At 43.3% G+C, this 60,948-nt stretch overlaps 2 protein-coding genes across 4 annotated transcripts in view; both read left to right on the forward strand.

The window, feature by feature from the left end:
• The window catches only part of LOC116518552 (mannose-binding protein-like), a 7,080-nt gene extending 5,116 nt beyond the window's left edge, over positions 1-1,964 (forward strand). Inside the window, exons 5-6 of the mRNA XM_032232042.1 lie at positions 336-337; positions 1,259-1,964. Coding sequence (XP_032087933.1) covers positions 336-337; positions 1,259-1,632 — 376 coding nt within the window. The 3' untranslated portion in view covers positions 1,633-1,964. The remainder of the gene's footprint in view (positions 1-335; positions 338-1,258) is intronic.
• Positions 1,965-18,676: 16,712 nt separating this feature from the next.
• Positions 18,677-60,610, forward strand: NFKB2 (nuclear factor kappa B subunit 2). 3 transcript variants are annotated; one of them, XM_032231906.1, is made up of 23 exons: positions 18,677-18,779; positions 19,895-19,964; positions 22,443-22,521; positions 23,186-23,226; positions 24,284-24,382; positions 28,259-28,410; positions 29,471-29,577; positions 33,086-33,247; positions 34,337-34,441; positions 36,688-36,773; positions 40,845-40,983; positions 41,076-41,195; positions 45,687-45,872; positions 47,621-47,762; positions 48,984-49,098; positions 50,696-50,903; positions 52,272-52,441; positions 54,941-55,043; positions 57,468-57,700; positions 58,392-58,470; positions 59,337-59,509; positions 60,229-60,340; positions 60,421-60,610. In XM_032231906.1, exons 2-23 carry the CDS (start codon positions 19,941-19,943, stop codon positions 60,555-60,557), a joined length of 2,772 nt encoding a protein of 923 aa, XP_032087797.1. In that variant the 5' UTR covers positions 18,677-18,779; positions 19,895-19,940; the 3' UTR covers positions 60,558-60,610. The 3 variants fall into 3 exon arrangements, with proteins under 3 accessions (XP_032087797.1, XP_032087800.1, XP_032087798.1); XM_032231909.1 differs by having other exon boundaries at positions 33,089-33,247; XM_032231907.1 differs by having other exon boundaries at positions 18,681-18,775.
• Positions 60,611-60,948: the final 338 nt, after the last annotated feature.

Genomic DNA, 60,948 nt, shown 5'->3' on the forward strand with positions numbered 1-60,948 from the left:
ACTGCTAGGTTGGCAGAAACTGGACAATAACGGGAGCTCCATTATGTGGCGCTAGGGATTTGAACTTCCAAAATGCTGACCTTTGATTGACAAGTTCAGTGTCTTAGCCACTGAGCCACTGCATCTCTATTTTTTATTAGCTGATCTCAAAAGAAACCCAACCTAAAACAAGAAAAGATGCCGTCCATTCTTTTTAACATCTATTAGATATTGATCTTGACCATTTTTTTCAAGCCACGTAGATATTTTCCCCTCTGCTCACCCCCTTGCTTCTGAATTTCCAAAAACTCCTTGAAGAGTGTTCAAGAGATTTAAATCGGTTGCACGTAAATAAGAAGTCTGCAGGGAATATAATCAATGGACAAAGCGCTTTGCAGAATACACATATACACATGCAATTCCCAGAGAGGAAAAATAAATCAAAATAACAACGTCTCTATAAGGAAGGCAGAAAAGCTACAAGGATTAAGAACAGTCTAGGGGATATCTATCCACAGCTAAGCCCTAATGATTTCTGGACAAAACTCAGCTTTGCATTGGGCTAAATCAAGTTACTGGATTGGAAACGGTGAGCTGATGGCCCTGATTAGTCCTTGCAGGGAGTATAGGCTTCGCCAGGGAATAAACCACAGTGAAGAAGACAGTGATAAACCTAGCTAATTGGTGGACCTGGTTAGTCCTTGTATGGAGAGTAGGTTTCACTGGGGAATAAACCACAATGAAGAAGGCAGTGGCAAACCTAGTTAACTGGTGGACCTGGTTAGTCCTTGTATGGAGAATAGGCTTTGCCAGGGAAAAAAACCTGTTCTAACCTAGGCTTTTACAGCACAAAGCGAGTCCTTGTCCCAATAAACCCCTTTTATTTAATTGCTCTCCAGCAAAATCTTTCCTCTCCCATAGTCTTTCAAGATAGTTCACAATTACCAACCTTTTTCAGGCTTGGAGAGTGACCAGGCCGATATCTTTCAGATGCCACAGTAGTTGGCAAGAATGCAGGAATGAACTAATTGTCTCCTGCAAACTCCATTCCCCTTTCACTCCTCTTTTATTCCCTGTGGGAGGGGCCATTCACCTGTGGCCTTAACTCCCAGGCTTCGCTGGGGAACAAAGCATAGTGAAGTGGCCACAACAAATCATTTTGATACGGTTGCCAGCTAAATCCCTAAGCTAAGCTGGAAGGAGATCTGTCAATGTGCACCTTCAACGTTTGCCTTGAGTGATGTTTATTCGTTTTCACGGGTGATTTATTTCTGCCTAGTCTTCTCAATGCAGGGGGTGACCACCATCGGAGGGAAAACCTTCGTTTCAACTGGTCAGAGTGACAATTTTGCAAATGGGAAAGCTCTCTGCAGCAACACCGGTGGTGCCCTGGCGGCTGCCAGGAACGTGGCTGAGAACACGGCCTTGGCGGCAATGGCCAAGAGGAACGGCAAGCACATATACCTGGGTATAAGTGACATCCAGACAGAAGGCAAGTTTGTGTATTTGAATGGACAGGCAGTGGGGTACACCAAATGGAAACGTACGGAGCCTAACAACTTGAACGAGGAAGACTGTGTGATACTCCTTCCAGACACCCAATGGAATGACATCAGCTGTGACCACCAAACACTCATCGTTTGTGAGCTTTGATCTATCTAGAACGTTGCAGTTTGTATTCCCAGGGGCGTCCATGGAAGAAGAAAACTCAAGTGATGTCATGACATCATCATACCATCATTGGTGCTCTTAATGCCATAATCACACCCTGACACCTCTTTGACAGCTTTGTGGCTTGCTAGCGATGCCTGTCCATATTCTAGGACAGGACAAAATAATTGCGTAAGTGTGTTGATTTTGCTTTCCAGGCTGGAAATGTCATTGTGCTAGGGGAAAAAAAAGATACAATAGAGCTACTGTCTCTATTTTTCTCCACGCATGTTTTGTCTCGCAGTATTTTATTATTGTGGTTACTGTATTTTTCGGACTATAAGATGCATCAGAGTATAAGATGCACCATGATTTTGAAGAGGCAAATTGTTTAAAAAAGCTTTTGCACTCTGGAGGCCTCCCAAACTCTATGCACACCTCATTTTTTGTGAAAACAAGGTATGCAGAGAATTTGAGAGGCCTGCAAAGTGCTCCTGGGGGCTGCAGGGGAAAAAAACAACCATAAAGTGGCCCGTTTTCATGAAAACAGGCCCATTTTTTTTTGCAAAAAAAGGGGGGGCATGCAAAGGCTTTGGGAGGCTTGTAGAGTGCCCATTTTTTGCTCATTTTTGCCCTCACCAGCCCCCAAGAGGACTTTGCAGGCCTCCCAAACCCTCTGCATGTCCGTTTTTGTGAAAGGGCCATATTTCGGGAGGCCAAAAATGTTGTATTCACTGTATAAGACGCACCCAGATTTTCACCTCCTTTTTTTGGGCCGATTGACAGAGAATGGAAGCAGTTAGCTTCCTCCCATAATTGGGGCATACCAGGGGTTGTGACTTTATATATACATATACATATACATATACATATACATATACATATACATATACATATACATATACATAATACACATATATATATATAAAATTAGATTTTTACAACCCCTGGTAAGCCCCAATTATGGGAGGAAGCTAACTGCTTCCATCATCTGTCAATCGGCTCGTCACAAGAGTCCATCACGACAGAAACCCAATGTTTTTTACTGTTGCCTTTGTTATATTTGTGGTTTTTATATATACATACATACATACATACATACATACATACATACATACATACATATATATATATATATTCATTCCAAGTTTCTGAACTCTTAGGAAAAGCTGTTGAGCAGGACAGTAGAAAGAGCAAATTGTGGAATCGGTAGTCCTCTCCTTCAATCGGAAGATCAGCTGGTAACATCTCAGTTGTTCTGTTCAGATCAATCTTTGAAAAGGCCTCCAACATTCTGAGAAACAGGACATAGAATAATGGAATTGGAAGGGACCTCAGAGGTTTTCTAGTCCAGCCTTCCCCGACCTTTCTGGGTTGGCTGCCCAGTGCATGGAGGGGGAAGAGGTGATGGTTTGGTGTGAGGAACAGTATGTGCGTGCAGGCACACAGCTTCATTTGTGTGAGTGGTGTGTACGCCCACCCACTGTGAGCATGAGTGGGGCTGCAAGTGCCAGTGGGCACTGCTCGAGGCTCGATTGTGAATAGGCAATCCTCCAGTGATGGAGCACCCACAACATCTGGAGGCAACTTCTGTTCCACTGGTTAATTTTCCTCACTGTTAAGAAGTTTCTCCTTAATTCCAGGTTGCTTCTCTCCGTGGTTAGTTTCCATCCACTGTTTCTACCTCGTAGATCTAGTCATATCATTCCCGTGTATTAATAATTTACAGGGGAGAAAGACTTGTTCTTCTCAAAACATTTAAGAGGACTAGACATCTTTCTCTTTCAGAAAACTAAAGCTCCAGTTACTGTACAGGAATTTTTGACCTGGATAGGACTCCTACTCTGGTAGCAATAGGAATAGCCCTTATATACCACTTCACAGTGCTTTCACAGCCCTCTCTAAGCGGTTACAGAGTCAGCCTCTTGCCCCCAACAATCTGGGTCCTCATTTATTCCCTCGGAAGGATGAAAGGCTGAGTCAATAGCAATAGTACTTAAGACTTATATACCGCTTCACAGCCCTCTCTAAGCGGTTTACAGAGTCAGCCTTTTGCCTCCAACAATCTGGGTCCTCATTTTACCCACCTCGGAAGGATGGAAGGCTGAGTCAACCTTGAGCCTGGTGAGAATCGAACTGCCAAACTGCAGCTAGCAGTCAGCTGAAGTAGCCTGCAGTGCTGCACTCTAACCACTGTGCCACCTCGGCTCTTATAGACTAATAACCAGAAACCCGATGAAAGCGTTTCCTTTGCAAGCAAAGAATGCTTCTGCACCAGTAGTGTTCCATAGCTTATACAACATTCAGATTCACCCATCCTACTCATTCACACAAACACAAACACCCAGACAAAGACACACAAAAAAACTTTTCTGATCTTCCACAGGCTGCCAAGACCAGTAAAATATTCAGACAGTAGGACTGCCTTGTTTTAAGGAAGGGTTTGGCTCCCCCTTTGCGGTCACCTTCAGAATTACACCTTTACTTCTCTCTACATTGTGTGAAAGGACTCCCCTATATGAGATCTGCTAAGCCAGGGGTCCCCAACTTGTTGCTGAAACAGCAAATACTGTTTCAGTTTCCAAACAGCCCTCATTAGCTGACCCAGTTGCCAGTCATAAACTTTCTTATGCTGACAATGTGACATCAAGACCTTTCAGCTCCTAGTGACCACTGAGATAGATTTTTTCCATGATATTCTATCCTTAACTTATTTTTTCAGGTCTCCCAACCATGTTCTCATTGCCAGTAAAACTGAGATATGCTCCAGTGGAACAGTCAATCCACGTATACTTATGATTCATGGATGGTTAGGATACTAACTACATACTAAGTGGAAGGCAGAATGTATAACACCAATTGTTAGACACCTTATTTGTTTCTGACCAGGAGGCCATTCTTTTCCTCCTACAAGAATAATGGATGGAAACTGACCAAGGAGAAATTCAACCTAGAAATAAGGAGGAACTTTCTGTCAGTGAGAGCAATCAATCCATGGAACAGAAGTTGCCCTCGGAAGTTGTGGGAGCTTCATCACTGGAGGCTTTCAAGAAGAGATTTGACTGCCATCTGTCAGAAATGGTGTAAGGTCTCCTGCTTGGGTGGGGGTTGGACTAGATGACCTACAAGATCCCTCCCAACTCTCTTAATCGGTTAAGATCAATCTCAGATGTTTCCAAAAAAGTTGTCAAATTTCTAACAGCTATTGCTCACTGCAGTTGCCTGGGGCCTCCTTCGTGCTACTAATTGTTTTTAGGCTGTGCAATGTTGTTGCTGTACTTTGAATGTGATATACGGTTGTGTTGCTATGTTTTCAAAAGTTGGTTAATAATAATGATAGTAATAAAGCATCTATGTGTTCTACATCTACATAGCATTTATCTTTCAACCACTTCCATATGAACAAAGCTTGGTGTTATAGATCTTTCCAAGTTTACAAGTTTACAATGTCCTTACTGCCAATGACTACTTCAGCTTCAACCGCAAAAATACATGAGCTCACAATAGATACAAACTCAAGGTAAATCGCTCCAAACTCAATGGCAGAAAATACGACTTCAGCAACAGAGTGGTCAATACCTGGAATGCTCTACCTGACTCTGTGGTTTCTTCCCCAAACCCCCAAAACTTCAACCTTAGACTGTCTACTGTTGACCTCACCCCATTCCTAAGAGGTCTGTAAGGGGCATGCAAAAACGCACCAGCATGCCTACTGTCCCTGTCCTACTCTCCCCAATTATTCATATCCTTTTCATGTATTCATAATCATGTTTATACTTATATCTGTTATCTAATACATGCTTGACAAAATAAATAAAATTAAAATTAAAAAAAGTTAAAAATGCAACAAACCAGATCAAGCTTCCTTATGCCGTCCTTGTTCCAATATCTCAGGACTGCCACGAAGAAGGAATCAAGCTCTTCTCCAAAGCACCTGAGGGCAGGACAAGAAGCAATGGGTGGAAACTAATCAAGGAGAGAAGCAACTTAGAACTAAGGAGGAATTTCCTGACAATTAGAACAATTAATCAGTGGAACAACTTGCCTCCAGAAGTTGTGAATGCCCCAACACTGGAAGTCTTTAAGAAGAGGTTGGATAGCCATTTGTCTGTAGTGGTGTAGGGTTTCCTGCCTAAGCAGGGGGTTGGACTAGAAGACCTCCAAGGTCCCTTCAAACTTTTTCACTCTATTCTGCTCTACTCTACTCTACTCAACCCAGAGTCTATTCTATTCTATTCTATTCTATTCAACCCAGAATCTATCCTATGTATCCAATCCGGTTTTATTCAACCCAAAATCTATTCTATTCTATTCTATTCAACCCAGAATCTATCCTATCTATCCTACCCTACCCTACCCTACCCTATCCTGTTCTATTAACCCAGAATCTATTCTATTCTATTCTATTGTACCCAGAATCTATTCTATTCTACTCAACCCAGAATCTAATCTATTCTATTCTATACTATTCTATTCTATTCAACCTAGAATCTAATCCATTCCATTCTATTCTACCCAGAATCTATTCTATTCTATTCAACCCAGAATCTATTCTATTCTATTCTATTCTATTCTATTTAAAGGAGAGAATAGCACACCTTGGTCAGACAAGACCATGTCGAGGCCATTGGAGCTTTGCGACTTGTGCTACTGCAGACTTCTAACAACTTACAGCCACACATGGTGGTGTTGACAGTTGTTAGGGGACTGCATAAAAGGTTTTTGGATTGTCAACAGGTTGTTCCTTTCACTAAGTGCCAACACAACACTGGGAGGGAACAAGAGCCAGCACCTGATTAACTTCACAATGTGTTATTTTTCAGCCACAGCTATCTGCGTGACTCAGATGTGTACCGAACACTTCCCAGCCTGACCAAACAGATCCTTTAAAAAAATGTCTTAAATAACACCAATTATTTGGAGATGCTTTTTTTTCTCAGCCGTTAAACTTTATGGAGTGTCTCTGCTCACCATTTAATTTTGCATTAATTATACATTAGCTATCTTTGCGCCAATTGAAGCTTCGGCATATGGTGCTAATGGGGTTTTTATCGGTGTTCCGATTAGCCAATTTGCACAAAGAAGAGGGGCTTTTTTTTGTTGGTCTGTTGTTATTGTTGTTTTTGAATGCTACAAACGACTTCATTGGTTGTTTTGAATAAGGAAGAGTCCGTGCATTATGCAGGCTTGAAGAAGTGGCCACGCGGAAACAATTCAGAGGAGCGCTTGATGGCAGCAGAGAGTTCATTTTGGATAACTCTGGGTTCCCATCTAACCCTTAGCCAGAGTTCTGCAATCCAGATATGATTCTCCTCTTTATGCAAATATAGATGTTCCAAATATTGGAATACATACAATACTCCAAATGAACTAGACATCCATTCTGCAGGAATGGTATGAATTCTCCTACCTTAGGCAGAGGTTTGAAATAGAAGACCTCCGAGGCAAGAGTGAAATTTAGCAGGTTCTGAAATTTTAAGTAGTTCGGAGAACCATGCAAATACCACTTTTAGCTGGCCCCAGGAGTGGGGAGGGAATGGGGATTTTGCAATATCCTTCCACTGCCATGGCCACCAAGCCACGCCCACAGAACCGGTAGTAAAAAAAACCCTGAATTTCACCACTGCTCCAAGGTCTCTTCCAGCCCTGTTATTCTGTGATTCTATAAATGCAACTTTCTTAGATATTTAACTATAATACAGAATAACTGAGTTGGAAGGGACCTTGGAAGTCTTCTAGTCCAATCCCTTACTCAAGTAGGAGACCCTATACCAGTGATAGCGAATTTTTTTCTTACGGCGTGCCAAATTGTGCTCACGTGTGCCCACTCTATCTTTCCACCCACCTGCACACACACACACCGGACATGCACACGTGACCCCTCCCCAGGCTCTGGAGTGTTTCCTGAAGCCTAGAGAGGGCAAAAACGGCCTCCCCCAGGCCCCGGAAGCCCTCAGGAAGCCGGAAATGGATCATTTCTGAACATCTGGTTGGCCCATTGGGACCGTTTTTCACCCTTCCCAGGCTTCAGAAAAGCCTCCGGAGGCTGGGAAGGGTGAAAAACAGCCCCAACAGCAAGTTAGGAAACAATCAGTTTCCGGCTTCTGCAGGGCTTCCGGGGGCCTAGGGGAGGCCGTTTTCGCCTTCCCCAGCTTTTGGAGACTTTCCTGAAGCCTGGGAAAGGCAAAAACAGCCTCCCCTGGCCCTCCAGAAGGGCGAAAAATCAGAGCTGAAAAATCAGAGCTGCCACCAAATATGGCTCCGCGTGCCACCTGTGCCATGCATGCCATAAGGTTTGCCATTACGGCCCTATACTATTTCAAACAAATGGTTGTCTATTTAAGACAAGAGAAAGAAAGAGGGAGGGAGGGAAGGAAGGAAGGAAGGAAGGGAAAGTGAGAGATATGGATGGATGGGTGGATGGATGGATGGATGGATGGATGGATGGATGGATGGATGGAAAAAGGTGAGGAAGGAAGGACGACAATCTAGACACAACTTCAGAGGATGCTTTGAAACAGCACAGCAATCCAGGGCTGGAAGGGACCTCGAAGGTCATCTAGTCCAACCCCCTGTTCCAGCAGGAGACCTTATATCATCTTGGTTAATTTTTTGTCAGCATCACTTCATTCAGTAATCAGGAAAGAAAACCACTGGACTCCATTTGAATTGAAATCAAGTGTACTTTTACTAATTATAAATGAACAGTTGCAAAGCTAAGCTGAGTCTGGTTAATTAGGCGCGAAAGCTAATAATATAATGTATAATTCATTCCTCTCCCCTTGGCATCCCTGTGCACAGTCCAATCATATTGCCCCCCAAATGTCAGGTGTGAGATAACTTTGAAAGGCATCACCAGGATGGAATGCTGGACTATTGGCCTTGGCAGGAAACACCCCTCCTCCATATGCGCAGTAAGGTGGTCAGACCAGCGTCTAGAAACTTCCTCCAGCACATCAATGATTTCCCTCCCAAATACCATGCTCCCGCTCCCCGTTTCAATGGCAGCCGAAGCAGCAGCAAAGCAGAGGCTGACAGGTGCCTCTAACACAGAGGAGAAATTCCCAGAAATGGGAAGGAGTTTACTAGGCAAGTCTGCCTTGCAGAAGAAGGCAGAGATAGTCCTCGACTTACAACAACAATTAAGCCCAAAGTTTTGGTTGCTAAGCAAGAGCATTGTTAAAGTGAGTTTCGACGCATCTTACTCAATCCATCCTCCAACAGTGGATGTCAATCACTGTGGGCCACATTGAGAACTTGAGAGCAAAGGCCTGCCGGATTACCAGTGACTGACACACAAGTAATGGAAGGGTAAAGATACCCCTTGGCTTATTGTATGTCCACCATTCAGCCTCGAATCTTCGTTGCAAAGTGAGATGTTGCAAAGTGAGATGTTGCAAAGTGAGACCATTGCTGCAATGGTTATTAAATGTGAAAAACAGTCATGTCCCTTTTTTCAGTGCCGTTGTAACTTGAATGGTCGCTAAGTCAGTCACACAGTCACTAAGTGAATCTGGCTTCCCGGAATCTCCATTGCAAAGCAAGATAGCTGTTCAGTGAGCTTTCACCCACTTTACAACCTGTCTTGCCACCATTGTTAAGTGAGTAGTTGCAGCTTTTAAGTAAGACACATGGTCGTTAAGTGAATCTGGCTTCCAAATTCCCCATGGACCTCTCTAGTCAAGTTGCAAAAGGGGATCACATGACTCTGGAACCGTCATAAGTAAGAGTCAGTTGCCAAGCACCCAAATTTGGATCACCTGACCATGGGGATGCTGCAATGGTCATTAAGTGTGAAAAACAGTCCCTTTTTCCAGTGCCACTGTAACTTGAACGGTAGCGGCTAACTGTCCCAAGCGGCAAAAAGCCCAGGACTAACCATGCTTTGGCGAATGGGCTGTGCCAAAGCCTGTGGGACGGAGGGGATGTGATCCATTGTCCAGGATGAATGGGTGGGGGCGGGGCGTGTCAGCTGAGGAGAAAAGCCAGAGATGAATCGCTGGCGGAGAAAGAGGCGTGGCCAAGGATAGGAGCCGAAAAGTCCCATTCCGCCGAAACTGAGTATAAGATGCACCTTTTTCCCTCAAAAAAGAGGCTGAAAATCTGGGTGTGTCTTACACACTGAATACAGCATTTTTTGCCTCCGGAAACCCCACCCCTTCACCAAAATGGCCGTGCCGAGCCTTTAGGAGCTTCCAAAGTGCTCCTGGGGGCTGGAGAGGGCAGAAATGAACAAATAACAGGCTGGTTTTTGCTCAATTTTGCCCCCCCCCCACACAAGCCTCCAGAAGCACTCTATAAGCCCCCTAAAGGCTATGCATGACCTCTTTTTTTTTTTTTTTACAAAAAACATGCCAATTTTCGTGAAAAACGGGGCATTTTTGCTCATTTGGGGGGAAGCCCAGGAGCACTCTACAAGCCTCCTAAAGGCTATTCATGCCCTTTTTTTTGGCCAAATATTGGGCTGTTTTGGGGAGGTCTGCAGAGTGCAAAAACTTTTTTTAAAAAAATGCCTCTTCAAAATCTTGGTGTGCCTTATACTCCGATGCGTCTTATACTCTGAAAAATACGGTATATACTTTCTATAAGCTACCTTCAACAATTTACTAATAAACCATTCCTGCTTTCTACTTCTCTTTCTCTTTTCTTCCTTAAAATAATTTCTTCTTAGTCTATAAATTTATCTGTATAGAAAATCGCATTTCAGATTTCCCAAAAATTGTATGCTTTGTCACATATTTTGGTTTACAAAGGCTCAGTACTCAAAATATGTCCTTTGCTGCCACCTAATGGACTCAATAATTCTTGCTGAGAGTCCCAGAACTGCATGTTGTGTGTGTGTGTATGTTGTTTCTGTTCATCAATAAACACAATCTTTCTTTCCAATCAGCCTCCATTGTATTCCCGGCTTGGAACCAGACCTGATTTTTTTCTTCCAACAACTATAGGTAAAGCTAAAGGTTCCCCTCGCACATATGTGCCAGTCGTTCCCGACTCTAGGGGGCAGTGCTCATCTCCGTTTCAAAGCCAAAGAGCCAGTGCTGTCCGAAGACGTCTCTGTGGTCATGTGGCCGGCATGACTAGATGCCAAAGGCGCATGGAACACTGTTCTCTTCCCACCAAAGGTGGTTCCTATTTGCATTTTTTCTACTTGAATTTTTTTACATGCTTTCGAACTGCTAGGTTGGCAGAACTTAGACAAATAACGGGAGCTCACTCCATTATGCGGCGCTAGGGACTCGAACCAGCAAACTGTTTACCTTTCTAATCGAGAAGCTCAGAGTCTTAGTCACTGAGCCACCTACCAACAACTATAAACAATAAAAAAATAAATAAGACTGTTTGAATCAAACGTGTTTTTTTGTCAACTAGATTGTTTCCACCCAAAGAAATATTTCTCAGTCCTATGGCGCAAACAACAAACATTATAACTGAACCCACCTAAGTCCAAAAAGTAAAGATAAAAGTTTTCCCTGCCAAGTCTGTTGGAAAAAAATATCCATCTGGTTCATTTTCAAGTGGGGAGAAAGATACTGGAAACATGGAGGCTGTTTGGAAAGAGGGTTTATTGATGGACAGGACCACATGGTTTGAAGTCCTGGGCAGATGACCACATGGAGTGGAGAGTGAGGGTTATTTATATCCTCTCTTGGGCTTTGAACTTGAGCTTCCTGTTCCTGTGCAAGAATATGTATTCTATTGGCTGCTGTCAGATTCCCATGGGGCTATGTAGAGGTCATAGCTGAAGTTGTCTGAGATAAGTTTGGTTGAACCTTGCTGGGTGATGCAATATCCTTAGGAAATTTTGAAATGCAGTGGGCCCTGCTGCTAGATGGGTAGAGGGCTAATCCTATTATGTCCTAAGGGGTCATGTCTTAATCCCATCACCCTGTAGCTGGAGGTCTTTTGTCTTGTAGGTAGGCTGGCCCAGCCTTTCTTAATCTGCACCAAAATATCTGCTGGAGGCAGGGAGCTGGGTTTCTGTTTCCTTTAAGATTTTCATTTCTCTTTTAGGAAAAATATTTTATCCTGCCTTTTTAATATTTCCTAAAACATTTCATTCTTCTAGGAGGGGTGGGTGCTGCTAACTTTCTACAAGTCTAACTGTAGGGGGCAGTGCTCATCTCCATTTCTTCACCTCGGCAGCAATGTCTGAAGACACCTCTGTTGTCATGTAGCCATCATGGCTCCAAGCCGAGCCACACAGAACACTGTTACCTTCCCACCGAAGTGGTACCTATTTATCAATTACATTTGCATGCTTTCAAACTGCTAAGTGGGCAGGAGCTGGGACAAGTAATAGGCATCCACCCCATTGTGCGGCTCATGGGTCTCAAACCTAGGCTGCCAGCCAGTGATGGGTTCCGGCTTCTTTTACTGCCGGTTTGCTCAGGGATGCGCTTTGTATGCATGCACACTTGATGTGCACTATGCACACATGCACAGTAGTGAAAAAATTACTTCTGCGCATGCGCAGAAACAAAAACAAGATTGGGGTGCCTATGGTGTCACTGAAAGAACTGGTTCAGCGTTACGTTTAGGGTTAGGGTTAGCGTTAGGGTTAGCGTTAGGTTTAGGGTTGGGGTTAGGTTTAGGTTTACAGCGTGCTTCTGTCGCTGCGCTGTTGTCGCCGCTTTTGTCGGTCACCCTTTTGTCGGTGAACCAGCCAAGTTACTATGGTTCAGCTGAACCGGTCCGAACCGGTAGCAACCCACCTCTGTTGTCACCTTTCCAGCTGCCTTTAACTGCTGAGTGATTGCACCCCTCTTTCTTATGTCAAATCTTTAAACAATTAACACAATAAATCCCCACTTAATGCACTTCTGGCTGGAAGTTTTATGTTCCCAACTCAGTCAAACTGATGAAAGTTTATCTCACAACGGCATCAGTTCTTCTGCTTTTGGTTCTTGATTTTCTTCTATTTTCCTCTTGTTCCTCAATCAAAATTTTTGTCAATCCAGGATGGGAAAGTTGGTGTTGGATATTAATGAAAAGGGCATTGCAGGGTTCCTTGCCTCTTCTTGCCACATTTTCTGAGCTTAGCTCCTGGATGAAATGCCTAAGTTTTAAAAAAGGGAAGCATCGGATCTTGAAAGATGTCATCTGGCCACTACCTGAGGGAGGGCCTTCTCTGTGGCAGCTCCGGCCCTTTGGAACAAGCTCCCCGCTGAGATTTGGACCCTCACCTCTCTCCAGACCTTCTGAAAAGCCGTTAAAACCTGGCTGTGTCGGCAGGCCTGGGGTTGATGAGTTCCCTTCCCCTCTCGAATCGTGTGGCTGTTGGTTGTTTTACATGCCCTGTATTTTTTGTTGTAGTTTTTGTGTTTCCCTTCCCCTCCTTGGGTTTGTGCGCCGCCCTGAGTCCCGCTGGGAATAGGGCGGCATATAAATAAAATGAACCTCGAACCTCGAAAGGAAGTGGATTTTCTGCTTCTCCAAGTGTGGGAGAACAGGAATATGTGAATCAGGGGTGAAAGCCACTCTATCTTTGCTACTGGTTCAGTAGCATAATGAGCTTGCCTGTGGGCTAATATTTTGATTTACAAAGGCTTAGTACTCAAAATATGTCCTTTGGCGCCACCTAGTGGACTCAGTAATTCTTGCAGAGAGTCCCAGAACTGCACTCTGTGTGTGTGTGTGTGTGTGTGTGTGTGTGTGTGTGTGTGTGTGTGTGTGTTGGTTCTGCTTCATCAGTAAACCCAACAAGACAGACACAGACTTCAAGAAAATAATCAGACCTGTAGAAAAACAATTACTACAAACCTGCCTTCCTTTGAGGTGCTGTATACTGCACAGGTCAAAAAGAGGGCTGTGAAAATATCTACAGACCCCTCACATCCTGGACATAAATTGTTTCAACTCCTATCGTCAAAACGATGCTATAGAGCACTGCACACCAAGACAACTAGAAACAAGAACAGGTTTTTCCGGAACGCCATCACTCTGCTGAACACCATTGTCACACTATTCACTAAGGCTGCATTACTATTACTACTGGTCTGCAATGTGCTCTACATGGGGCTGCCCTTGAAGAGCATCCGGCGACTGCAGCTAGTCCAGAATGCAGCCGCGCGAGTGATTGTGGGCACACCACGGTTCGCCCACATAACACCGATCCTCCGTGAGCTGCGCTGGCTACCTGTGGATCTCCGGGTGCACTTCAAGGTCCTACTTACCACTCATAAAGTGCTCCATGGTAGTGGATCTGGCTATTTGAGAGACCGCCTTCTGCCGATTACCTCCCTCCGTCCCATCAGATCGCATAGAGTAGGCCTCCTCCGAATTCCATCCGCCAGTCAGTGCCGACTGGCGACTACGCGAAGGAGAGCCTTCTCCGTTGCAGCTCCGACACTATGGAACAATCTCCCCGTGGAGATCCGCACCCTCACCACCGTCCAGGCCTTCCGCACAGCCCTCAAGATCTGGCTATCCCGTCAGGCCTGGGGATAAGATTTTACTCTCGCCCCTCCCAAATGTTGAATGAATGTTGTGTTTTTACTGCTAATTATTTGTTACTCACAGTTTCTTTTGTGTTTTGTCCTGCACTCCCCTCCCCTATTATTGTAAGCCGCCCTGAGTCCCCTCAGGGAAAAGGGCGGCCTATAAATGTTTAATAAAACTAAAAAAAAAAAACTAAAAACTGGTCTTTTCATTGTTCCCATCACCCATCTCCTCCCACTTATGACTGTAGGACTGTAACTTTGTTGTTTGTATCATTACAATTTATATTGATATTGTTTCTTGATTGGTTATTTGTACCCTATGATTATCATTAAATGTTGCACCTTATGACTCTTGACTAATGTATCTTGTCTTTTTATGTATACTGGGAGCATCTGTACCAAAGACAAATTCCTTGTGTGTCCAATCACACTTGGCCAATAAAGAATTCTATTCTATTCTATTCTATTCTATTCCTTTCTTGTTCTACTCTATTCTATTCTGTTTTATTCTATTCTTTTCCTTTCTTAGTCTATTCTATTCTTTCCTTGTTCTAGTCCTCTCTTGTTCTATTCTATTCTATTCTGTTTTATTCTATTCTTTTCCTTTCTTTTTCAAAAGGGGGAAAAATAGGTTTGAATCCCAAGTGTTTTATGTCAACTAGATTGTTTCCACCCTAAGAAATATTTCTCAGTTCCATATGGCAAACAACAAATACTATAACACAGTTTTTTTTTCCAAATTGAGATTATTCTTTATTTCAGGTGTCAGTGATCATTGTTTACTGTGTTTCCCCGAAAATACAACATGTCCTGAAATTAAAGCCTTGCCACATTTTTCAGATGGGCAAAAATATAGCCCCCCAAAAAAAGATAAGCCTCCTGGACAACCCCCCCCCCTCCAGTCAGGCAGAGCACTGGTCACTGATCTACCGGTATCCCGAAGGTGCCAAGCCGTGGGAACCTGGGGGGAAGGCAAAGGTGATCGCGTTGCTTGGCGCCTTCGGGATACCGCTAGGTTGGTGAGTGGCTCTGTGCCCAACTGAAGAGGGGGGTTGCCGGGTGGCTGCTCTCTTGCGAGCGGGCTCCCAAAGAGCCGGGCACAGCCTCATGGCCGAATGGCTGTGTTGCATTGTGTAGCAGCGCAATACAGCAGCCATGAAGCGACCATGCTCACGAGCAGCCACCCGGCAAACCCCCTTTGCAGCCGGGCACAGCGCCATTCACTGACCTAGGGATATCGCCAAGCTGTGCGAGTGCCTCTTCGCCGCTACCCGGCTCCCTCGGCTTGGCGCCTTCGAAATGCCAGTGAATGGTGTTATGCACAGCTGGAGAGGGGTTTGCCGGGTGGCTGCTCGTGAGCGTGGTTGCTTCATGGCTACTGTATTGCACTGCTGCGACAGCGCAACACAGCCATTCGCCCATGAGGCTGTGCCTGGCTCTTTGGGAGCCCATTCGGAAGAGAGCAACCGCCTGGCAACCCCAAAACAATAAACCCTCCCCTCATAATAAGGCCCAAGCCATATTTTGTGGGTAAAAAGAAAATAAGACCCTGTCTTATTTTCAGGGAAACATGGCATTAGTTCTTAATCCTTGCACATCACCCAGAGTCAATACTGTGAGATAAGGTAAAGGTTCCCCTCACACATATGTGCTAGTCATTCCCAACTCTAGGGGTGGGCGCTGCTCATCTCCGTTTCAAAGGCGAAGAGTCAGTGCTGTCCAAAGACGTCTCCATTGTCATATGGCAGGCATGGCTAAATGCTGAAGGTACATGGAACGCTGTTACTTCCCATCAAAGTGGTCCCTATTTTTCTACTTGCCTTTTTACATGCTTTTGAACTGCTAGATTGGCAGAAGCTCGGACAGATCACATGCTTCAAGATGTTGGGTGAAGAAGAGAAAAAGAGACTGAGATGTTGAAAGTCCCTGGTTTTATGCCCTCTCTGGCCTTTGATCTTGATCTTGTATTCTTTGGTTGTCAGACTCCCATAGGGCCCTGCAGGAACAGCCCTGTAGGCTGTGCTTTGAGTCCAAGTTTGGTTGCCTTGCTGGCTGATGTACTTTTTCTAGGTGCCTTGTGTTGAGTTTCTGTGGAAGGCTAATCCAACCTTCGCTATGTAGATTAGCTCAGGCTTTAACGGGTCATTGACAAAGGTGGCGGGGGGGTGGGCTATTAAGTCTGTTTCCTGCCTAAAAACATGTCTCTCCATTTCTTATCCAGGGAAATATAATATTCTGCCTTTTCAATATTTCCCAGGATATTTCATTTTTCTAGGAGAGGGGTGGTTTTAACTTCTTACAGTATGCTGGCTTGACAGCCACGGAGAGAAAGACATTACAGAGGGTGGTGAGCACAGCGCAAAACATTGTGGGCTATCCCCTGATACCACTAGATGACATCACTAGGGCTCGCTGCTTTAGGAGAGTGAGGAAAATCCTCAGGGATGACTCACACCCTGGTAGTCCTTCTTTATTCTCCTACCATCTGCAAGGAGATATAGAAACAGAGGCAGCCACACAAACAGGCTAAAGAACAGTTTTTATCCGTGGGCTGTCAGACTCCTTGAATGAAAAATAACTCTACAACAACATAGATAGATTTGCTAGACCAATTCTCGAATACAGCTCGTCTGCCTGGAATCCACACTGTATATCAGACATTAACATGATTGAGCGGATCCAGAGGTATTTCACAAGAAGAGTCCTCCCCTCTGCTTGCAAATAGAATCCTTATACTACCAAGTCTCGAAACGTTGGCCTTAGACAACCTAAAACTACACCGCCTTCAGTCTGACCTAAGGGTAGTACACAAAATTATCTGCTACAATGTCCTACCTGTCAATGACTACTTCAGCTTCAACCGCAACAATACACGAACACACAATAGATATAAACTGAAGGTAAATCGCTTTTAACTTGATTGCAGAAAATACGACTTCAGCAACAGAGTATTCAACGCCTGGAATGCTACAGCCTCTAACCCCCCACAGCTTCAACCTCAAACTGTCTACTGTTGACCTCACCCCATTCCTTTCTTTTAAAAAAAATAATTTTTATTATGCATATTTCAATTTTTAACCCCACCATTCCACTTTTAACAGTGTGTCAGAATCAGTATCATTCATATTTACACCATGGCTACTTCAACTTTCTTTATACATCACTCTATATTCTGTATCCTTATTCGTATAGGTACATTAACAAATCAATAGTTACAAATATATACAATATCTTTCCCTTTGAATCTACTTTTCTAGTAATCTTTATAAATGACCTCACCCCATTCCTAAGAGGTCAGTAGGGGCATGCATAAGCGCACCAGGTGCCTAATGTCCCTGTCCTACTCTCCCCATTGATCTCTCCCCATTTCCTGTGTTCTTATTCATGTTTATTCCTGTTATCTTGTACTGAGTGACAAACTAACTAACTAAATACATAAATAACTAAACAACTAAATAACTAAATAAATAACTCAATAAATAGCTAAATAACTAACTAAATAACTAGATAAACAAAGAAACAACTAAATAAATAAATAAATAAATAAATAAATTGAAAACTCAATAAATAGCTAAATAACTAAATAAATAACTCAATAACTCAATAACTCAATAAATAGCTAAATAACTAGATAACTACATAACTAGATAACTAGATAAACAAAGAAACAACTAAATAAATAAATAAATAAATAAATTGAAAACTCAATAAATAGCTAAATAACTAAATAAATAACTCAATAACTCAATAACTCAATAAATAGCTAAATAACTAGATAACTACATAACTAGATAACTAGATAAACAAAGAAACAACTAAATAAATAAATAACAAAATAAATAAATAACTCAATAACTCAATAAATAGCTAAATAACTAGATAACTAAATAACTAGATAAGCAAATCAATCAATCAATCAATCAATAACCATAATAAATAATAAATAAATAACTCAATAATAAATAGCTAAATAACTAGCTAAATAACTAAATAACTCAATAATAAATAGCTAAATAACTAGCTAAATAACTAAATAACTAAATAATAACTAGCTAAATAACTAAATAAATAACTCAATAACTCAATAAATAGCTAAATAACTAGATAACTAAATAACTAGATAACTAGATAAGCAAATAAATAAATAAATAAATAACCATAATAAATAACTCAATAAATCAATCAATAATAAATAGCTAAATAACTAGCTAAATAAATAAATAACTCAATAATAAATAACTAAATAACTAGCTAAAAAATAAATAAATAACTCAATAATAACTAGCTAAATAACTAGATAACTAGATAAACAAATAAACAAATACTACCACTGACTTGCGGGGCCGGCGACCTGCAGTAAGTTCACATGGTGCAGTAGGAGTGGGAGTTTGTTAGTAGGATTCCCTGGGCGGGGGGGGGGGGTTGTCTTTCACTGTGAGTTGTATTGTGTTGGGGGGGGGGAGCTGCACGAGAAGGAAGCTCAGCCAATCTCATTGCACGCATAGTTGTACTCTGACAACCGAAGGTTTGGAATTGACCCAAAGAGGCTCCTCGCCCACCCCTCTTCCTTACCGGAGTCCGGCCCTCCGAGAAATCAGCTGACGGCGGGTAAGCCCCTACGGAACGGACGGGCGGAGCTTGGCCAGGCGGGGAAGTTTGGCCTCCAAAAAGGAGATGGCCGAGCGGTTTGGCAGGAGTAAATGGTGGGTGAGTGAGCGAATCGCCAGCAGCGGCTGGAGCTTCATTCTAACCCTGACTTTTCAGGAGGGGTGGCTCCTTAAGGGTTGCTCCAAAGATACTATGCCCTGGGAGGGCTTCCATTTCCCCCTGGGAGAAGCGGGTCTCCTCCTCCTCTTTCTCCTCCTCCTCCTCCTTGCCCTCTCTTCTACTTCGCGAACGGTGCTTAAACCCAGCGCGTGCGGATCTGGTACCAGTCACAATGCCAGCATGGCAGGGCACGGGGCATTTCTCTCATCCACCACCCAGCCACCCAAGGCCAGGATCATGGGGAGTGGGGGCCAATTGGGAACCCCCAATTGCTGGAGACCTGAGCCTCCCCTCTCCTGGGAAGAGCCTGGGGGTGCTTTCCCCACCTCTCCTCCTAAAACAGCGCCCCTTGGCCCCCCACCCCTCCATGATCCTGGCGTTGGGTGATCCAGGATCATGGAGGGGTGGGGGGCAAAAGCTGACCCCCAATTGCTGGAAACCCTGAGCCCCCCTTTCCTCTTGGAGATTGGGTCCAGCAATTGGGGTCTCCAATCCCCCCCAATGATCCTGGCGTTGGGTGGTTGGGGAGTAAAATGCCCCGCGTCCTGCCAAGGGGCGCTGGGAACGGGGCATTTCTCTTCCCAAACACCCAGTCACCCAACGCCAGGGTCATGGAAGGCTGGGGGGCAACTGGGGACCCTCAATTGCTGGAGACCCTGAGTCCCCCCCCTCTTCTTCTGGGAAAAGCTTAGAGGTGCTTTCCCCACTCCTTCCCCCTAAAACAGCGCCCCTTGGCAGCGCTTTTTCCTTGCCCGCCCCGCAGAAGACGCGAAGGCTGGGTTTGGAAGGCGGAAGAAAGTGCGCTGCGGCCGCCCAGAAGCCGCGAGAGCCTGCCTTCTTTTCTTCCTTTCGTTCTTGCTTTCCGTCCCTCCCTCTCGGGCTCCGCTGGGTTTTTAGGGACTTTCCAGCCGTACTTGCGTTGCCCGCCCAGTTTCCCCCTTTGGCCTTCTTTTGGCGGCGGCAAAAGCAGCAGCAGAACTGAAAGAGTCCTTGGGTCCCCCCCGCCTCACCCCCCAATTTGTAAATCCCTCCGTCTCTTCTCTTTCCTTCCGCAGAGCCGGATTGCCAACTCTGTGGATTATCGGCTGGAGTAGATCCTCCATGGATGGGGAAGGCTATCCCGCGGTGAGTCTTCCGTTACTTTTGGAAAGTTTACCCCCTCCGTCTCCTTCCTTTCCTCCTCCGGGTTCACTTTGGAAGTGGGATCTGGGTGAAAAATGGGCCCTCCTTTGCCTTGGAGTACTCTAGTCCCAAATTTCAATGATCAATTTTGGATAATGGGCTTTGGAAAGCTTCAAATGAAAAAAATAAACCCCAATGTTGTCTTTCTCTGCTTTTGTTGGGCCAAGACAAGCAAAGGTGTGTTACACAACAGCCCTTCCAGAGCAAAGTGCTAGCTGAGTAGGGGGTGACACACACACACAGAGACACAGAGAGAGGGGGGGGGATAGCTGGGATTTGTGTTCTCCATGGTACAACTGTCTATGAATATATACACGTGGTTTATTTTATATGTTGAGGAAGGTGAGGCTTACTCAAGGTAGTAAGGTAAGGCGTGCACACACATACATACACACACACACACACAAACACACACACAAACACACACATGAATAGCTGGGATTTGTGTTCTCTGTAGTACAACTGTCTATGAATACATACACAGTTGGTTTTATATGTGAAGTATAAGGTGAGGCTTAAGCAATAATGGGGCAAATGCTTGTTTTTCTTTTCTCCAACCAGGGCTGTCTTAATGCATGGGCATGATGGGCACCCCCACGAAATAGGGGCCCCATACTAATCTGTGTATGTTAACCCTTTCAATGCACCTTGTGTCATATAAATACAGCAACATCTTTATTACATTTTACAGCCATTTTTTTAATTAATACGAACATGCATTAATAGAAATTAACACTGATAACATTGACAAATATGTGCTTAATTTCATTGACTGTTTACATTGTTGTTCCTGTGTGTAGTTGTCGTAGGGGCCCCAGTACACTGCTTTGCCTGCGGCCCATAATGCTCTTAAGACGGCCAACATTTTAGAGAGATCATTCTCATATTTGCCTTCTTCCAGATGAAAAGTAGGCCCTAAGAAATTCATCTAACATTCTTAGTTTAGGTATATTTATTGTTTTGGGGGGTTGCCTGATTTTAAAGGGTATATAGGTGGTGCTTACATATTACAGTGCGAGCTGCACTGGCTACCGATCGGTCTCCGGATACGCTTCAAAGTGCTAGTCGTAACTTATAAAGCCCTTCATGGTATTGGACCTGGGTACTTGAGAGACCGCCTGCTGCCAATTACCTCCCATAGACCCGTTAGATCGCACAGGGTCGGCCTCCTCCGGGTTCCATCTACCAGCCAATGCCATCTGGCTACCACCCGGGGGAGGGCCTTCTCTGTAGCAGCTCCGGCCCTTTGGAATGAACTCCCCGTGGAGATTCGGACCCTCACCCCTCTCCAGGCCTTCCGGAAAGCTGTCAAAATCTGGCTGTGCTGGCAGGCCTGGGGTTCCCCTCCCCTCTCGACTTGAATGGCTGTATGACTCTTGTGTATTTTAATTACGTGTATTGTGTTTGTATCCCCTTTTCCCCTTTTGAGTTGTTCGCCGCCCTGAGTCCCTCCCGGAGAAGGGCGGCATACAAATAAACTAAATCTTAATCTTAATCTCATATTTAAAGTGCATCTAATTATGTGAATTGTAGTCTTCACCAGTGCAGAGGGTTGGATGGGAGCATTCTTTGCTGTCAAGTGCTTAGGAGACCTTGCCTTAGATCAGTGATGGCGAACCTTCTTGGCACCGAGTGCCCAAACCAGAATGTGCGTGCGTGCATGCGCATGTGTGCACACCGGAAACCATGCATGCCTGTTTTGGGGGCTGTTTTTGGCCTGAAAAATAGCCCAGAAAATGATTTGTTTTGGGGCATTTTTGGCCCCTTTTCAGGTCATTTTGGGGCTGTTTTTCTGACCATTTCCAGGCCATCTTTGGCCAGAAAACAGCCCGAAAAATGCTTGAAAACAGCCCAAAAATGGACCAAAAATGCCCCCAAAACAGGCCGGTTTTGGGACATTTCTTTTTAACAGAACTTTTTTATTTTTCTTTAAAAAAAACACAAATATGTCATCATTTGTCAATCATTAAGACATTGAAGTACAATTTTTTTTTTGATGTGTGTACAGTTTTGGGACATTTCTTGAGCCATTTTCGGGCTGTTTCCCGGGTATTTTTGGCCTGAAAACAGCCCGAAAAACAGCCCCAAAAGACTAAAAACACTCCAAAAACAGGCCGGTTTGGGGACATTTCTTCAGCCGGTTTCAGGCCAGTTTCCAGCTCTCCTGTGCCCACAAAAACCAGCTGGCGACGGTGTGCGTGCCCACAGGGAGGACTCTGCGTGCCACCTCTGGCACACGTGCTATAGGTTCGCCATTACGGCCTTAGATGGTTCTTGTTCCCAATGTTTTCATTTCACTGTCGTTAGCAGTAGAGACTTAATGTAGGTGTCATTCCTGCTGAGTGTCTACCTTGTTTAGAATCTTTATGGCGCTGTGTCCATAATGCTTTCGATCTTTTCTTGATCCTTGTTTGTATGCAGTGCTTAGATGGGATAGACTATGATGATTTTCAGTTCGGTGCTCATTTGGTCGAGCAGAAAGAGCTGTTCATGGAGACAGGTAAGGAACCTTTTGGTATGAGATATGTCCCATGGGATGTGGAGCTATCGATAACTGAGGGAAGGGGTTCCACCACAAATCCGCGAAGCCCTTCTGCGCGGAGACATAAGCGCGAAGACTAATTCGCGCCGTTCTAAGCGCTAAGGAAAAACGCGACCCTACCGCGATGACATAATCGCAGAGGGCAAATTCGCGCATTCCCAAGCACTCAGTACCCTAACCCTAAACCTAACCCTAACGCTAAACCTAACCCTAACCCTAACGCTAAACCTAACCCTAAACCTAACCCTAACCCTAACGCTAAACCTAACCCTAAAACAAACCCTAAAACAAACCCTAAAACAAACCCCTAAACCTAATCCTAACACTTAGCTTAATTGAAGTCGGCTTTCTGCCGCGGCACCGTTTTAAAGCGCCCTTCTGTTGCCGCGCTGTTGTCGCGGTGGTGATGACGCACGGTGATGACGTCACTGCTTTAGTGCCGCGATTTTATCACCGCGATTTTGACCAGCGCAGTTTTGTCGTGCCACAGAGGGAAGGATCTAAGTTTTTGTTGCCATCTGTTTTGTTAATACTGTTCTTCTTAAATTGTATGACATGAGTTTATAAGTGTATTGAACCTTGGGACACACTGAATATCTTCTTGTTTGTTTGTTTGTTTTAGTTGAAGGCCCATTTGTCACTATAATTGAACAGCCAAAACAGGTAAGGATTTTCTAAGGATGCTGGATTTCTCCCAACTATATAAATAGAAGGGAATATATGTAGTTCAGGGTTGAATTATGGGTTCGCAGCGTTGAGTTTATTTATTTGCAGATGTTTCATTTCCACACTAGGTAGAACAGGGATGGTGAACCTTTTTCTTATGGTGTGCCAAAATTGTCCATGCTCACACTATCACGCGTGCCCACACCAATTCAATCCCACCCATCCCCACGTATGCGCACATGACCTCTCCCCAGGCTCCAGAGGCTTTCCTGAAGCCTGGGGAGGCTGAAAACGGAAGGCCAAATATCAGCTGGTCAGCATGCGCATGCGCCCCAGAGCTGACTGCGGGTGTGCCAGCAAATATGGCTCCGCGTGCCACCTGTGACACTTGTTCCATAGGTTCGCCGTCACAGAGTTAGAAATAGCCATAGACTTATATACCGCTTCAAAGTGCTTTTACAGCCCTCTCTAAGCGGTTTACAGAGTCAGCGTGTTGCCCCCAACAATCTGGATTTTTTTACCCACCTCGGAAGGGTGGAAGGCTGAGTCAACCTTGCGCCGGTGAGATTTGAACTGCTACACTGCAGTTAGCAGGCAGCTGAAATAGCCTGCAATGCCGCACTCTTAACCACTGCGCCACCTTGGCACTTCAGTGTAGTTTTGTAATGCCTGTGAACAATCAAGCTCAGAGAGCATTAAGGAATACATCATTCCAGGTTTTTTTGTCTTTTAATGACCCCCGTAATCCCTTACATCATGGTGGAGTCGAGGAAACTGAACGGAGCTGAGTATTTACTGGCCAGATGCCCTTCCCCTTGCCAATACAGAGTTTGCAGCAGATAATCACTCATTGTGCACAGAGAGAGAAATATCTGCTGCTACCTAGGGTTGAACTAACAGCCTCCCGATACTGAGGCAAGAGCTCCACCTCTAAGCCACTGAACCACTCACTCCGTCATTCCCCATCTATATCCTATTATAAGCAAACTTTTTCCCTAGCAGTTTGGGTTTTTTTCTGATGGAATGACTTTGCTTGAATTTCCATTTTTGGCAGCGAGGTTTCCGCTTCCGTTATGGCTGTGAAGGGCCCTCGCATGGTGGACTACCTGGAGCATCTAGTGAGAAAGGGCACAAGACTTATCCCACTGTCAAGGTGAGTATCACATTCGTTTATTTATCAAGTTTTATGAAGAAATGTTTTTTTTAAGAGTCATCTACATTGCCTTTTCTGTCTTTAGTAAAAGTTAAATAGCTTTTTTTTAGTAGATTTATTGTTCGTACATATTTTGTTTGGACTTTCTGATTAATTAAGATACAGTACAGAATAGTGGTGGGTACCTACCAGTTTGGACCAGTTCAGCTGAACCGGTAGTGGTTTGGCAGCATGGGTCGATGGAACCGGCAGCGACCCAGGCCTGCCACGCCCCTGAACTGGTTCTCCGGGAGGCACTGTAGGTGGCGCCATCTTGTTTTTTTGCTTCTGCGCATGCGCAGAGCCATTTCCAGCAAGTAGTGACTGCCAGAACCCACTCCCGGTACAGAAGATCAATAAAGTAATTATTTTTGATACACTTTTCAATACTTTTAAGTTTTTATCACATTATGCCTGGTTGTTAGAGATAACTGACTGAAGTAAAAGCATCTATTTTTACAGTGTTAGTCTTGGGCCTTAAATCTACCACTCACGGTAACAGACTTTTGATTTCAGAGCAACTGAACATTTGTTCTGTAGGAATAGAAAATTTTGATTTGGCTAAATTCTGCACTAGACTGGCCTTATAACCATGGACAGAGAGCACCCAGGAATAAAAAGGAAGAGCACGTTGTGAAATCGTGGTTATTGTGGTATATTTTACCCTTCCTTATGGAAGGCAGGGACATGGTGGCTCAGGGGCTAAGACGCTGGCCTTGTCGATCAGAAAGATTGGCAGTTCGACGGTTCGAATCCTTAGTGCCAAGTAATGGGAGTGAGCTCCCGTTACTTGTTCCAGCTTCTTCCAACCTAGCAGTTCAAAAGCATATAAAAATGCAAGTAGAAAAACAGGGACCACCTTTGGTGGGAAGGTAACAGCGTTCTGTGTGCCTTCGGTGTTTAGTCATGCCGGCCACATGACCATGAGGAAGTCTTTGGACAGCGCTGGCTCACTTTGAAACAGAGATGATCACTGCCTTCTAGAGTTGGGAACGACTAGCAGATATGTGCGAGGAGAACCTTTACCTTTATGGATGGCTTTTAGGAATTCTTTTGGAACCTGTATCTTGCATTCAGAATTCTAAATGAATCTTAAAATGTTGAGTTAATTAATCTTGGACCTTTTGGTATAGGATCTAAATAACAAAAATAAAAATAATTTTTAAAATCAAATTACAATCAATTTTTTAAAACATGTATTCCAATTTGTGGGGTTTGTTTCAAGAAAATTCCTCAAAAGTAGCTGGATGGAGTGTAACAAGAATTGTGTATAAAAGAAGCTTAAATATTCTGGCTAAAATATAAAAACATAATCCTAGATTAAATTAAAATCAAGAAAATGTATTAAACCAAAATGCAAACGTATGGAATTAACCAGACTGAAAAGACCATCTGCTTCTAACCATAAGTACTGTGTTTTTGGAGTATAAGATGCACACCCCTCCCAAAAAAGAGGGTGAAAATGTGGGTGCGTCTTATACACTGAATGTAGACCCACCCACTGGTCCTAGCTCTTTGGCCTCTGCCTCCCAGCAATTTACCTCTTTGCACCAAATGGGCTTGTGAACAAACCTATAGCAATCCCTACAGCCTGTAACAGCTGATGATCTGGAGAAATTGAAAGTGAAACTTGCTCTTTGCTCCAGGAATCAAATTGCTGGGAGGCAGATTTTTTTCTCTTGTTTTCCTCCCCAAAATGTAGGTGCATCGGGTCTTATACTCCGAAAAATATAATAATTTTATTTTGATGTAATGTGAGCAGATCAGCAAGCCAGATTAACTAAGATATTTATTACACCTAAAGAATTTATCCATAAAAATTGCTGTTCAAACTAGCCTTGGGTATTTTGAGGCAAGCTAAATCAGAATTTGGAAATTGGTTTGTTTCGCTGTAGTATTTTTACCTTACTTCTTTCGTAAAGGTGAGTATGCTGAGTATGAGTGCTGCTTGTCCATAACATGAACTGCCCAGAGTTACTGCGGTAGTTATTTAATAAATAAGACAAATAAATAGAAATAATAAATGTTTTGGTTTACTAAACTAAGATTCATCTCTGTCTGCTGTACGCAAATAATGATCAATGGTGTGATATGGTCTGAATTGATGTTAGTGGCTATTGATATAAGCAATGTTCCAAAACTGACTTTTGTTACTAACCATTTAAAGCCTATTGTAGTCTATCTATGTCAGGGGTGTCAAACTCGATTTCATTGAGGGCTGCATCAGGATTGTATTTGACCTCAGAGGACTGGGAGGGAGGGGAGCATGGGACGTGATGTGGCTAGAGGTGTGGCCATGGTAGGTATGACACAGAACTTGAGTGGGCAGCACCTGTGGTGCTAAGGCAGGACTTCCCTAAGTCCCTCCCTCACTCATTATAATCTCCTTCCTTCCTTCCTTCGCTTCCCTTCCCTTTCCTTCCTTTCCTTCTTTTTCCTTCTTTCATTCATTCTCTTCGTTCTAAATTCTTCTTCCTTCCCCTCTTGCCTTACTTTTCGTCCCTTGCTGTTTCCTTCTTTTTGTCTTTCCTCTTTCCCTTTCTCCTTTCCTGTCCCTTCTTGCATGCTCAAATGCAAAAGAGGAAACATTTCTCCTTTGGTTTCGTTTTTAGTTTGTTTTGATAGCCCTCTGCCAGCGAAAACAGAGCGGGGGGGCTGTGCTCCCCCCCTCCCCAAGCTCCATTTTTACTAGCGGAGGAACCGCGGACCGGTCCTTTGCTGTTTCCAGGCCTGTCCCACAGGCTGGATCTAAGCACCCAGTGGGCTGGATCCCGTCTCCAGGCCTTGAGTTTGACACCCCATCTATGTTAATGAAACTTGATAGGTTTGTCTCATGAGCATCAATCAACTCAGTATAACTACACATGGCAATATTTCTTTTTAAAGTTCCATGTACGTTTGAAAGATGTTTTCATAGAAAGATTGGGGGGGGGGGGTGTTTCCAGAGGTTCTTTTTATTTTTTAATATAACTTTATACATATTATAGAAACAAAGTGTTGACTGGATCTTCCCTTTTACATCCTCTCTTTTACATAATCCATTTTACATCACAGCTTAGTTTTCACTTTCAGCCAAATTATTTTCCATTTCTTTTTTATATTCATTTTTTCTTAATACGTCAACAATATCTTCAGCTGCCCCTTCAAAAATTGCATCAAGTTATCATTTCATATTTCTCTATTGGTCTATTTTACTGTGAACAATATATATCTTCTAGTAATGTTTTGACATAAAGAGCATTTCTTTCAATTTTTTCTACAATTAACAATATACTATACATTCTTTATTTCTTAATTAGTTGCATAACAATACCATTCATACTACTCAGGGTGAAATTCAGCAGGTTCTGACAGGTTCTGGAGAACCGGTAGCAGAAATTTTGAGTAGTTCAGAGAACTGGCAAATACCACCTCCGACTGGCCCCAGAGTGAGGAAGGAATGGAGATTTTGCAGTATCCTTCCCCTGGAGTGGGGTGGGAATGGATATTTGTATCCTTCCTCTGGAGTGGGGTAGCAATGGAGATTTTGCAATATCCTTCGCCCAGGAGTGAGGTGGGAATGGAGATTTTGCAGTATCCTTCCCTTGCCACGCCCACCAAGCCACACCAGGCCACCAAGCCATGCCCACAGAACCGGTAGTAAAAAAAAATGCATTTCACCACTGATATTACTATTCCTTTTAACCTACTAATACTACTCTTTTCCCCCTTCTTCTTCTTTTATCCATTTTCTCTTGGGCTCTCAAGAATTACACTTTTGATCATTTTTCTTCTGAATAGAAAGATGGTTTCTATGGAAGGACTTCCTTGATGTCATTTTGTATCATTTTATTTCAGATCTCTAATTATACTGGACTGGCTAGGATAGAGGTGGACTTGGTGACGCATACAGATCCTCCACAAGTGCATGCTCATAGCCTTGTGGGAAAACAGTGTAATGAAGCCGGCAACTGCATTATGATGGTGGGCCCAAAGGACATGACTGCCCAGTATGTATGACTTACTGATCAAGGAATGATGGTGGGGTTCAAAAGGCAAGATCTATTTCACGATAGCATTTCCCCCCGCCCCCCCATGTGTTAGATTGGGTGGGTTGCAGTATCTTATTTAATGAAAGTGGCAGCCAAGGAAAATTCAGCACAAATATATACCCGATGTTTCGCTCCAAAAGACGCACCTAGGTTTAGAGTGTCAGGGTTCCAATGGAAACCCTAATTAATCCATGAGCCTTTAGCCAAGTTTCAAAGGAAATCCAGTGATTTAACAGGAGCAATATGTCAGTAGTTCCTGAGTGGAGTTAGCTCTGCCCCACGTGATTTACGGCCCAACCATGACCCTGTTTTCCCCCTCCTCCCAGGGGTGTCATAAATCACATTCTCCGTTTCTGCGGGCTGTAGATACCCCGCCTCTCCAGCTGGCTCTGGTAACCAGGGATACAATCTGGAGAAAGGTGTGCATGGAATGTGCTTCTGGTCATGGCAGTTCCCCCCTCCTCCCTGTGGCAACTTGAGAGCAGGCTAGGAGTGCTTTGCGAGTTGACATAGAGGAGGAAAACAAGGGCGGGGAAGGTGGGGGAATCATGTAGAGCCTGAAAGGACCACAGATAGATGTCCTCTCATGTGCCGGCTCTGCCTATTGACTCCTGCACTGCGGAGAAGGGACAGGCTATGACAAAGACAGAAGAGGCAGGGTTCAGCACTATAAAAGGACCCCGCGGCCCGGTCTGTGATGCAATATTCGCTCCATAAGATGCACAGACATTTCCACCCCCTTAAATGTGGTATCACCTGCATGGGTTTTAAAAAGATGGGCATGGAGCATTGGGCTTTACTCCCCCCTCCCCCCATTGGTTCTTTTTGGTTGCTGCTATATGATGTACATATTTCCATCAGTAATGATAGAAAAAAATGCTACATTTTAAATGGTGATTTGCCTTCTTGTTTTTAACATGCCCATCTCAGTACCGATGTCTAGAATTTGAGCAGATTTGCTGCCCACGTAGACATTGTGATTGTCACTGCAAATAGTGGATAATTTGTCTTTTATCAGATTTAATAACCTAGGTGTGCTCCATGTGACTAAGAAAAACATGATGGAGGTCATCAGAGACAAACTTCAGACGCAGAAGATGCGAAACCGAATACAGCCTCTAACAGGTAACTTTGAAACAGAAAATAAAAGCTTGGGGAAGATGGATTCTAGATATGATCACAGTCTTCTTTCTCTTCATAGCTTAGATAGAATCGATTATTGTATTGTAGGCAATAATGGTTAAACTGAGACGATGCATTTATTTATTTTTCACTTGTTAGCAGTCCTCTGTTGGATCTTGCATAGAGTAAGGACGTTGATCAAAACATTTTTCCTGTCAGGTATTCTACACAGGTTTGTTTCCCCCCCTCTCCCTCCCTCCCTTCCTCTCCTCCTCCCTCTCTCCCCTTCTTCCCCCTTCTCCCTCTGCCCCATTTTTCCTCTCTCTCTCTCACACACACACACATACACACACAGAGAGAAGCACAACACATTTTTGTGTGTATGTGTGTGTCTGTGAGAGAGAAGCACAACACATTTGTCTGTATGAGAGAGAAGCACAACGTGTGTGTGAGAGAGAGAGAGAGAAGCACAGCACATCTGTGTGTGTGTGAGAGAGAGAGAAGCACAACACATTTATGTGTAAGAAAAAGCACAACCCATGTGTGTGTGAGAGAGAGAAGCACAACACATTTGTCTGTGAGAGAGAAGCACAACACATTTGTATGTCAGAGAGAAGCACAACGTGTGTGTGTGTGAAAGAGAAGCACAACACATTTGTATGTGTGTGAGAGGAAGAGAAGCACAACACATCTGTGTGTGTGTGAGAGAGAGAGAAGCACAACACATCTGTGTGTGAGAGAGAGAAGCACAACACATTTATGTGTAAGAAAAAGCACAACCCATGTGTGTGTGAGAGAGAGAAGCACAACACATTTGTCTGTGAGAGAGAAGCACAACACATTTGTATGTCAGAGAGAAGCACAACGTGTGTGTGTGTGAAAGAGAAGCACAACACATTTGTATGTGTGTGAGAGGAAGAGAAGCACAACACATCTGTGTGTGTGTGAGAGAGAGAAAAGCACAACACATTTATGTGTAAGAAAAAGAAGCACAACCCATGTGTGTGTATGAGAGAGAAGCACAACACATTGTGTGTATGTGAAAGAGAGAGAAAGAGAGGGAGAGGGGGAGAGAGAGATCTATAGGGTGATCTGATCATTATGATTTTTACCAAGAAAAATGCCTGGGCTTGTTCAAAGTAAAACTCGTTGTTCCTTGGGTAGAAATGAGATATATCAACTGCTTTACCAATATGAGTAATACATTCATTTGAGAGAAGGTTAATTAACTCAAGTTGCTACTTCCAAATTGTTCTGAACTGCTTCCATGTGGGTTTGAAGCTTCAGGTAATTGATAGACCCAATGCAAAAAAAAGGAAAAATGGAAATGGAAAATTTAGCTATAAGGAAAAATAATGAAAAGCACAGAACAGAACTGAAAATAAAAAGAAAAGAAGCATATTAAAGCTCAACCTCAGCAATTACTTCTAGTGCCCAAGCTATTATAAAGGAGTGGTATTGCTGAGGTTGTATAAAGTGCATTTTTCTTTTATTTCATAGGCTTTTCCCCTAAGCAGAAATAGTAAATAAAACTATATTTCAGAGCAAAGCATTTTTTCTGGTCTTACTTCCTCTTTAGTTGAATTTTACAGCAAGCCTGTTTTGCATAAAGGTTTTAAAAGTTATGTAAGATCAAAAACTTATGGTAATTATTATTATATGGTTTTATATATATAAAAATATGTGTATGTATGTGTGTGTGTATATATATATATATATATATATATATATATATATATATATATATATATACATACATACATACATACATACATACATACATATATACACACACACACATACACATACACACACACATACACATTTTACATATATACATAATATATATAATATACCATATATACAACACACACACACACACACACTAAAAATCTTCAAATTGATTCACAGTATGGAACTGATAAAAACTTAATAGTTTCAAGTCCTAACCAAGGACCTAAGAGCTGTTAAGGTAGTCGTTGTCGTCTTTGTCTCCTCCTCCTCCTCCTCCGTTTTCTTCTCCTCCTCCTCCGTTTCCTTCTTTGCTCTACCAGCATAAGAATAGCATAAAGTGGCACTAAAAAGAAATGATGCCTATTTTGATTTCTTCCAAGCCTTTCCTTTGCAGCCAGCATTAATCAGTGCAATTTCTTAGCACTGCCAGCTCTAGCTTCACATTAGTCTTATGTGGGCGGTGCTAAGAAGAAATTGTAGTGATTTATGCTGGCTGGAGCGGAAAGGCTTTGAGGGAATCAAAATAAGCACAATTTCTTAGCTCCCCCAGCGCTAGTTTTATGCTAGTCTTACGCTGGTGGAACAAAGTAGAAATCCCACCTCTTTTGCTTCCATGGCAATCCTGTCCTCCCCAGCTAGAGTAAATCACTGCCAATTTACACTGGGTGTGGAGGAAAGGCTTGCAAAGAAACCAAAATAGGTGCAATTTCTTAGCGCCACCAGTGTAAAGCTAGCACAGGTGGCGCTAAGGAGAAATCATAGTGATTTATGCTGACTGGAGAGGAAAGAATTGCAATGGAAGCAAAAGTGACCGAATTACTACTACTTGGTGGTGTCATGTGGTCCAGCAAAGGTGTGGCCTTCTCTCTAGCCCCAGTTCTTGAACTTGTCAAAAGGTAAATTAGTAAAAGGTGAAAGATTTATACGATTTGAAGAGAAACCAGAGTGGAGCTGTGCTCATTGGCCTGTGCCTCTCTTGGTCACCGTTTCTATGGGATGGCTTCGGTCTAAAAAGACACACACATACACCGATGACCGTGATATCGACGATCCCACACGTCGTACCGCTGTGCCACTGGTCATGCCTCCACTTAAGCCCAATCAAGCTTTTGAAGCGCATGCGCTAAAATAAGCCCCCCCCCAAAAAAAAATAAGCCCTCCAAAATATTGCAACACAGCAGAAGCCATGAGGTGACCACGCTCGCCTCCTGCTGCACCTCAAAAATAATAAGACCTCTCTGAAAATAAGGTCAAGCGCTTATTTCTGGGGTCAAAATAAAACAGGACCCTGTCTTATTTTTGGGAAAACAGGGTACATGGAACCCAGCAAGTTGGCAAAGCAGGCCCAATGGCTCTGAAGGTCTGGCTCAGCATGATGGAAGGGTGTGCTAGAGCATCCCTGTGGTCGGTCATAAGGGCGAATGACCGGGGGGGGGGGATTGCGAAATGTGTAACTTTGGAACAGATCTGTCTCTAGCTTTTGGGGTGTGCGTTGTAACTTCGAACGTTCGTTAAATGGCGTGTTGTATCTCAAGGATTGCCGGTATTCAGATAAATACTTTATATGTGATTTTAGTATCTAGAGCAGTGTTTCTCAACCTTGGCAACTTGAAGATGTCTGGACTTCAACTCCCAGAATGCTGGCTGGGGAATTCTGGGAGTTGAAGTCCAGACATCTTCAAGTTGCCAAGGTTGAGAAACACTGCTCTAGAGGAAATTTTGCTTTGATGTGAATGCCAGTTTGTTCGTAGTATTTATAACTTAGCATCTGTTTTAGCAGAATCTGAGCAAGAATCGATTGAACAAGAGGCAAAAGAACTGAAGAAGACAATGGATCTCAGCATTGTTCGTTTACGCTTCAACGCCTATCTTCGTGATAGTAGTGGAAACTTCACTTTAGCATTAAATCCAGTTATTTCCGACCCCATTCATGATAGCAGTAAGTTTAACTTTTGATCCATAGGCACGCTTGAAATGGTTTAAGGGCATCTACTATAACAGTGTTGGCGAACCTTTTTGGCACCGAGATGATCTTCCGGTTTCCGGCGCACCACCAGGTCTTCTGGTTTTTAGCATGCATGTGCGCAAAGATCACTTGGCCAATGCAGATGTGCATGCCAGAAACCGGAAGATCATCTTCCTGACACATGTATGCGCACCAGGTGGCTGCTCTTCCGGTTTCTGGCACTCCCACACATCTGAAGACCAGCAGGCCAGCGCACCGGAATCCGAAAGCGCAACCGGTGACTGCTTGCGTGCCCAGAGAGATGGCTCTGTGTGCCACTTCCGGCAGGCATGCCATAGCCCCACTTGATCATCGGAGCGAACCGGTTTGCTCCCAGTTAATCGTCGGAGGTACCAGTTTGCTCGAACCTGTCCAAACTGGTAGAACTGGTCCTCTACCCAGATCTTCATATCAGAGTTCTGACAGAAGAATTTCATATTTTTTCATAGTTTATTTTTAATTTTTTGGGAATCAGTAGAATTTTCTTGCCTCCTTCTGAATGCCTCCAGAACCTACCACAAATTGAAATATCAACCTTTCCACTAATGTTCTATTGTCAGGTTTCCGAAAGGTGCCCTAATTAACTTACGAGCCTTGAGCCAAGCTTCAAAAGCAATCCAGTCATTTATTAGGAACGACATCTCTGGGAATACCTCCATGGAGTCAGATATAACCTGTTAAATTATGGCTGAACTTTACCCCGTTTCTCCCCTCCCCTCAGTCTGTGTCATAAATCACGTTTGCGAGGAGGTGCTGCAGTAGGTTGTAAAATTGCACACCTCACAAGCCTGCTGTAATCTGAGATCCAACTCTAGCGGAAGCTATGCATGGAATTCTTTCCCCCCTTTCCTCCAATGTCAACTTGATAACAGACGTGGAAATGCTTTACAAGTTGACATCTATATTCTTCACTGTTTATTAAAATCAGCCAAAATTATTAGCCTTATGGTGACATTTTCATAGTTGTACAATTGTCCCAGAAACAATTTTATACATCACTGATTTTTTTTTAAAATTCTACAGAGTCTCCTGGAGCTTCCAACCTAAAAATATCTCGGATGGATAAGACCGCAGGCTCAGTGCGCGGTGGAGATGAAGTATATTTGCTGTGTGATAAAGTCCAGAAAGGTAAGTACCATATTTAATCCTGCTTATTTTTGGAATTGTTCTTTCACTTCTAAAATGGATACATTTTTTCTTTCTTTTTAGAAACGTGCGTTTGATTTCCTTTGTCCTTGAGAATGAAATCGCCATTTCCAAAATGTATTATTAGGCTTCAGTAAATTATTTTTAGTAGAATTTGGGATTTCTCCCCCCTTCCAGATTTTAAGACTGCATGATTCTATTTTTTTTCATAGCAGTTTGTCTTGGTCTGGAATAGTAATTACCATAGCATGAACCAATCATCTACTTTTTATTAATAAGCATAATCCCAAATTTATCATATGAAATAAATGAGAAAACAGATTGAAGTCTACAACTATGATAGAATAAAATAAGTCTGCTAAATATATGCAGCCAATGAATTTAAACTATAATGTAATAAAATATTAAGCCAGAATAACAAGGCCAGCAAGAGGTATGGTATAAAGATCCAGTTAAAAGGAGATGTATAAGGCAGTTTTACCAAGGGACTCAATAAGACTTATACTCTCTGGATAATCACAAAAGCTACCACATTTAAAACACATTGTGATAATCCAGTCTGGACATTACCAGTTCAAGTATTGCAGTGGTACCTTGGTACTCATCCTTAATTGGTTCCAGGAAGCGCAATGAGGATTAAAAATGACGAGTGCCAAAAGACCACTTCATGCTCTCAATAAGCCTCTGACCAAGGCTTCCCAAGACCATGAAGCAAACTCCTTGTCCCGACAAAAACACCTTTTATTAATTTACTGTGAATTCTGCTCATTCATATCCAGCAAAGTTTTTCAAGGGAGGATTTACAGTCACAGTCCTTATCTGGCTTGGAGAGCTGCCAGGCCTATATCTGCAAATCTCAGAGATTAACCTCAGAGATTAACCAATTAAGCGAACTAATTGTCTCCTGCAAACTCCACTCGCCTTTCACTCCTCTTTTATTTCCTCTGGGAGGAGCCATTCATCGTCCACCTGTGGCCTTACTCCCAAGTTGACCACTGTTCTTTACCTTCATCTGGCAACTCTGCACATGCGCACACTCAGAACAGGCTCCAGCTGTTCGTCTTCCTCACTGATGTCTGACTCTGAAGGCAGCTGATAACAGGCATACGGCTCTGGCCACCTCTCTGCCTCTGACACAGAGCCATCATCAGAGCTTTCCTTAGACTTCAGGACTGGCCCAGGTTCCCCCCTGACCACCTCACTATCTGAATCTACTGCCAACTCTGCTGGCTGCTGGCAGGCACAACACACGTGACTTAACACGTGACCCTTTGTTTCAGCTGGGAAAGATTTCCTATCTGTTCCTTTTACTATCTCAGTGACCTTCCCACTATGGCCAACTTCCTGTCCACCTTCTGTGGCTGTTTTCTTCTTCCTGTTGCATCATGTTGATTACCACAAAAACAATGGGTAAAGACGCAACATATTTTGCTACAAAAGGTGTCAAGTATGAAATTCAATGAGTTTTGACGCCGTCGAGTACCGAGGTACCACTGCATTTTGACACATGGCTCCTTCAGAAGTGGGCTGCACATACGTTAAAAAGCAGTTCTCCGGAAATGTGAGCGTGTGCGTCTCAACTGGTTTGCCTTCCTCACTTTCACTTCAAACACACAGCAAATCTTTCCAGGCAGCCACGGTGAGTAGCGCAGGCGGGGCACGGCAATCAGCTGGGCTTTGTGGGTGGGGAACAAAGCCACCAGCCGGTGGTCGGAATTTCCAGTTTACTCAAACCAATCCGATTAGGCAGCAGCTCACCTCTGGACTCTTTGCTAGGAACAATCATTGTTACCAAATGAGCTGGTGCAGGGACAAAACAATTTTTGTAGTGTAAGACACTTGTATCCATTTCAAAAAGAAGTTCCTCAGATTGCACATTTACTCCATCAGAGGAGGAGGTACAATCACATCTAGATTGTCATCAGTGTCCTTAAATTACTATGACATGACTTCGTTGTTTTTGACTTATCAAAACGTGATAAGATTTGGCTCATTTTTTGTCATCATCTAGTCTACATTTCTCTTAACTTGCATGATATGGAGAAACACTATGAGAAGCCCATCAACTACCTGATAGCATCTCACCCAATATCGCTTAAACTTTGCATGATCGACAATATATCATAAATGTATCAATGTCGTAATCTAATAGTAAATGGGACAAAGTGGGGTGGGAATAAGTATTAATAGTCCAATGTTGCCATTTTTTTTTTTGCCTTTTCTGTTAGATGATATTGAGGTGCGTTTTTATGAAGATGATGAGAATGGTTGGCAGGCCTTTGGAGATTTCTCCCCCACGGATGTGCATAAACAGGTATTGATTGATTCAATCATGAGAGCCGGTTTGAGTGGTAGACTAAAGACATATTCTGTAGAGTGACTTTTTGTATTGCAGTAGATCAAAGACATTTTATTTTATCACATTCTAATCCTTATAAAGGTAAGACGTGGTGGCTCAGTGGCTAAAGCGCTGAGCTTGTCAATCAGAAAAGTCGGCAGTTCGGTGGTTCGAATCCCTAGCACCGTGTACCGGAGTGAGCTCCCGTTACTTGTCCCAGCTTCTGCCAACCTAGCAGTTCGAAAGCATCCAAGTAGAAAAATGGGAACCACCTTTGATGGGAAGGAACAGCGTTCTGTGCGCCTTCGGCATTTAGTCATGCTGGCCACATGACCACGGAGACGTCTTTGGAGAGCGCTGGCTCTTTGGATTTGAAACGGAGATGAGTACCGCCCCTAGAGTTGGGAACGACTAGCACATATGTGCGAGGGAAACCTTTACCTTTAACTTAATCCTTATAAATATAAAGGCCAACATCCAATGGGGGAAGCAAAGGATTTTAGAAATGAACCACTGACTTAAAAACTCGTGTTGTCAATGGAGCTTTGGCTTTCTAGATCATAGCCTGTATTACCTACCTGAAGGCAAGGAATGGAGTGAACCTCACAAGAACTGGAAAGAATATATTCTGAAAACAACTGGCTCATCTTATCAAAAGGGTTTTAAATTAAAATTGAGGTGGGGAGAGGGACCAATCTTCACGACCTTTAGAACCTAATTCCAAGCGAAAACCACTAGATAACCAATCACATAAGGAGTAAAGAGAAAAAAGTAATAATTTTTAAAAAACCATAATAAAGTAGAGAATGATGGAAAGGATGGAAACCCCAGTTACAAAGTAGGAGATGTAAGACACATACCCAGGATCCATAAAGCACTCAACGTTTAGGGAATAAACAGAGTGAACTTGAAGTATTAGGTACACCAAGGCATATATGATATAGTTGCCATTATTGAAACTTGGTGGGATGTAACTTATGACTAGAATATACTGACAGAAGAATGCAAACTATTCAAAAGAAGCAGACCTAAGAAAAAAGAAGGTGGAGTTGCTTTAGAGATCACTACATCTCTACATAAATACACAAAACCAAGGATGAAAATCTCCTAGAATCCACATGGGTCAATATAAAAGGGGGGAAATGACATTGCTATACTACAGACCACCCAACCAAGCAGAATTAGATAAATCCTTTGCTAATCAATTTACAAATGTATGTAGGAAACAAACCACAGTAATAATGAGAAACTTTTAACTACTGTGATCAGCTGGGAGACAAACTCTGGAGCAAGTGGGAAATCGAACAGATTCCTAATCAACTTAACTGACAACTTTGTCATCCAAAAGGTAGAGGAGGGAGCTATGGGAAAAATTATACTGGACCTAATTCTTACTAATAGAGAGAGGTGATAGAGGGAGTTGAAGTTGCTGGAACCGTGGGCAAGGGTGACCATGTCATAGTGGAATTCAATAGAATGCAAACACAAACAATAGAATATAATCCACCCAGTGTCTTAAACTTTGAAAGACTTGATTTTAAGAAACTCTTGAGAGAGCCTAAGCAAAATTTCATGGATAAAAATTCTAAAGGGGAAAACAACTCAAGAACCATGAGACACACTGTAACAACATGATCATAAAAGCCCAGTCCAACACAATACCACTGGGGAAAAAAAACAAGAAATCCAAGAAGAAACCAGTATGGTTGCAGACAGAACTCTGATAAACTGAAAGACATAAAGGATAAGTAAAAAAAAATAGAAAGAGGGACACATAACTAAGGCAAAATATCAACATAGCCCTAATATACACAAATAACACACGGGGGGAAAAAATCTGACCAACTTTTTCAATGACCTGCCAGATTTACAACAAGCTGATATCCAAAGATTGGATGATTTGACATAAATTCTAGTGGCAACCCGTAAAGCAGTTTACATGTTTAATTGATCTAATTTCACCAACTATCCAAGACAACTGCCAGCACTTTGAGAAAAGACTTGTCAGCATAGCAGCCTACTCCTCTGATGTGCGGAATCCAGATCTCCATATCATCAATATAGGGTACCCTGAAGCAGATTCAAATCCTTCCACTCTGCCCCCTGTCGAAGCACAACAACATGCAGAAACGTCCTAGAATAATAACCCAACATGAAGACTACATGTTGACTGCACTTGGTTAGCCAAATATGATGGTGGTGATGCTGTCTATCATACAATTTTTATCTTACCAAAAACTAGGCTGTGATCTACTTTGTCAAATCTTCATACCATCAATATAGAATCTCTGGGATTTGTTTGACTTGTTTTACAGTCCTCCTGGATTAATAAGATTTACCAAGCATTGGTAAACCAATGCGTGACCATTTGAAATTATGAGTGCTGAAAAAATAATTTTACAGCCCAGTTATGACTATTTATGCAGTAGAACATTTAGGGAGGTAACAGAATAACAGAGTTGGAAGGGACTTTGGAGGTCTTCTAATCCAATCCCCTGCTCAGATAGGAAACTCATACCATTTCTAGACAAATGGTTGTCCAATCTCTTCTTAAAATCTTCCAGTGTCAGAACATTCACAACTTCTGGAGGCAAGTTGTTCCATCGATTAATTGTTCTAACTGTCAGGAAATTTCTCCTTTGTTCTAGGTTGCTTCTCTCCTTGATTAGTTTCCACCAACCTTTTCAGTGACATGATCACCATTACAATCAATATGCATTTTCTGTGCCTAACTTGTGGGGTTTTTTTTAATTCTGCCTTGCAGAGAGATTGGAGAGAAAGGGAAAAAGAGAGAATAAGCTGTTTGATCTTTTACACATTGAAAGCAGTATGAGTGCACTGGTAGTCCAGGGTTGTGAGCAGTGGGCGCATTACGTAAACAGCTTACAGTACATTTGCAGCCCCCTAATTGTGGGGCAGAGGGATTGGAGAGGAAAAGGTCCAAAAGAGTAACCTGTTTCTATTGTACTCTTGGCTCACAGCCTGGGCTTTGGTGTGATTGTATTGCTTAAGATGCGTATCAGACAATAAGCAGGCACTGGAACGTTCCAAAGAGTGAAGAAGTATATAGGAAGCAAACAATAGCAATAGGTGTGAAACTGAATGGTCTTGTCTCTTTCCAGCTGAAAAGCATAATTGCTGTCATGTGAATTCCTACTTAGTGACCACTTTGCTCAGTGGCAGAAATGCTGGTCCCAATTAAAGATAGTTATACCAGGAATATCTTTGTAAACTCATTTATTTTTGTCATTATTGCACATAGGAAAAAAGATGAACAATTGAGTTTATGTGTTGCCAGAATAGGTGACACCGTATTTTTTGGAGTATAAGACGCACCTTTTTCCCGCCTAAAAGAGGGTGAAAATTTGGGTGCATCTTATACACTGAATGTAGCCCCACCCACCCACCAGCCCTCACACTTTGGCCTCTGCCTACCAGCAATTTACCTCCTTGCAGAAAATGAGGTGGCAATAGGCTATGGCAATCCCTGCAGCCTGAAACAGCTGATGATCGGGAGGTCCATGCTGAAATTGAAAGTGAAATTTGCTGTTTGCTGCAAGGAGGCAAATTGCTGGGAGGCAGAGGCAGATTTTTTTTTCTTGTCCTAATCAGGCTGTTTGCTGTTTGCTGCAAGGAGGTAAGTCAGTAATTATAAATGCCTATAGAATGTTCAAATTATTAGACTTATTTTTTTAAAGACTGCTTTATTATTGTTCTGGACAACAAAATGAGGAACCTTTTTTAAAATAAATGCTTGATCTGAAGAGGCCCAGTGCTATTGTATCTCCTTTTAAATAGCAGAGAATAACTATACTTCCATAAATTTTAACAGCATCTGTACAAGTATAGTCTGAAATGTAACACTAAAAAGTGCATATTGTCTGTACTGTTTGCTGTTTGTTGCAAGGAGGCAAATTGCTGGGAGGCAGATTTTTTTCTCTTGTTTTCCTCCCCAAAAGCTAGGCGTGTATTATATTTCGGAGCACCTTATACTCTGAAAAATACGGTATGTGATTGCACTAACCCCATGTCTTGTTGTCCTTGCAGTATGCCATTGTCTTCCGTACTCCGCCTTATCACAAGACAAAAATAGATCGTCCAGTCACTGTGTTCCTTCAGCTGAAGCGCAAGCGAGGGGGTGATGTGAGTGACTCCAAGCAGTTTACATACTACCCAGTGGTAGAAGGTACAGGGCACTCCATGCGATGTGCTACTTTTGGTGTTTTAACAGGGTGGCAGGGCATGTCATTGATGATACTTCTGTATCTTTGGCTGCAGATAAGGAGGAAGTAGAAAGGAAGCGTAAGAAGTTCCTACCACAGTTCCCCCAGCACTTCGGTGGCGGTGCGCCTATGGGTGGCGCTGGTGGCGGAGCCGGTGGATTTGGTTCTAATGGAGGTAAATGTTAACACTTCGTAGGACTTGGTGGGTTTTAATTTTTTTAATAGTCTGCTGCAATTTAACTTGAAATCAAAGGCTTTTTATTGTCGCTGTGCAAAACACACGTGATGTTCAAACTGTTTTGCACTGGAAACACTCTTTTTAACCTTAAATCTTTACAAAAGTGTTTGTCATGGTTCCAAGTAAGACCCCCCAACAAAATAAGACTCCGAGGCTTGAGTTTCCTCAAAGTTCCATTTTATTAGATATTGGCACATCTGGGAAAACTCAAATCTGAAAGCTTCCAGGTTTTCCCCACCCAACTGAAAGTTCAAGTCCCTGCCCAGCACCTGCATGTCCATCACATGGCCCAATCAGGCACCATCCAAGACTGGAGATGCCTCCCAGTCACCTCATCGCAGCTGCAGGGCCAGGAGTCCATCCTCTTCTTTAAATCATTTAATAAACATTTGTTGCTGCATCTACTGAAGGAAAAGGTTTATGAGCACATGTTGAGGATGAAATACGTAACGTTTTGCAGATCTTAGTGTTGTCTTAAGCTTGTTGTTTCCTTGCAGACATTTCATTACCCAAATTACTCCCTGTTTGATAGAGAATGTCTTGTCCTGCCGATGATGCTGGGGGGGTGTCTGGTTTTCTCTTTGATAATTCCTTATTTACTATATTTTTCAGAGTATAAGATGCTCTGAAGTATAAGACTCACCTAGCTTTTGGGGAGGAAAACAAGGGGGGAAATCTGCTTCTGCCTCCCAGCAATTTGCCTCCTTGCAGCAAACAGCAAACAGTACAAACAATATACACAGTTTGTGATGTTACATTTCAGACTATACTTGTACAGATGCTGTTAAAATTGATGTGGCTTTCTAGAAGTATACATTATTCTCTACTATTTAAAAGAAGATACAATGGCACTGGGCCTCTTCAAATCAACCATTTTTTTAAAAAAGTTTTTTTTTCATTTTGTTGTCTAGAACAATGATAAAGCAGTGTTTAAAAAATAAGTCTAGTAATTTGAACATTCTATGGGCATTTATAATTATTGACTTGGTTTGGTTTGGTTTGGTTTTATTGGACTTCTATGCCGCCCTTCTTCCAAAGGACTCAGGGCGGCGTACAACAAAAAACACATATGACAAAAGTTAAAAAAGATTAAATAAGAAATCCAATAACCTTCAATTGACAATTTAAATCAAATTTAGGATTAAATTAAAATTAACAATTTAAAATTAATTTATTTATTCTATTCAGGCCAGGCTGGCTGGCTTGCTGAAAAAGCCAACCTTTTAAGGCACACCGGAAGGACCGGAGGTCGGGGATTATGCGAAGCTCCAGGGATAGCTCATTCCAAAGGGAAGGCACTCCCACAGAGAAGGCTCTCCCCCTGGGGGTCGCCAGCCGACACTGCCTGGCCGACGGCACCCTGAGGAGTCCAACTCTGTGGGATCGTACTGGACGGTGGGAGGCTACCGGTGGCAGTAGGTGGTCTCGCAAGTACCCTGGGCCTAAGCCATGGAGCACTTTAAAGATCATAATTTACACCTTGAATTGCACCTGGAAAACAACCGGCAACCAGTGCAGGCCACCTAACAGGAGTGTAACATGGGAGCACCTAGGAACCCCCATGACAACCTGTGTGGCCACATTCTCTTCACATGCTCTTCAAGGGCAGACCCATGTAGAGAGAATTACAATAGTCCAGGCGAGAAAGGACAAGGGCGTTAGTGACTGTGCACAGGGCATCCCGATTCAAGAAGGGGCACAACTGGCGTACCAGGCAGACCTGGTAGAACGCTCCCCTGGTCACGGCCATAAGATGTTCTTCTAAACTAAGCCGCGTATCCAGGATGACTCCTAAATTACGGGCCCTCTCTGAGGGAGCTAAAATTTCTCCCCCTATCCTCAAAGATGGTACATGATGCACAAATCGGGATGATGTTGCTGGGGAGGTCTGGTTTTCTCTTTGATAATTCCTTATTTACCATATTTTTCAGAGTATAAGATGCTCCAAAGTATAAGACTCACCTAGCTTTTGGGGAGGAAAACAAGAGGGAAAATCTGCTTCTGCCTCCCAGCAATCTGCCTCCTTGCACAAACAGCAAGTTTCACTTTCAATTTCAGTTTGGGCCTCCCCATGATCTGCTGTTTCAGGCTGCAGAGATTTCCATAGCCTATTACCACCCCATTTTGTCCATATGCTGGAAGGAATTAAATTGCTGGGAGGCAGAAGCCAAAGGTTGGGGGCTGGTGGGTGGGCAGGGCAATATTTGGTGTATAAGACGCACTCAAATTTTTACCCTCTTTTAGGGGGGGGAAGGTGGATCTTATACTCCGAAAAATACAGTAGATATTGTTTTCTGCTTGTTTCTTAGTCTGATGTTTTTTGATGGAGAGGATATGCTCTGGCCTTTTTGTTTCCTTCTTAGCTTTTTTATTCTCTTGAATGGTGGTTAATGTTTTTTATATCCAGTAATAAAAATAAAACAAGAAAAAGAAGAAATCAAAAAAGAAAAAGAAGAAATCAAAGAAGAAACCAGTATGGTTGCAAAAAGAACTCTGATAAATTGAAAGACAAAATAACATAAGTATTAAAAAATGGGGCAAAATGGGACATACACTGTAACAAAGGCAGAGTACCAGCATATCCCTTCTACAAGTGGTTCCTGTCCCGGATTTTTTTCAAATAGCCAGGAAGCTATTTGAGCCTAACTCTATTTTAATCCAGTACTCTTCTCTCCTTGGAAGAGCAGCTTTTCTTGTTCCTCTTAGCGTCACTGATACCTCTTTTAGGTAACAAGGTACCTCTTTATGGTATGTGTGTGAATCAGTGCGTCTGAGTGATTAAGAAAAACTAGTTACTTGCATGTATTTTTAGTTCTCAGCTTGGTATTAAATGACCTCAATTTATTTCTTGGATTTACTAGGACTGTCAGCCCTGGAGGCCATCTTTTCTTTTGGATCTTCAAGGCTGCCATACTTGGTGCTGTGGGAAAATTGGAAGTGAGGGGGGTTTGCATGGAGTTGGTAGAGTTATTTAGCCATAACATTCTTTTCTCTGAGAGTCAAGGATGTTCAGCCTGCAGAGGTGTGACTGGGGGAACAACTCCAGTTGGGACAGGGGATTGATTGGACCGCGTGGGTGCTGGGCAGGGACTTGAACTTTCTTTTAGGTGGGGAAAACCCGGGAGCTTTCAGATTTGGGTTTTCCCAGATGTGCCAATATGACATCTCTAGTAAAATGGAACTTTGAGTAATTTCTAGCCTTGGAGTTTTTTTTTCCGTTAGGGGTGTTATTTGGAACCATGACAATGGCAATCATAAGAACAAAACAGGAGGGGACAAGACTACTGCCCGGAAATCTGTAACTTCTGGAAATTCTTGAGAGACTTTCAAGAATGTAACAAAATGTGTGGGTTCTCAGTCACGCCAACAACTCTAGTTGCACAAGAAAGTAACCAGTCCTTCTAGTTTAATTACCAATCTGAAGTAAATAGAGTACGATAGCTGAATAGTTCAGTCGCAATTACAGTTCCCTCATGAATTGTCATATATTGTGGCCACGGTGCCCTTACAAAGCATGTGATCATTTTACATCTAAACAAAGCTTGCAACAACAACAAAAAAAGAGTTGACTTCTTAGGTAGTACTTACAACAGGGGTGACATTTAAATTCTGGAGAACCGGTAGCAAAAATTTTGAGTAGTTCGGAGAGTGGCAAATACCACCTCTGGCTGTCCCCAGGAGTGGGGCAGGAATAGAGATTTTTGCAGTCTCCTTCCTGTAGGAGTGGGGAGGGAATGGAGATTTTGCGGTATCCTTCCTCCAGGAGTGGGGAGGGAATGGGGATTTTGCAGTATCTTTCCCTCAGGAGTGGGGAGGGAATGGGGATTTTGCAGTATCTTTCCCTCAGGAGTGGGGAGGGAATGGGGATTTTGCAGTATCTTTCCCTCAGGAGTGGGGAGGGAATGGGGATTTTGCAGTATCTTTCCCTCAGGAGTGGGGAGGGAATGGGGATTTTGCAGTATCTTTCCCTCAGGAGTGGGGAGGGAATGGGGATTTTGCAGTATCTTTCCCTCAGGAGTGGGGAGGGAATGGGGATTTTGCAGTATCTTTCCCTCAGGAGTGGGGAGGGAATGGAGATTTTGCGGTATCCTTCCTCCAGGAGTGGGGAGGGAATAGGGATTTTGCAGTATCTTTCCCTCAGGAGTGGGGAGGGAATGGGAATTTTGCAGTATTTTCCCCCCAGGAGTGGGGAGGGAATGGGGATTTTGCAGTATCCTTCCCCTGGAGTGGGGAGGGAATGGAGAATTTGCAGTATCCTTCCCGTGCCACACCCACCAAGCCATGTCCACAGAACCTGTAGTAAAAAAAAAATGAATTTCGCCACTGACTTACAGCAACAACCAATATAGTTATGAACAGTTAAAATGTTTCTTTTTAGACACATAGTCTAAATTGCATGTCATTTTTTTTTTTGTTCTGCCATTCTAGCTGGTAGTCCCTGGTATTCTTCAGGATACAGTTCATATAACAACAGCATCTACCTATCTGGATCGCATTCTATGGGCAACTATCAGGGTGGAAGAGGTATCCAGATGCCCAGAGCTTCTAGACCGGAAGATAGCGAACATCATTCTTCAGAAGATGGCAGTGATTATATTGAACTACTGCAGCATGGTATGGCTGGGGAGATAAGCAAAAACTGTTTTTTTCTGTGGTTGAGAAGCATCCTGAATGTAATTTTCATGGTTGAGTGCTTACTATTACGTATTTCTAAAGGTAAAGGTGTCCCCTGCCCAATTCTGTGTGACTCTAGGGGGCAGTCTCATCTCCATTTCTTTGTTGAGAGAGACAGCGTTGTCTTCTGAGATGATTTGACCAGTGTGACTATATGAACGTGAGGGTCATTAAGCAGAGCACAGGATCAGCTGCCCTGGGTGTCCCACCCCTGAGGCACCTTGTACTACAATATTTGCCCTTCGGGTCTCTGCGGTCCTTCAGCTTCTTTCCCATCCAGCAAACAAGGACAAATTAGGCTGGCTGGAGTTTGCAACCTCCAGCAAGCAAGGCAGGGGTGAAATCAACTTACCTTTGCTACCAATTTGCAAAAAAAAACCCTCATAAATTGCAGTCATGTGACTACATGATGCTGCAAATGGTCATAAATGAAGACCAGTTGTTGAGTGCCCAAAATGTGATCATGAGATGTTGGTGTGTGAGAGTGTGAATCAGAACTTCAAATCCGGGTCATAAATATCTCTAAAAAGTCCTATCATAACTTTGAATAGTTACTAAGTGACTAGTCCTAAATCGAAGACTACCTGTACCAACTACAATTAACTGGAAACTAGTAGTATAGCACCGGCTTTTGCAACATCAGCCGAACGTTTGGAAAACTAAACTACTCAAATCTGCTGACATGCCCATGCTGCTGCCATAACCAACTGATCTCGGATCGGGCATTTGGAAGTTGACTTGGATCAAAGTACCATATTTTTTAGAGTATAAGACGCACCTTAGTTTTAGGAAAGAAACTAGAGGGAAAAAATTCTGCCTACCAGGTATTCATCTGGCTAGCATCCTTAGTTTGGTCAGCTTCAGCACATAGGTTTGCTGGTTTTGAGCGCATGGGGTGCATGGGGATAAAAAACAGCTTCTAAAGCACAGCCGATTGTCAGAGGGAGCAGCAATGAGAAAAGCAGGCAAAGCATGGAAGATCGCTTCTCTCGTCAGCACCTCATTAGGGCTGAATAAAAGCTTCAAAAAAGCTACATTCAGAGTATAAGACGCACCCAAATTTTTTTGGGGGGGAGTGTGTCTTATACTCTAAAAAATACGGTAATCCATCCAATATTACCTACTTTGAAGGACAGGCACATTGAGATATTTTCCGTTATGTACTATCAGCATACAAAACTGTTGTTTGACTCCGGTAAATTGGATATCATTCTCTTTTTAAGAAAAAAGGGAATAGGGAGATGGAGTTGCAGCGAAGAATTGAGCAATGAATGGAGATGAATTATAAACAGAAAATGTTAGGGCTTGCACTGCTTATTTTAATCGGTTCCACCACAAAACCACAAAGCCCTTATCTGCACCGACATAACCACGGAGGGCAAATCCGCGCCTTCCGAAGCACTCAGCACCCTAAACCTAACCCTAAACCTAACCCTAACCCTAAACCTAAACCTAACCCTAAAGTAAACCCCTAAACCTAATCCTAACCCTTACCTTAATTTAAATAGGCTTTCTGCTGCCGCGCTGTTTTAAAGAGCTCTTCTGTCACCGCGCTGTTGTCGCGGCGGTGATGACGTCGCGGTGATGACGTCGCGGCTTTAGCGACGCGGTTTTATCACCACTATTTTGACGAGCGTGGTTTTGTTGTGCCACGATTTTAATCGTCCGTCTTTCCCTGTTTTTCCTAGCTCAGGAATGCAGTTCTTGGATGTTAATGGTAGCTCGACGCAGTGCCCAGGCTCTTTTGGATTATGCAGTTACTGGTGACCCACGTATGTTGTTGGCAGTCCAAAGACACTTAGCTGCTTCTCAGGATGAAAATGGAGATACGTAAGTATCTTTTGGAAAGGTCAGAGTTCCCAATCTGAGGTCATTTGCAGGGAACTAGTCGTCAAATGTCTTGACACTATTCTAGTATTTTCCTCATTATGGGGATATTCTTTCAGGGCAAATTTATGTCAGCTCTGTACAGGGCGGAGCATAACCTTTTCCTAGGGGGTCACAGCAAGATCGACAGCAGTTTACAACTTCCGCGACACCTCATTTTAAAGCCCATAAAAAACTGAATTGAATGAGCTATTAAATGTTAAATTTGCTTTAAGAATGGCTGGAAAATTCGATTCGGAAGAACAAAGGATCATTGACAGAATAAAATGCATTGCCTTTCGAGAGGCTCGCGATGCTGGAGCCAGATCTCAATTCGCCAGATCTCAATCCGGCAGAGAACATTGGGGCCATAATTAAGGATGAAGTGGAAGCTCTGATGATTCAGGAGCAAGGTCAAAATCGATATTCGGTTGAAACTTTGAGAATGAATTTGGAAACTGTGTTGAAAAATCTGGAAAATCGAACGGAACTGTTTGAAGATTTGTTGTGTTCTTATCCACCTCGTTTGAATGCTGTTCGAAGGGCTAATGGTGGTCATACTGATTATTAAATCGTGTCAATAAACTCAGTTTTTGATGGGCTTTCGAATGGTGTATGAATTATTTGTGTTGTTATTACAAGTGTTGCTGTGACCCCCTAGGAAAAGGTTATGCCCCGCCCTGTACTAAAGTCCCGTTTTTGGCCTCCACGCATCCCGTTTTTGGCCTCTGTGTGCCCCGTTTTAGGCCTCTGCATGTCTTATTTTCAGCCTCTCTGCATGCTGTTTTTGGCCTCCTATTTGTATTCTGTTCTAATTCTATTCTAATTCTATTTCTATTCTAATTCTATTTCTATTCTATTTCTATTCTATTTCTATTCTAATTCTATTTCTATTCTAATTCTATTTCTATTCTAATTCTATTCTAATTCTATTTCTATTCTTATTTCTATTCGTATTCTATTTCTATTCTACTCTACTCTGTATTCTGTTCTATTCTTAACTATTTTATTCTATTCTCTGTTATATAGGAATTGCCAGGGAACCCCAGAACACAGTTTGCGGGCAAATTGCTTCCAATTTGCCCGCTTTAGGGGTTGCAATTCTAATTTCTGGTTGTTGACTTGTATTGCTGTTAATTATCGGCTACATCTCCTTGTTCTTACCTCCATGTTTTTCCCCCACAGGCCTTTGCACTTGGCTATTATTCACGAGCAGACAACTGTGATTATGCAACTGGTCCAGGTGGCTGTGAGCATTCCTAATCAACAGATCATCAACATCCCAAATCACTTACAGCAGGTATAATAGGTAGTGTCTCAAATTCAGTGGCAACGCATTTGTGGTGAGAGACGGATGTGCATGAACACAGGGGAGATCTGATCAGGGGGTATACTTGCATTCACTTGAACGTAAGTACAGGTAGCCCAACATTTCTGTTGCTGACTGAAACATTTATTAAGTGAATTTTGCCCCGTTTTATGACTTTTCTTGCCACAATTGTTAAGTGAATCACTGCGGTTATTTAGTAAGATGGTGGTTAAGCGTATCTGGCTTCCTCACTGACTTTGCTTGTCAGAAAGGTCGCAAGATGAGTATGAGCCACGGTGGCGCAGTGGTTAGAGTGCAGTACTGCAGGCTACTTCTGCTGACTGCGGGCTGCCTGCAATTTGGCAGTTCGAATCTCACCAGGCTCAGGGTTGATTCAGCCTTCCATCCTTCCGAGGTGGGTAAAATGAGGACCCAGATTGTTGAGGGCAAATAGGCTGACTCTGTAAACTGTTTAGAGAGGGCTATAAAGGATTGTAAAGTGATAGATAAGTCTAAGTGCTATTGCTATTGCTATTACTATTACTAAAAGGTGATCGTATGAGCCCGGGATGCTGCAACCATCATAAATATGAGTCCAAGCATCCACATTTTGATCATGTTACCATGGGGATGGTAATTATGAAAAATGGTCCTAGGTCACTTTTGTCAGTGCCATTGTAACTTTGAACTGTCACTGAATGAACTATTGTAAGTCGAGGACTACCTGTACACCTCTGTGTAGCTTGATTTCTAGATTGTGCGTACGGTTAAATTTGTAGTTGAAAATATAAATCACAAGTAGAAATTCTCTTTGGAGAAAATAGCAATAGCCCTTAGACTTATATACTGTTTTGCAGTGCTTTTACAGCTCTGTCTAAACGGTTTACAGAGTCAGCCTATTGCCCCCAACAATCTGGGTCCTCATTTTACCCACCTCGGAAGAATGGAAGGCTGAGTCAACCTTGAGCCTGGTGAGATTTGAACTTCAGCTATCAGTCAGCAGACGTAGCCTGCAGTACTGCACTCTAACCACTGCGCCACCTTGGCTCGTAGGTAGGTAGGTAGGTAGGTAGGTAGGTAGGTAGGTAGCAATAGCAGTAGCCCTTAGACTTAAAGACTGCTTAACAGTGCCCTACAGCCTTCTCTAAGCGGTTTATAGAGTCAGCCTATTGTCCCCAACACTTTGGGTCCTCATTTTACCAACCTCGAAAGGATGGAAGGCTGAGTCAACCTTGAGTCTGGTGAGATTTGAACTGCAGCTAGCAATCAGCAGAAGTAGCCTGCAGTACTGCACTCTAACCACTGCGCCACCTTGGCTCGTAGGTAGGTAGGTAGGTAGCAATAGCAGTAGCCCTTAGACTTAAAGACCGCTTAACAGTGCCCTACAGCCTTCTCTAAGCGGTTTATAGAGTCAGCCTATTGTCCCCAACACTTTGGGTCCTCATTTTACCAACCTCGAAAGGATGGAAGGCTGAGTCAACCTTGAGCCTGGTGAGATTTGAACTGCAGCTAGCAGTCAGCAGAAGTAGCCTGCAGTACTGCACTCTAATCTTGATGGAACTTGGTTCTGACCCATTTTTTTTCTTAGACCCCGTTACATCTGGCTGTGATCACCCATCAGCCCAGGGTGGCTGGTTTCTTACTTCAGGCTGGAGCAGATCCCACATTGCTGGATCGATATGGCAACTCGGTCGTGCATTTGGCTGTCCATTTGGACGATGAAGAGATGTTGAAGACTCTCCTCTGTCATCTGGGCCCCCAGATTCTCCCCCTTCTTGAGATACCTAACTATCTTGGTGAGTAATGTGGGAATTGTAAAAACTCTCTTGTCACAGGATCATGGAAATCAAATTTGGATGTTGAAGGAGGGGTGACTGTGATTGTGGTCATAAGTCAAGGACTACCTGTACTATGCTATCGTATTTTTCAGAGTATAAGAAACACCTTTTTACCCCCTAAAATAGGATGAAAATTTGGGTGCGTCCTATACACTGAATATAGCCCCACTCACCCACCAGCCCCAACCTTTTGGCCTCTGCCTCCCAGCAGTTTACCTCCTTGCAGCAAACAGGGAAAATGGAGCTTGCAGCAATAGGCTATAGCAATCCCTGCAGCCTGAAACAGCTGGCAATGGGGAGGCCCCTGCTGAAATTGGAAGTGAAACTTGCTGTTTGCTCCACGAGGCAAATTGCTGGGAGGCAGAGGCAGATTTTTTTTTCTTGTGCTAATCAGGCTGTTTGCTGCAAGGAGGTAAGTCAATAACTATAAATGCCTATAGAATGTTCAAATTATTAGACTTATTTTTTAAAGTCTGCTTTATTATTGTTCTAGACAGCTTAACAAAATGAAGAAGCTTTTTTAAAATAAATGCTGGATCTGAAGAGGCCCAGTGCTATTGTATCTTCTTTTAAATAACAGAGAATAACATATACTTCCAGAAATCCACATCAATTTTAACAGCATGTGTACAAGTATAGTCTGATATGTAACACTAGTGTATATCGTCTGTACTGTTTGCTGTTTGTTGCAAGTGGGCAAATTGCTAGGAGGCAGAGGCAGATTTTTTCCCCTTGTTTTCCTCCCCAAAAGTTAGGTGTGTCTTACACTTCGGAGCATCTTATACTCTAAAAAAATGCAGAGGTGCTACTGCAGAGGTGTCAAACTCGATTTCATTGAGGGCCGCATCAGGGTTGTGTTTTACCTCGGGGGGTGGGGGGGTCGCCAACATGACATCACTCATGTCAGGGGGATCACCTATGGTGGCCCGAGTGCTGTGCCAGTGAAAAGAGGCTCCTGAGCTCCATTTTCAGCTGCGGCGGCCTCCTGCAACCCTCCTCCAGTGAAAATGGAACTCGGGAGGGCTGCACATGACCCTTGCAAGCTCCATTTTCGTTGGCAAAGGCACTGCGGGGCGGTCCGCTGTTTCCAGGGTGACCCAGTGGGCCAGATCTAAGCATCCCACAGGCCGCATCTGCCCCTCCCCGGCCCTTGCGTTTGACACCCCTGATCTACTGTATAATTCAGCATCTCAATCTGGAGCTATAAAAAGTCCTCTATCATACTTGATGCTTCAGTCCTGGTTTGGGCTTGCAGGATGAGTCTCCCCGTCCTGCTGCAAGAAGTATAGTCTCATTTTTCAATTACATTTACTCCTGTTGCTTCAGGTTTTTTTCCTGTGCATCTTGCTGTGAAGTGCGCAAAATCAGCCTCTCTTGAGTTGCTAGTTAACAAAGGAGCGAATGTGAACGCAACAGAATGGCAGAGTGGACGGACGCCTTTACATTTAGCTGTTGAAATGGATAATCTTAACATGGCTGCATGTTTGATAAAGAAGGTGAGTGTGGGGGGCAACGCTAATGATGCATAGATCTGTTACAGTACAGAAAGGTTACTATGAACAAATGGTAGTCCAGCTGGGAACAGGATAGATTTTATAGTTGGTACTTTATAATGCTGGAAAATTACAGAATGCACTGTTCTGACCTAGGCTCCCCCGTGTCACAATAAACCCCTTTTATTTAATTTAAAGTGAATTCCTCTTCAGCAAAGTCTTTCCTCTCCCACAGTCTTTCAAGATAGTTCACAGTTACTGACCTTTATCAGGCTTGGAGAGTGGCCAGGCCGATATCTTTCAGATGCCGCAATACTTGGCAAGAATGCAGGAATGAGCTAACTGTCTTCTGAAAACTCCCCTCCTCTTTCGCTCATCTTTTAATCCCTATGCGAGGGCTATTCACTGTCCACCTATGGCCTTACTCCCAAGTCGACCCCTGTTCCCTAGCAACTCTGCGCATGCGCATATCAGGAACAGGCTCCAGCTGTTCGTCTACCTCACTGATGTCTGACTTTGAAGGCAGCTGATAACTGTCAGATGGCCCTGGTCCCATCTTTGCCTCCAACGCAGAGCCCTCATCAGCCTTCCCCAGACTCCAGGACTGACCCATGTTCCTCCCAACCTCCTCACTGAGTCTGCCACCAGCTCCGCTGGCCACTGGCGGGCCACAACAGAAATCATGAAAAACATCAAATATTGCCTCTCCTGAATTTCTGCTGATTTTCCCTTTCATGTAAATCTAAGTCCTCCTAGAAGACATCCAAGGTCTGTGCCTTTACTCCCGAGTCGACCCCTGTTCCTTAATTGTTCCCTTCTCCTCAGAACTCTGGACAGGCTCCAGCTGTTCATCTATCTCACTGATGTATGATTCTGAAGGCAGCTGATAACTGTCAGATGGCCCTGGCTCCTTCTCTGCCTCCCACACAAAACCCTCATCAGAACCTTCCCCAGACTCCAGGACTGGCCCATGTTTCTCCTCGACCTCCTCACTGTCTGATTCTGCTACCAGCTTCTCTGGCAGATCAAAACATACAGAAAGGTTGCTATGAATAAATGGTAATCCAGCTGGGAACAAGATAGATTTTATAGCTGCTTCTTTGTAATGCTGGAAAATTAGAGAATTCGCTAGTAGAGTTTGCCCTGGTTTCTTGTATCCTCCCAGACCATTTATAAGTAACTATTTATAAATAGATAAACAAACCATTCCTGTTCATATCAGAAAGACATAGCATAACATAACATAACAACAATAATGTAAAATACAACGTATGGTATTTTTTGAAGTATAAGACGCACCGGAGTATAAGACACACCAAGATTTTGAAGAGGAAAACAAGAAAAAAAAACAGTTTTGGGGCTCCGTGTGTCCGGTTTTTGCACTCCCCAGCCCCCAGGAGCACTCTGCAGGCCTCCCAAACCCTCTGTGCCTCCCATTTTTGTGAAAAAAGAGGCTTGTTTTTGGCCTCTCAAACCCTCCACGCATCCCGTTTTTGCCCTCCCAAACCCCCAGAAGCCATCTGCAGGCCTCCCAAATCTTTTGTGCACCCTGTTTTTGCTAAAAACGGGCCCATTTTTCGCACAAATGACATGCGTGGGGCAGGGTTTGGGAAGCTTTGCTGAAGATTGCTCAGTTAATAAGGATGGAAACTAATGTAGCAAACAATTTTTTGAAATTTATGTACAGTTATAACAACACACACTAAACATAATTGGACTTGCGATAGGTTTCTTAGTGATGACATTTGTATTTGTTAAAATATTATTTTGGCTTCATTCGGTATTGCAATTATTAAAAAGAGATAAAGGAAATAAGCTGGCATCTGTGAGATAAGCTGTTAACTATTAATTAGCATATCCGTTTCCCGTCTGCTACCCTCTAGTTAGGTTTTATTATTAGTGTCTGTTATTTATTGCTAAATAAATAAAAGGGGTATTTAAGGGATGTGGTGGCTCAGTGGCTAAGACACTGAGCTTGTCGATCAGAAAGTCGACAGTTCGGCGATTCAAATCTCTAGCGCCGCGTAACAGAGTGAGTTTCCGCTACTTGTCCTAGCTTCTGCCAACCTAGCAGTTCGAAAGCAGATAAAAATGCAAGTAGAAAAATAGGAACCACCTTTGGTGGGAAGGTAACAGTGTTCCATGTGCCTTCAGTGTTTAGTCATGCTGGCCACATGACCACAGAGACGTCTTCAGACAGCGCTGGCTCTTCAGCTTTAAACGGAGATGAGCACCACCCCCTAGAATCAGGAACGACTAGCACATGTGTGCATGGGAAACCTTTACCTATTTATTGCTGGCTGGAAGTAGTGAAATCTGAAATCCTATTTGGAAATGGTAGACATTCTGAGAGTGGAAATTGTATGTACAAGACATGGGTTGTAAATGCAACCCATACAATAGGCTGCATTTGCTTTGAATCTTGGAATCTAAATCCTTTTGCACAGATAGGAAAGGTTGTCTTTTATCTTTCACTCATTCTGTATCTCTTTCCCCCCCAAGCTGGGAGCTGATGTAAATGCTCAGACGTCTGCTGGAAATACACCCCTTCACTTAGCAGCAGGTTTGGGTTCTCCAATCCTTACGAAGATGCTAATCAGTGCAGGTAATGAATATCTTCCATACATCCTGAGTAATTTAGCTTCCTCTGAGAAATGGTGGGTTTGTTTGGAGAAAGGGAGGGGAACACCTCTTCTTCTTCTTCGGCATTTTGCTTTGCCGTCTTAAACCGTCTTCACATTTTGAAAGCAGGAATTACTGAAATTTTAAATTTCACATTCTGATACTTTTGTTTCTTACTGTTAATTTCCATCTTACCACATCAATCTCATCTCTTAAACACCCATGTTATAGTATAATTAATTACTAGTTGATAACCTGGCGTTGCCCGGGTATTTATTTATATGCGGGAAATGTCCAGACCGAACGTAATTTCTAATATTGGATTTTCCCCCTTACCAGAGGGAGCCCCCTTGTGAAGTACTGTGAAGCCGTTACCATGGCAACTCCACTGTGCTGTACAGTAGAAGCCATTTTAAGGCACAACAGGCTGTATCTTAACAGAACACACACCCCAAGGGGTTTTAGGGTGTCTTACCCCTACAGTATTTGTTTCCAGAGAGTAAGTCATCGAGACAAGAAAGTGCTCTAGACATTCCAGAGTTATGTTGGAACATACACACACACACACACACACACACACACACACAGCCATTTTTATATTTATAAATATTGTTCCAAACTTGTGTTGAAATATAAATGAAAGATAGGATAATGGTGCTGCCTTGATAGTTACGGCTGCTGTAGTTCACAACATTTACGGGAAATCATCTATCTCTGATGTAGGATATACTACCATGCCCAAACATGACTATTGCAATACCTCTGTGGTGACATGATAAAAATTTGCCATACGCTAAATAAATAAATCATTTTGTTCAATGACTTGAGATTCTGGTCACAGTTCTGATCATAAGTCAAGGACTATCTATATATTTCTACCTTAACAGGTGCTCTGATCCTCTAAGACAGCAGTCCCCAGCCTTTGTGGCTTGGAGGGCAAGGGAAAGGGATAGTTCTGTGTGAGCAGCAAGTGCACATGCAGCTTCATTGGCCCGTGCCTGCTGATTGTTCAGCCCGGTTCCAAAAAGGCCACGGCCCAGTAGTGGGCCGCAGCCTGGGAGTTGGGAACCCTGGTCCATTGGATTGTTTGAATACTGTCTGAATTGGAGGAGGGAAGGGGAATCCTGCTTCAAGAGGGGATATTGTGTAGTTCTTGAATTGTATCTTTTTGGATCTGAGAACTACGTTCTTTTGTATAATAGGATTTGTTTCTCCCTTTCCTATTTTTGTCAAGCAGTTTGGGGCTGTTCAATCCAGCTTATTTAGTTGTTTTTATAATTTTATATTGGATTCACATTTTCCTTTGGTTGTTATTCAGCATCCATGAAACAGGATGAATCAGAGGTGGTATTCAGCCGGTTTGGACCGGTTCGCTCGAACTGGTAGTGGAAATCACGAGTGGGTGGAAAGCCCATCCACCCACCTACCCTGGCTCTATGGCATCCTATTTAGGCACATTTTTAATGCTGGGCGCATGCACAGGTGCATGCAGGAGCAAAGCACATGCGTTGAAGTCTGGGTGCATGCACAGAAGGCGAACGTGCAGGATGAACAGGTGGTAACAAAATGTGCAATCCATCACTGGAATGAATGGCTTAATATACACCCATCCTGCTGTGCATTCAATTTCAAATTTACCTTGCGGACTACATTGATTGTAGTAATACTAAAAATATTGGATTAAATTTGTATGCTCCTTGATTCAAAGCAACTCGGAGTATTTAATGATTCTTGATGCCCCAATAAGTTGCGCTACATAACCCTTGATGGAATATGTGATACAGGAAAAAAATGAAGTATTGATTCTTCTTTTTTTTCAAATGAAGATGGAATTAAGAGTGTATTCTAGACACAGGAGATTAAAAAAATGGTTTCAGCAATGTTGATAGCATTGGCCTTTTGAATGATAATCCCCATAGCTGAGGTTTGTCATAATTAGATCTTTCATCTGTAGTTTTGCTTAAAAGTATGTAAATTATCCACTGTCAGGGTTCCAAATAGCATCCAAAATTAAATCAGAATCTGAGGCAAAGGATTCCTCAAAGTTCCAATTTATTCAGAGAGCCATATTGGCATATCAGGGAAACCCTGAATCTGAAAGCTTCCAGGTTTTCCCACCCAGTTGAAAGTTCAACATCCTTCCCTCACACCCACAAGTCCATCACATGGTCCAATCTTCCACTGCCATGCTGGCAGTTCCACCCATCCAGTTCCGGCCAGGTGCAGAGACAAAAGATGACCTTGGCTTTCTAGAAAGAATATTGCTAAGGCTACATATCACTCAACTCTGTATAACCCCCCCCTCCCATTTTCCCACGATAGAAAATGCATAGTAGAAAGTGTGGCAGACCTGAAACGTAAAGGGAAAAGATAGCTTGTAGGTCTGACACTGTTTTTCCTTTCCCAGGAGCAGATATTTTATGTGAAAACGATGAGCCCATTTTAGACCATTCATCCCAACCCAACAGTGACATTGAGCTGGATGAAGAGGAATGGGTCACAGAACTGGGAGAGACTTATGGTGAACTGACCATGCAAGGCCTGGATTATATTCCTGTGTCGGAGAGTGAGCAGCCCAAAACACATGAAACAAATCACGGTCGGGGACATACCCCACTTGATTTGACTTGTAGCCAGAAGGTAGGTCATGGCTGAAGTTGTTCAGTTGATTGTTGAAGCAGTGAAGTATTTCAGTTACTACCCTGTTTCCCCAAAAATAAGACCTCCACGGATAATAAGCCCAATTGGGCTTTTGAGCGCATGCGCTAAAATAATCCCTCCCCCCAAAAGAAGCCCTCCCCAAAAATATTTAAATGCATGTGCAGCCGGTCCCCAACATTTCCTAGGGTGGGGAAAACATGCGTCCCACATGCACCTGTCATCCATGCGGAACGGCCTTGTGAAGGCCATTCCCGCAAACCTTAGCTCCCACGCCCCTTTTCTTAGTGGTGGCCACAAAGAGCGGCAGGCCCTCCGACGCTAGGACTGGCAAGAGTGTGCCAGAAATAGAGATAGAACTTCCGGCCCTCTCTGGATCAGGTGATCTGCAGGCTGCAGGCCGAGTTAAAGGGCCTCCTGCACCTCAAAAATAGGTCAAGCACTTATTTTGTTTGGGGGGGGGTCAAAAGAAAATAAGACAATCTTATTTTCGGGAAAACATGGTACTCACATCTGTTAAGACCTTCTCATTTGCTCTTCATGTGTTTTTTACATTACATTTATGGTAAAATGGACCTATATATACTGTTGCAGTTCCCCCATGAAAGATAGTCTCCATTTACTAAAAGGTAACCTAGTAGAAATATTTCAGATCCAGTTTCTTTCTTCATAGGTAAGAGAGATACTACTACAAGCTTTAAAACAGGATGTTGGAGAGAAGCAGGCTGGTATTTCTTTTGCATCTAACCAAGGTGGGTAAATCTGGCAAACTCCCACTACAAACTAATCAACTTGCCTGACTTGATGTGTGCAAAGTCATTTTGGGTACCTACTTGCTTCTGACTATGGAGAGGGCACTGTTCTATTTTGGACGTATGTGTTGCGCCTGCCAGCAGAGCTGGCAGCAGAGTCAGACAGTGAGGAGGTTGGGGAGGACCATGGGCCAATCCTGGAGGCTGGGAAAGGCTTGGATGAAGGCTCTGCATCGGAGGCAAAGACGGGGGCCAAGGCCATCTGGCAGTGATCAGGTGCCTATGGAGCTAGACAGCAGTGAGGCAGAGGAACAGCTGGAGCCTGTTCCCAGTGTGCGCATGCACAGAGCTGCCAGAAGAAAAGAACAACTCAGAAATCAGGGTAACTTGGGAGTAAAGCCACAGGTGGAAAGTGATTGGCCCCTCCCATGGGAAATAAAAGAGGAGCAAAAGGGGAGTGGGCTTTTGCAGGAAACAATCCATTAGGTCGCTAGATTCGTTTCAGGAGTGTGAAGATCTGTCCATGAATCTCAGAGATTCTGTGCCCAGTCTTTCCTTGCATAGCACCTCATTTGGAAAATATTTACATGGCAGCTTTCCAAGATAGATAAGGTTTGTAGTCATAAATATTCCTTTGAAAGACTGTTTGCCAGGCCTTGCTAAATGTGAATGAGAGGAATTCACATTCGTCTAATAAAAGATTTTGTCGGGAGCGGGACTCTGCCTCGTGCTTTTTGGGGAAGCCTAGGTCAGAACAATATCCTCCTGCATAAAAATGCAGGGTAAGACTAGCAGTATTTCTGATATATATATTTTTTGCAAATAAATAACTCTCATTCTCCACCTCCAATCTCTCGTTGTGTCAGGGAACATCCTGCTTTTGAATAACGATGTTCTTCAGAGACTAGAGACACTCCTAAACCAGGGCTGCCAAGGGGCAAATTGGACAGAATTGGCCAAGAAATTAGGTCTTGGCAGTTTAGTGGAGATGTACAAAGACACCGTTTCCCCCAGCAGAAGACTTCTACTCAGCTATGAGGTCAGTCATTATCCTCTCACACATTCCTCTGTCAACCCATTCTTGAGTTTCCCTTTAATGTTAAGACAAGGATGATTTAGGGACACGATGGCTCAGTGGCTAAGATGCTGAACTTGTCGATCAGAAAGGTCGGTGGTTCGAATCCCTAGCGTCATGTAATGGAGTGAGCTCCCGTTACTTGTCCCAGTTTCTGCCAAACCTAGCAGTTCGAAAGCATGTAAAAAAAGCAAATAGAAAAATAGGGGCCACCTTTGGTGGGAAGGTAACAGCATTCCCTGCTCCCTCGGCATTTAGTCATACCGGCCACATGACCATGGAAACAGACAGTGCTTGCTCTTTGGCTTTGAAATGGAGGTGAGCACTGCCCCCTAGAGTCAGGAACGACTAGCACATATGTGCCAGGGGCACCTTTACCTAATGATGATTTAATAGCTGACCAGCTGCTATAAGGCTGTAAACTGAGATGAAGCAATGAGAATGAGTCAGTGGGGTTATCACTTTAAGAGGCTGTCTATATAAGAGAGGCTCTGTGAAGGCGGTTTCTCTCTCCATGTGTGGTTCCATGTTATAGTTGAAGATTAATAGATTGCCTTGTGTATGCCTTGTAGATAAACCACTGTTTGAAAGACAAAACCTCTGTGCACTGTATTTTGCTCCCGGGTTGTCTCAAAATAGTAGTACACTGCATATTCTGAAATTTAATTTCTCATTTTTCTCAGGTTGCAGGTGGCAGCGTTGAAGGCCTGTTGGAAGCACTTGGCTCCATGGGACTGACAGAAGGTGTGAGTTTACTACAGAGATTAGAGCCTTTTGACAAGCTACAGAGTGCAGGTAACAATACAGAGTACACGTAAGGCCGCAAGTGAACTGTAAAAGTAAAAGATAGTGATAACCTTTTCTCTCTACCTCAGAGCTGAAGGAAGACAGTGCTTATGGTAGTCAATCGGTGGAAGCAGAACCTGCAGCCTTATCTGGGAAATTGCAACCTGCCCCATTGCTGGAGCCACCTTCTCCCTTGCCTCACAAACAGCAGGAGCAAGTGCACTGACACGAGATGTTCACCAGGAGAAAACAAGTATCGGTTGGTTACGCATGTGCCTCTCAAAGAGTCCAGGATGCTGTCATCAGTGAGAATTGCTGTACAGTCTGGGTCACCCCCGTTTTTCATGGCCGGTCTGCTGCCTGTATCAGCCAAAGCCCCATAAATGTGGAGAAATGTGGTTGTATAGTCCAATATCAAGCTCTGATCCGGGCCTCACATTCTAGAACAGGGGTCGGCAACCTTAAACACTCAAAAAGTGCCATTTGGACCTGTTCCCCACATAAAAGAAAACACCGGGAACCACAAAACCCTTCCTGTGCCTGGCTGTTTCCTGAGCGGCCACAAAACTAGCATATGTAGTTGAATTAAACATTCGGTTTTCTTCTGGAACTTTTCT

This window comes from Thamnophis elegans, chromosome 15 (genome assembly GCF_009769535.1).
Source record: "Thamnophis elegans isolate rThaEle1 chromosome 15, rThaEle1.pri, whole genome shotgun sequence".
NCBI lineage: Eukaryota > Metazoa > Chordata > Lepidosauria > Squamata > Colubridae > Thamnophis > Thamnophis elegans.

What these genes read in the sequence shown, in the direction of transcription:
- NFKB2 (XM_032231906.1), top strand. Translation starts at nt 19,941, where the DNA reads ATGGATGGGGAAGGCTATCCCGCG. An exon ending in AGAGCTGTTCATGGAGACAG is followed by an intron (nt 22,522 to 23,185) that starts GTAAGGAACCTT and finishes TGTTTGTTTTAG; the next exon opens with TTGAAGGCCCATTTGTCACT. An exon ending in CCGAATACAGCCTCTAACAG is followed by an intron (nt 29,578 to 33,085) that starts GTAACTTTGAAA and finishes CATCTGTTTTAG; the next exon opens with CAGAATCTGAGCAAGAATCG.